The 72,089-nt window shown below is 42.0% G+C and overlaps 1 protein-coding gene and 1 long non-coding RNA gene across 2 annotated transcripts in view; one reads left to right on the top strand and one right to left on the bottom strand.

The window, feature by feature from the left end:
• Positions 1-6,055: 6,055 nt before the first annotated feature.
• Positions 6,056-52,730, bottom strand: LOC149985345 (uncharacterized). The gene is made up of 3 exons (XR_016496038.1): positions 52,250-52,730; positions 51,820-51,881; positions 6,056-6,317 (listed from the first exon to the last, which is right to left on the bottom strand). It is a non-coding gene; the product is annotated as an uncharacterized LOC149985345 (long non-coding RNA).
• Positions 52,731-57,540: 4,810 nt separating this feature from the next.
• The window catches only part of alpi.1 (alkaline phosphatase, intestinal, tandem duplicate 1), a 24,520-nt gene continuing 9,971 nt past the window's right edge, over positions 57,541-72,089 (top strand). The window contains exons 1-5 of the mRNA XM_036985429.2: positions 57,541-57,858; positions 58,497-58,622; positions 60,554-60,669; positions 64,280-64,454; positions 71,178-71,350. Of these exons, the coding sequence (XP_036841324.2) occupies positions 57,762-57,858; positions 58,497-58,622; positions 60,554-60,669; positions 64,280-64,454; positions 71,178-71,350 (687 nt within the window). The 5' untranslated portion in view covers positions 57,541-57,761. The remainder of the gene's footprint in view (positions 57,859-58,496; positions 58,623-60,553; positions 60,670-64,279; positions 64,455-71,177; positions 71,351-72,089) is intronic.

Genomic DNA, 72,089 nt, shown 5'->3' on the forward strand with positions numbered 1-72,089 from the left:
CAGGGGAACTGGGCAGAAGGCTGTGTGCTAAAGCAGGTCTTTAACATATTTTATTGAGCCTCAACACGGTACGGAAAGAGATGAACTGTGTAGGAAGCTCTGGTGACAGGTCGTCTGGATACTGGACAACCAATAAATTGGCAGATGCAAACAGATGATCATCTTTAGCAGACAACAGTTCTTAAAGGTTTGAACAAAAAAAATAAAGCTGTTTTGCGATTTCTTTCATACTGTTGAACTGGCGTTTGAATTGTGCGGTCGCAAAATCAGCAGTCCCTTATCTCTGGTATATCTTGGCATGCAAGATTGAGTTTAAATTGTGTACAGCGCAATGGACAATGTCTCAGGAAAGACTGCCTGGGATGGCAATACTCACTATAGAACTGAGTCGGGCCCGCTACCTGGACATACTGCAGTGGAGGCTCCTCAGAGGAGGAAGGGGAGGACCATCCTCCTCAGTGAATAGCATAAAAATAGTGAAACATTAAAGTTAAAATTATACTAAATATATTAATGTGTCAAAATAATTGACTAAAACACACTGTTTTGCAGTGAAGGTCTACAGTTACCTCTAACGCAGGGTAGCACCAGGGCTCCAATTTCCCTGCGGCATCGAAGGCCATGGCCCCCTTTGTGGCTGTATCGCCCTCTAAAATAAGTGCCCTTGGACTGAACATAATTAGTAGAATTCTGTTCTCCAGGCTGAATTTTGCCCTGTTCCAAAGCACCTCTCACTCATACAGTATGTCTCTCTCCCGATATCTTAATTCTTATTAGCCAATAGCCAATCAGGGTCCTTCTCACAGGCATCTCAGCTCTGAAGTAGGCTACTAGGGAAGACCGACACATCGGGGATGCAACAGCGCACATCCTTCTTGTAGTTCTGTGCAAGAAATAAGAAATAAGTATTCCAAACAGACTCTGGGACAGGTTTGTGCCTGCACTCTGGTGGGGCCTGGCTAAAGTGGGCATTCAGCCTGGAGGAGTGGTGCCAAGGCTGCGCACCAGAGCTCCTGTAGGTCTCCTCAGCCTGGTGGGCCCTGTGGCAGCCCCACGCACCAGGCTGTCTCTGTGTCTCCTCCCTCCAGAGTTTCCTTACATTCCGGACCCTCCAGCAACACCCCCTGACCTTAGAGAGCTTTTTATGTCTCTATTTTGGTTTGGTCAGGGTGTGATTTGGGTGGGAATTCTATGTTGCTATGTTTTGTATTTCTTTGTTTTTGCAAGGTATGGTTCTCAATCAGGGACAGCTGACTATCGTTGTCTCTGATTAGGAACCATACGTAGGTAGCTTTTTCCCACCTATGTTTTGTGGGTAGTTATTTTCTGTTTAGTCTTTTCTGCACCTGACAGGACTGTTTCGGTTTTGTTTATTCTCTTTGTTATTTTGTTATAGTGTTCAGTTTACATAAAAGTAATGAACCCTTACCATGCTGCGCTTTGGTCCGATTCCTCCTCTTCAGACGACGACACCCGTTACACTGCTGGACAACGGAGAGAAAAAAAAGTTGAGAACATGAGAGCAATACTGGTTCTAATGGCATTTGAGAAAGTGTTTATAAAAATAATCCCCTTAACATTCCTATGGTCAGAACACTGTGACAAAACAATGACGTTTATGGTTAAAATAGTAAACAACCTCCGTTCAGATTTGTAAGATCGCTGATGTTGCGGTCCGTAACAGACACGGGCCTTTCTCTGCTATCTGATGGAACAGAAGCCTTGAGTATGTCAGCTTCTTCACCTGCGGGATCGTCTGAGACCAGCCACCCAGACAGCTGATGAAACTGTGGGTTTGCACATCCAAAGAATTTCTGGACAAACAGTCAGAAGCCATGTCAGGGAAACTCATCTGTGTGCTCGTCGTACTCACCTATAGGTATTCAAACCCTTTGCTATGAGACTCGAAATTGAGCTGTTTCCATTGATCATCCTTGAGATGTTTCTACAACTTCATTGTTGTCCACTTTTTTAATTGATTGGACCTGATTTTGAAAGGCACACACCTGTCTATTTAAGGTCCCACAGTTGACAGTGCATGTCAGAGCAAAAAAACAAGCCATGAGGTCGAAATAATTGTCTGTAGAGCTCTGAGACATGATTGTGTTGAAGCACAGGCATGGGAAAGGGTGCCAAAACAGCAGTGAAGGTCCTCAAGAACACAGTGGCCTCCATCATTTTTAAATGGAAGAAGTCAGAACCACCAAGACTCTACCTAGACTTGGCCGACTGGCCAAACCGAGCAATCGGGGAAGGTCTGGGAGGTGACCAAGAACTCGATGGTCAATCCGACGGAGCCCCACTGTTCCTCTGTGGAGATGGGAGAACCTTCCAGAAGGACAACCATTTTTGCAGCACTCCACCAATCAAGCCTTTATGGTTGAGTGGACAGACGGAAGCTACTCCTCAGTAAAAGGCTCATGACAGCCCGCTTGGAGTTTGCCAAATGGCACCCAAAGGACTCTCAGACCATGAGAAACAAGATTCTCTGGTCTGATGAAACCAAGATTGAACTCTTCAGCCTGAATGCAAAGCGTCACGTCTGGAGGAAACCTGGCACTATCCCTAAGGTGAACCATGGTGGTGGCAGCATAATGCCGTGGGGATGTTTTTCAACGGCAGGGACTGGGAGACTAATCAGGAGTGAAGAAACGATGAACAGAGCAGAGTACAGAGAGATCCTTGGTGAAAAGGTTCACCTTCCAACAGGACCACAATCCTAAGCACACAGCCAAAACAAAGCAGGAGTGGCTTTGGGGCAAGTTTTTGAATGTCCTTGAGTGGCCCAGTCAGAGCCCGGACTTGAACACAATCGAACATCTCTGGAGAGAAATGAAAATAGCTGTGCAGCAACACTCCCCATCCAACCCAACAGAACTTGAGAGGATCTGCAGAGAAGAATGGGAGAAACTGCCCAAATACAGGTGTGCCAAGCTTGTAGTGTTATACCCAAGAAGACTTGAGGCTATAACCGCTGCCAAAGGTGCTTCAACAAAGTACTGAGTAAAGGGTATGAATACTTATATAAATGTGATATTTCAGTTTTCTTTTCATTTGCGATTTTTTTTCTAAAAATCTGTTTTTAGCTTTGTCATTATGGGGTATTGTGTGAGGAAAGAAAACATTTTAATATATTGTAGAATAATGCTGTAACGTAACACAATGTGGAAAATTCAAGGGGTCTGAATACTTTACGAATATGCTGTAAATTGGCAATTAACATACTTGGTATGGCCACTTCTTTCAGTATTTGAAATTAAATTTGGTTCATCCAGATTCTGTTGAAGTGATTGAAAAAGATTTCTGAGTTTTAAGTACTTAATAAAGATATCGGCCTTGGATAATCCAAATATTTCTTGTAATTGATTGGATGACAGTAGAGAGCCATCATAGTGCAAATGTTACAAAAACAATGCTGCCACTTTAAAACTAGCACGTAAAGGTTTTTTTTTCTAAATAGTGGTGACTGGCGATATTGGTTCTTTCCACCTCATGAATTTATGTACCTTTTCTCAAGTAAGAATGGAATTGAGAATCATTGGATTGTCTTTATTTATTTATTTTTTGTCTTTTACCCAAAGTAGTGAATGTATTTGAGGTCATAAGGTATTAAGGTATTACATTTATGGCTTCAACCCTCCTCCGTGTGCAAGGCTTTCCAATGTTTAAGTGAAAACAGTTGTGCCGCCTAACAGTACATATTGATATAAGGTGCTCCAAGACCTCCAGCTTTATAAGGTAAGGTGTAAAACAGTCAATTTATTGCTTGAGGTCTTTCCTTTCCAAATAAAGTTAGTGAGCAGGCAATTTATTTTATTTAAGAAGTTGGATGGAATTTAAACTGGCAAGGCCTGGAATAAATACGTCAACCTTGGTAATATATTCATTTTAATTATGTTGACCCTACCTAACATAAATATACATCTCTGAACATCGTATTCGATCCCATTTATCAAAGGAGAGTAATCAATTGTATATGCCTTCTCCAGATTGCATGGTATCAGTACCCTTTTGAAAAGTCTTAAAAATTGTCATAATTTGTTTAGTTTTCTCCCTAATCACTTCAAATCCTGATACAGAACCATATGTGTCTAACAGTAGTAAAATGCATGACAGATCAAGTTTTGGTTCAGATAAATAAAGTAAAACGTGATCTACAAACAATATCACAATCTCTATGCCCCAGATTGAGCCATGATTTCTCATTATTGATTCTAGGGGTTCTGTGGCTAAAGAAAATAAATAACTAGACAAAGGTCATCCCTGTCTGGTCCCTCTGGATAATTTAAATGTCCATTTGTTCATATAGATCTTTTGGGGCGATTTGTACAATAGTTCAATCTAGGAAATAAATACCGGACCAAAACCAAACTTTTTTTTATGACAGCCATCAAAATATGCCAAATCCACCCTATCAAATGCTTTTTCAGCATATATTTCCACTTTTGGAATGTTCAAGTTCTTGGTATGATGAATTATATTGAAATACAGCAAAGACTGTCTGAAGACATCCTGTTCCGTATGAACCCTGTTTAATCTGAGTGAATCAATTTTTGTATTACTGTTTCTATGTGAAAAGGAAAAACCTGAAAAGTAATAACCTATCCGTATACATTTTCTCTGGTTCACTTATAAATGGTAAAATTATTATTATTATGGAAATTGTCTGTCTTTCAGATCCTCCCTTTTCCCATTTTGATGGATTCTGCATGAATTTGTCCTGTACTGTTGCACAGATGTGAGAGTAAGAACATATATATATAGTCTTGGCTAGACTTAAATGCTAACTCTAATCAATGACAAATGTCCTATTTTAAGAAAGGCGCACAATTAAAAAAAAATATATACAATATGTCATTAGTAAATCCAACACATAGAGTACATAACATTAAGAGATTTGGGGCGGCAGGGTAGCCTAGTGGTTAGAGCGTTGGACTAGTAACCGGAAGGTTGCGAGTTCAAACCCCCGAGCTGACAAGGTACAAATCTGTCGTTCTGCCCCTGAACAGGCAGTTAACCCACTGTTCCCAGGCCGTCATTGAAAATAAGAATTTGTTCTTAACTGACTTGCCTGGTTAAATAAAGGTAAAATAAAAAAAAAATAAATAAAAAAAAGAACACCTGCTCTTTCCATGGCATAGACTGACCAGGTGAACCCAGGTGAAAGCTATGATCCCTTAATGATGTCACTTGTTAAATCCACTTCAATCAGTGTAGATGAAGGGGAGGAGACAGGTTAAAGAAGGATTTTCAAGCCTTGAGAAAATTGAGACATGGACTATGTACAGTGCCTTGCGAAAGTATTCGGCCCCCTTGAACTTTGCGACCTTTTGCCACATTTCAGGCTTCAAACATAAAGATATAAAACTGTATTTTTTGTGAAGAATCAACAACAAGTGGGACACAATCATGAAGTGGAACGACATTTATTGGATATTTCAAACTTTTTTAACAAATCAAAAACTGAAAAATTGGGCGTGCAAAATTATTCAGCCCCCTTAAGTTAATACTTTGTAGAGCCACCTTTTACTGCGATTACAGCTGTAAGTCGCTTGGGGTATGTCTATCAGTTTTGCACATCGAGAGACTGACATTTTTCCCATTCCTCTTTGCAAAACAGCTCGAGCTCAGTGAGGTTGGATGGAGAGCATTTGTGAACAGCAGTTTTCAGTTCTTTCCACAGATTCTCGATTGGATTCAGGTCTGGACTTTGACTTGGCCATTCTAACACCTGGATATGTTTATATTTGAACCATTCCATTGTAGATTTTGCTTTATGTTTTGGATCATTGTCTTGTTGGAAGACAAATCTCCGTCCCAGTCTCAGGTCTTTTGCAGACTCCATCAGGTTTTCTTCCAGAATGGTCCTGTATTTGGCTCCATCCATCTTCCCATCAATTTTAACCATCTTCCCTGTCCCTGCTGAAGAAAAGCAGGCCAAACCATGATGCTGCCACCACCATGTTTGACAGTGGGGATGGTGTGTTCAGCTGTGTTGCTTTTACGCCAAACATAACGTTTTGCATTGTTGCCAAAAAGTTACATTTTGGTTTCATCTGACCAGAGCAACTTCTTCCACATGTTTGGTGTGTCTCCCAGGTGGCTTGTGGCAAACTTTAAACGACACTTTTTATGGATATCTTTAAGAAATGGCTTTCTTCTTGCCACTCTTCCATAAAGGCCAGATTTGTGCAATATACGACTGATTGTTGTCCTATGGACAGAGTCTCCCACCTCAGCTGTAGATCTCTGCAGTTCATCCAGAGTGATCATGGGCCTCTTGGCTGCATCTCTGATCAGTCTTCTCCTTGTATGAGCTTAAAGTTTAGAGGGACGGCCAGGTCTTGGTAGATTTGCAGTGGTCTGATACTCCTTCCATTTCAATATTATCGCTTGCACAGTGCTCCTTGGGATGTTAAAAGCTTGGGAAATCTTTTTGTATCCAAATCCGGCTTTAAACTTCTTCACAACAGTATCTCGGACCTGCCTGGTCTGTTCCTTGTTCTTCATGATGCTCTCTGCGCTTTTAACGGACCTCTGAGACTATCACAGTGCAGGTGCATTTATACGGAGACTTGATTACACACAGGTGGATTGTATTTATCATCATTAGTCATTTAGGTCAACATTGGATCATTCAGAGATCCTCACTGAACTTCTGGAGAGAGTTTGCTGCACTGAAAGTAAAGGGGCTGAATAATTTTGCACGCCCAATTTTTCAGTTTTTGATTTGTTAAAAAAAATTGAAATATCCAATAAATGTCGTTCCACTTCATGATTGTGTCCCACTTGTTGTTGATTCTTCACAAAAAAATACAGTTTTATATCTTTATGTTTGAAGCCTGAAATGTGGCAAAAGGTCTCAAAGTTCAAGGGGGCCGAATACTTTCGCAAGGCACTGTATGACCTTAAAACAATTCCATGTAGCTTAGGAGAATCACCTCTCCCAGCTTAGACAGGGCTTGGACTGTAGCTGTAAGTATTGCAATACTGCTGGGTTTTTCACGCTCAACAGTATGGTCCACCACTCAAAGGACATCCAGCCAACTTGACACAACTGTGGGAAGAATTGAAGACAACATTGGCCAGCATCCCTGTGGAAAGCATTCGTCACCTTGTAGAGTCCATGCCCCGACAAATTGAGGCTTTTCTGAGGGCAAACGGGGGGTGCAATGCAATATTAGGAAGGTGTTGCCCAACTAGGACTAAATGAGACACTTTATTTAAAACATTTCAGTCAGAATGTGAAATCTCCGACAGTAGAGGGGTTCGGGTTGCTGCGTGATCAGGCGCCATTCCCAACCACTGAGGAGTGAGAGTCAATACTATGTGTCCATGCTCTGTGCAGTCAACTAGTATAAGTGTTTGTGAAGTACATATAGTATTTATTATTAAGGAGTCCTCTCTAGGGCTTGTTATGCCTTCTGAAATAGACGAGACACTTCTCAAGTATACATGGATCATTGGTCTTGGCTAGCGTGATAGGCCTTAATACCTAGGCCTACCTTTTAATAAAATAAAACAATTAAGCCAAGAGAAAGAAATATGTTATCCCACACAAAAAACACTTGCCATCCTTCACTGCATTAATTGAGAATAAAATGCATTTGCTTGTTTAGGAATCATTATAATATATTGTTATTTAGGAATCGTTCGTTATAGTATATTATTATTTAGGAATCGTTATAGTATATTATTATTTCGGAATCATTATAATATATGGTTATTTAGAAAACATTAATGTATATTGTTATTTAGGAATCGTTAAAATATATTGTTATTTAGGAATCATTATAATATATTATAATATATTGTTATTTAGGAATCGTTATAGTATATTAAAGACAGATTCTTTCAACTCTCCATATAATTCTCCAATAAAAATAAATACCAACAGATTGCATTCAACCATATGTGGGGCGTATAAATGTTGACCCACTGGGGATCACTATTTTGACGCACTGGGGATCACTATCTTATCCCACTGGGGATCACTATTTGACGCACTGGGGATCACTATCTTGACCCACTGGGGATCACTATCTTGACCCACTGGGGATCACTATCTTGACCCACTGGGGATCCACATTTGACGCACTGGGGATCACTATTTTGACGCACCGGGGATCACTATTTTGACCCGCCGGGGATCACCATTTTGACCCGCAGGGGATCACTATTTTGACCCACTGCGGATCACTATCTTGACCCACTGGGGATCACTATCTTGACCCACTAGGGATCGCTATTTTGATGCCCTGGGGATCACTATTTTGATGCCCTGGGGATCACTATTTTGATGCCCTGGGGATCACTATTTTGATGCCCTGGGGATCACTATTTTGATGCCCTGGGAATCACTAAGAGCTGGGTGGTATAATGACTTGTAATGTCAATGTAACCTCTCTCCAATCTGGGACATTTATCGGCTACATGTTCAGGTGGCCTAGCTATATTTATTGTACATTCCACCTTAGTATTCAGTTGATTAATTCATTTCAATATAAGTGTTCAACAAAGAGCTGGAAATAATAATTGGTTCATAGTTGTGGGCTTTGAGCACATACAGTAGCCTGCCTTTTTTGTCTCCCTCTTTTATTAACTGGCCAGCTGCCATGTTTCTTCAACATTCATTGAACCAATTCATTAACATTATTCATTGTACTTTCTATGGGAGAATAAAAACAAAAGGATAATCGACACGTGATTCATTCGTTGCCCACATGAATTAATAACACATTTTTTTCCCATTCATATACACATTTCTCCTTTATCATGCCGTATAAAAAAAACTAGAGTCGATGTCCACGCCTCCACAGAAATCTAATTAGCATAACAAATAAAAAAATAAAAAAAATCCCCATAGAAATTGGTCAATTTTGTATGCATCTCAGATTAGCACATCCTATGTTGCCCTCTCTGCATCCAGTGAAAGGTGACAGAGCTAGAGAACAGTGTTTGTCAGACCATGAGACATCCAGAAAATCGGTCTTCTCACGAAACTGTCTGCATCGTCCGGACGGTTTGGCCTATAAAACTAGTGTGGAAAGATGAGACTCTCACGATCACGATGGTGTTCTCCGTTTTGCTCTGCGACCCCCAACAAAATGTCTTGGAAGTTGGTTTGCAAACTTCTGTCTGTAGCGTCCGAACAGTTTGGGCTACACTCACGAACACATACTGTACATGTCGGTTGGTTTGCTCTAGGACTTCCACAGGCCTCACAACACAAGTTCCCCCAGTGAGTGAGTGAGTGAGTGAGTGAGTGAGTGAGTGAGTGAGTGAGTGAGTGAGTGAGTGAGTGAGTGAGAGAGAGAGAGCGAGCTGTACAATTTCAGCCTCTTAGGCTGTATGACATTTGATCTCTCTGTCTTTTTTCATCTCAGGCCTGTGTAGCCTATCAGCTGGGGAGCATTCCAAAATAATTGTCCAGATTATAACAATCATTATGTTGTCCTGTTCACGTGTCAGTTTATCCCTTAAACAAATAGATCATGGCTATAGCCTACCAACTAATGGGTTGTCATTTAGGCTACATAGCCAATAGTCATGAAAGTGTTATTCATTTCGATAGATGGTTTGAGTGGTGCTGTGATTGTCTTTTCAATAGATGTGTGAGTGAAGGCATTAACAACACATACCCTCTCTCTTTGATTGTTGTAGGGTATAATAGTCCATGGGTCCCCTCATTTCAGTAGCCTAAACAGTTCAACAGTCCATGGATCACCTCATTTCAGTAGCCTAAACAGTTCAATAGTCCATGGGTCCCCTCATTTCAGTAGCCTAAACAGTTCAACAGTCCATGGGTCACCTCATTTCAGTAACCTAAACAGTTCAATAGTCCATGGGTCCCCTCATTTCAGTAGCCTAAACAGTTCAATAGTCCATGGGTCACCTCATTTCAGTAGCCTAAACAGTTCAATAGTCCATGGATCACCTCATTTCAGTAGCCTAAACAGTTCAATAGTCCATGGGTCCCCTCATTTCAGTAGCCTAAACAGTTCAACAGTCCATGGGTCACCTCATTTCAGTAACCTAAACAGTTCAATAGTCCATTGGTCCCCTCATTTCAGTAGCCTAAACATTTCAATAGTCCATGGGTCACCTCATTTCAGTAGCCTAAACAGTTCAATAGTCCACGGGTCACCTCATTTCAGTAGCCTAAACAGTTCAACAGTCCATGGGTCCCCTCATTTCAGTAGCCTAAACAGTTCAATAGTCCACGGGTCACCTCATTTCAGTAGCCTAAACAGTTCAACAGTCCACGGGTCCCCTCATTTCAGTAGCCTAAACAGTTCAACAGTCCATGGGTCACCTCATTTCAGTAGCCTAAACAGTTCAACAGTCCATGGGTCACCTCATTTCAGTAGCCTAAACAGTTCAATAGTCCATGGGTCACCTCATTTCAGTAGCCTAAACAGTTCAATAGTCCATGGGTCACCTCATTTCAGTAGCCTAAACAGTTCAATAGTCCATGGGTCCCCTCATTTCAGTAGCCTAAACAGTTCAACAGTCCATGGGGCACCTCATTTCAGTAGCCTAAACAGTTCAACAGTCCATGGGTCACCTCATTTCAGTAGCCTAAACAGTTCAATAGTCCATAGGTCACCTCATTTCAGTAGCCTAAACAGTTCAACAGTCCATGGGTCACCTCATTTCAGTAGCCTAAACAGTTCAATAGTCCATGGGTCACCTCATTTCAGTAGCCTAAACAGTTCAATAGTCCACGGGTCACCTCATTTCAGTAGCCTAAACAGTTCAATAGTCCATGGGTCACCTCATTTCAGTAGCCTAAACAGTTCAATAGTCCATGGGTCACCTCATTTCAGTAGCCTAAACAGTTCAATAGTCCACGGGTCACCTCATTTCAGTAGCCTAAACAGTTCAATAGTCCATGGGTCACCTCATTTCAGTAGCCTAAACAGTTCAACAGTCCATGGGTCACCTCATTTCAGTAGCCTAAACAGTTCAATAGTCCATGGGTCACCTCATTTCAGTAGCCTAAACAGTTCAATAGTCCATGGGTCACCTCATTTCAGTAGCCTAAACAGTTCAATAGTCCACGGGTCACCTCATTTCAGTAGCCTAAATAGTTCAACAGTCCACGGGTCACCTCATTTCAGTAGCCTAAACAGTTCAATAGTCCATGGGTCACCTCATTTCAGTAGCCTAAACAGTTCAATAGTCCACGGGTCACCTCATTTCAGTAGCCTAAACAGTTCAATAGTCCATGGGTCACCTCATTTCAGTAGCCTAAACAGTTCAATAGTCCATGGGTCACCTCATTTCAGTAGCCTAAACAGTTCAACAGTCCATGGGTCACCTCATTTCAGTAGCCTAAACAGTTCAATAGTCCATGGGTCACCTCATTTCAGTAGCCTAAACAGTTCAACAGTCCATGGGTCCCCTCATTTCAGTAGCCTAAACAGTTCAATAGTCCATGGGTCACCTCATTTCAGTAGCCTAAACAGTTCAATAGTCCACGGGTCACCTCATTTCAGTAGCCTAAACAGTTCAATAGTCCATGGGTCACCTCATTTCAGTAGCCTAAACAGTTCAATAGTCCATGGGTCACCTCATTTCAGTAGCCTAAACAGTTCAATAGTCCATGGGTCACCTCATTTCAGTAGCCTAAACAGTTCAATAGTCCATGGGTCACCTCATTTCAGTAGCCTAAACAGTTCAATAGTCCACGGGTCACCTCATTTCAGTAGCCTAAACAGTTCAATAGTCCATGGGTCACCTCATTTCAGTAGCCTAAACAGTTCAACAGTCCATGGGTCACCTCATTTCAGTAGCCTAAACAGTTCAATATTCCACGGGTCACCTCATTTCAGTAACCTAAACAGTTCAACAGTCCATGGGTCACCTCATTTCAGTAGCCTAAACAGTTCAATAGTCCATGGGTCACCTCATTTCAGTAGCCTAAACAGTTCAATAGTCCAGTGCCCCATCTTTCCACTGTTGTCCTTTTCCATCTTGTCCAGAAATCGGGTAGCTGATTTCAGTGTGACATCTCTTTCGTTCCTTATCAAATCAAATGTTATTGGTCACATACACATGGTTAACAGATGTTAATACGAGTGTAGCGAAATGCTTGTAGACAGTTTCTAGACAGTTTGTCATTGCCAGTGCAAATTTCTATTATTAGTGTCCCTTACTCACTTTAGTCGAGTCGACAGCTACTTGGTCCATAGTCACATTGTTTTGCTGTGTTTGTTCATCTCTGTTTATCAATCTAGTATTTGCCATAACATGCAGCTGTCGACGTAACGTTTCAGTTCTTTCTAGACTTTAGAGTTGAGTTCTTTCCTATTTAATTAAGAGGTATATTTTAGTAAAGAAAGGGAATGCCAAACAGTTCACCTTCACCTTACTACCTCATGGTCGTCCTTGTCTCATCGCTGCAACTCCCCAACGAGCTCGGGAGAGGTGAAGACCGAGACATGCATCCTCCGAAACATGACCCGCCAAGCCACACTGCTTCTTAACACACTGCTCACTTAACCCAGGTAGTTAGACCAATGTGTCGGAGGGAACACTGTTATCGACTGATAATCGCAAGTCAGCTTGCAGGTGCCCGGCCAGCCACAAGGAGTCGCTAGGCACGATGAGCCTTGGAAAGAGTGGCATACTGTGACTATTCTCTCACAATTGGTCATTTCGTCTCATCTCCTGTATCTTTAGTAACCATATAAACTTATATTTGATTTAATATTATGGGATGTTGTGACATTCAGAACGACAGGACTTGACCGCCATCTGGATGGACAAGGTGAGATCTCTTATATGAACGTCTCTGTCTTCTCTTTCTTTCTATCAACTTTATATACCCTCTAGGAAGAGACGTGAATATATTATACTGATTAAACTACAAGTCACCCCCATTCAGACCTACCTTACTGATTAAACTACAAGTGACCCCCATTCAGACCAGCCTTACTGATTAAACTACAAGTGACCCCCATTCAGACCAGCCTTACTGATTAAACTACAAGTGACCCCCATTCAGACCGGCCTTACTGATTAAACTACAAGTGACCCCCATTCAGACCGGCCTTACTGATTAAACTACAAGTGACCCCCATTCAGACCAGCCTTACTGATTAAACTACAAGTGACCCCCATTCAGACCAGCCTTACTGATTAAACTACAAGTGACCCCCATTCAGACCAGCCTTACTGATTAAACTACAAGTGACCCCCATTCAGACCAGCCTTACTGATTAAACTACAAGTGACCCCCATTCAGACTACATATCCAGGTAGAGATGTGTGTGTGATTCGACAGCTCTTGCAATGATTTTTCTTTTCTTGACACCTGCAGTACAAGCCCCCCCATCCCCCACACAGTTACATGTAATGTTCTTATCCAGAGCGACTTATAAGAGCAATTAGTTAAATGCCTTGCTCAAGGGCACAGCAAAATATTTTCCACCAGATTTTTTTTTTTTGGCTCGAGGATTTGAACCAGCGACCTTTCGGTTGTAGTCGCAACACTCTTAAACACTGGGCTACTTGCCGTCACATGCCTCTTGCAAAAGACACGTTGGAAAGCCACAAACTGGCAGGGATCCATCAAAACAACTCTGCACTCATGTAAATGAAGTCGTTTAGAGTGAAGGGCAACAGATTGTTTCTCTGCGTCTGAAGCTCATTTGTGAGAGAGAGGCAGATATTAGTTAGCGTACAAATAGTACATTGTTTACCGGAAGCACTTTACAGCAGATGGAAAGGGGTTGAAGATACAATACATTATGTTTTGTTGATAGAGGCTGTGGTAACCATTATTTTTATTGGACTGTTTCTTTAAGACTTATTCGGAATCGGTGTCCCGCCCACGAGACAGTTGAGCTAACGTAGGCTAATGTGATTAGCATGAGGTTGTAAGTAACAAGACAATTTCCAAGGACATAGACATATCTGATATTGGTAGAAAGCTGAAATTATTGTTAATCTAACTGCAATGTCCAATTTACAGTAGCTATTACAGTGAAAGAGTACCTATTATTTGAGGGGAGTGCACAATTTTGAACATGAAAGGTTATTAATAAACAAATGAGGCACATTTGGGCAGTCTTGACCATCTAGTGGACAAAATCTAAATTGCACCTGGGCTGGAATAATACATTATGTCCTTTCTCTTGCATTTTAAAGATGATGGTACAAAGAATTACAAAAGAACGGTTGTTTTTTCTTTGTATTATCTTTTACCAGATCTAATGTGTTATATTCTCCTACATTCCTTTCATATTTCCATAAACTTCAGTGTTTCCTTTCAAATGGTACCAAGAATATGCATATCCTTGCTTCAGGGCCTGAACTATGGGCAGTTAGTTTTGGGTATGTCATTTTAGGCGAACATTTAAAAAAAGGGGCGGATCCTCCTGGTCGGTCTCTGTCTCTTGTCTTTGCGCCCCTCTTCCTCCGGGTCGTCTCTCTCTCTCGCTCTCTCGCTCTCTCTCTCTCTCTCTCTCTCTCTCTCTCTCGCTTTCTCTCTCTCTCATCTTTGAGCCCCTGTTCCCTCTGGGCCATATCTGTCTCTCATCTTTGAGCCCCTGTTCTCCCCCCGGGTCATCTCTGTCTCTTGTCTTTGAGGCCCTGTTCCCTGCGGGTCGTCTCTCTCTCGTCTTTGAGCCCCTGTTCCCTCCGAGTCGTATCTGTCAGTCATCTTTGAGCCCCTGTTCCCTCCGGGTCATCTCTGTCTCTCGTCTTTGAGGTGGTTTGCCTATGTGTCGCTATATTAAACCTGTGGGAGTAAAACCTGTTTTGTTTGAAGTGAGTTCAACCCTCCGGGTTGTCTCGCTCTCTCGTCTTTGAGCCCCTGTCCTCTCTGGGTTGTTTCTGTCTCTCGTCTTTGAGCCCCTGTTCCCTCCGGACCGGGATGTCACTCGTCTTTGAGACCCTGTTCCCTCTGGGTCTTCTCTGTCGCTTGTCTTTGAGCCCCTGTTCCCTCTGGGTCTTCTCTGTCTCTTGTCTTTGAGCCCCTGTTCCCTCCGGGTCGGGATGTCTCTCGTCTTTGAGCACCTGTTCCCTCTGGGTCGTATCTGTCTCTCGTCTTTGAGCCCCTGTTCCCTCCGGGTCGGTCTCTGTCTCTTGTCTTTGAGCCCCTGTTCCCTCCGGGTCGGGATGTCTCTCGTCTTTGAGCCCCTGTTCCCTCCGGATCGGGATGTCTCTCGTCTTTGAGCCCCTGTTCCCTCTGGGTCGTATCTGTCTCTCGTCTTTGAGCCCCTGTTCCCTCTGGGTTGTCTCTGTTTCTCGTCTTTTAGCCCCATGTTCCCTCCTGGTCGGGATGTCTCCCGTCTTTGAGCCCCTGTTGCTTCTGGGTCGGTCTCTGTTCCATGATCGGCTGGTGCAGTAACTCAAACCCAAGGAAATTCACTGTGAAAACATCTCCAGTTACCATCGGTTACCATCGTCTCTGAGGCTGTGTTCCTGTACAGATTTTTACGATTGAAGCTTTTGAAGTTGTGAATGAAAAATGACATTGCACTAGGTCTGACCCAAGAAAAAGCCGGTGAGAACATTCACTCACAATTACAAACCACACAAGGATAGGAAAACAGACCGAGACGGAGCTAATGCCCCAACAGAGCTTTATATTCTAGCGAAGGAGGCTGATTCATTAGCTTTTTATGCAACTCACACTGATGTGGCCATTGTGTGGCCATTGTGTGTGTGTGTGTGTGTGCGTGTGTGCGTGCGTGTGTTCGAGAGAAAAATGATTCACATTTATTCCTGGAATGTCTTCTCCTTGATGATGTGAGATACAACCGGGTATTTGTAAAGTATTTGAAATGTGCTTTGTCTGGAGAAAGAACAAACCCAAAATCCCAAAAGCATAAAATGCCGTCCACTAAAAGACAACGTCTGGCTTGAGTTGATTAAGTCCAAGGCCTGTTGCTCCCTCTGTGAATGCGTCATTAGAAAATACAATGCCTCATCTGACATTAACTGGACTAAAATGCAATTGACTGCCTGCAATATCGTAAGGTGGTGTTGTCCACCAAATGAAAGAAAACATGTCAGGGGAGCGTAAAGCAAAGGGGTATAAGAACTCTAATCCTGTGTCTACGCAATCACACCACTGGGGGTCGCTCTGCAGCCCCTGTTACCCTCAGCCAAGAGGTGGAAACTGGATTTATCAAAGGCAAGTCGGTCCTAACTGTATTCCCACTATGGTGCTCAAAGGTAAACATCTGCAATAGTTACTGCTGTATAGCCAAAACAAAGTGGCGAAGGATGCTATTTGTGTAAAATTAACCAATTGGAGATTGTGATTTGAGAAGGGCAATATTTAGGGAGCTTCTCTTTTCCAGGAAGATAACCTGCCAGGCTCAGTGATGGTAGGAGAGAACCTGCCAGGCTCAGTGATGGTAGGAGAGAACCTGCCAGGCTCAGTGATGGTAGGAGAGAACCTGCCAGGCTCCGTGATGGTAGGAGAGAACCTGCCAGGCTCAGTGATGGTAGGAGAGAACCTGCCAGGCTCAGTGATGGTAGGAGAGAACCTGCCAGGCTCAGTGATGGTAGGAAAGAACCTGCCAGGCTCAGTGATGGTAGGAAAGAACCTGCCAGGCTCAGTGATGGTAGGAGAGAACCTGCCAGGCTCAGTGATGGTAGGAGAGAACCTGCCAGGCTCCGTGATGGTAGGAGAGAACCTGCCAGGCTCAGTGATGGTAGGAGAGAACCTGCCAGGCTCAGTGATGGTAGGAGAGAACCTGCCAGGCTCCGTGATGGTAGGAGAGAACCTGCCAGGCTCCGTGATGGTAGGAGAGAACCTGCTAGAGTTAGTTTGTTCCAGTCTGGGCTTGATCACATTGACAGCTGATGGGCTGTATGCTTGTCTCCCCCAGCAACAGGACGTTATCTAGGCATAATATGTTGTGTCCGACGGTTGTCGCAAAATAACTGTTAAATAAATAAATGTTATTTGTGCTTACTATTGTCATGGTCCGTGAGATGCATTGCTTACCGTGAGATGCATGACCTTCCTGTCATGTCAAAGCTTTAGTATATTAAACTCATTGGCTCTGTTTAGTGGAATCACAAAGCCTCCATCTATAAAACCTCCCTCTGTGTGGAAAGAAAGAACGCTTGATGGTCAGATGTGCCATATATGGACATGACACCATGAAGCCATTTTGGGCCTCCCATCAACAGCAACATGTCATGTTGTCTCATATGGCTCTTTACAAGACAACAGACGTGTTTGCAGCAGGCGTCTATGGCCAATATGAAGGCAAAGAGAGAATGGAGCTACGTGACAACCTGATGCTCTGGTATCCAATGCAGAGCTACGTGACAATCTGATAATCTGGAATCCAATACAGAGCTACGTGACAATCTGATAATCTGGTATCCAATACAGAGCTACGTGACAACCTGATAATCTGGTATCCAATACAGAGCTACGTGACAACCTGATAATCTGGTATCCAATACAGAGCTACGTGACAACCTGATAATCTGGTATCCAATACAGAGCTACGTGACAACCTGATAATCTGGTATCCAATGCAGAGCTACGTGACAATCTGATAATCTGGTATCCAATACAGAGCTACGTGACAATCTGATAATCTGGTATCCAATACAGAGCTACGTGACAACCTGATAATCTGGTATCCAATACAGAGCTACGTGACAATCTGATAATCTGGTATCCAATACAGAGCTACGTGACAATCTGATAATCTGGTATCCAATGCAGAGCTACGTGACAACCTGATAATCTGGTATCCAATACAGAGCTACGTGACAACCTGATAATCTGGTATCCAATACAGAGCTACGTGACAATCTGATAATCTGGTATCCAATACAGAGCTACGTGACAATCTGATAATCTGGTATCCAATACAGAGCTACGTGACAATCTGATAATCTGGTATCCAATACAGAGCTACGTGACAACCTGATAATCTGGTATCCAATACAGAGCTACGTGACAACCTGATAATCTGGTATCCAATACAGAGCTACGTGACAATCTGATAATCTGGTATCCAATACAGAGCTACGTGACAATCTGATAATCTGGTATCCAATACAGAGCTACGTGACAACCTGATAATCTGGTATCCAATACAGAGCTACGTGACAATCTGATAATCTGGTATCCAATACAGAGCTACGTGACAACCTGATAATCTGGTATCCAATACAGAGCTACGTGACAACCTGATAATCTGGTATCCAATACAGAGCTACGTGACAATCTGATGCTCTGGTATCCAATGCTTTTTTCACAGCTACTCAGGTGCCACTCCTGCCATCTTCTGGAGCTCCGGTGGAAGGTCTGTCTGGTTATGATGGGGAGGAGCCTTTGTGTGTGTGTGTGTGTGTGTGTGTGTGTGTGTGTGTGTTTGTGTGTGTGTGTGTGCGCGCGTGTGTGTATATGTATATATATATATATTTGAGTGTGTCAAGAACTGCAATGCTGCTGTGGAATGCTTTCGACACCTTGTAGAGTCCATGCCCTGACGAATTGAGGCCGTTCTGAGGGCAAAGGAGGGCGCAACTCAATATTAGGAAGGTGTTCCTAATGTTTTGTAAACTCAGTGTATTGTCGTGTAAAAGCTTTTCAAACTGATTCAACTGTGGTTGAATAAGCCATAGGACAACATGTTTTTCTAAAGCTATTAAAAGTGAGGATGCTATGTCTAGGCTGCAACTTTCCCACTCTGTCTGCTAAGTGGATTGAGGGCATGGAAGCCAAACATATTTGTAATGTCTCTTTCAAATCACCCATTTGATCATGATAATGATGTCCCAGGATGTGATACTATGATATTATTTACGTGGTTATTAACTGGATCTGCTTTAGTTTATAAAAGGGATATCTGGCCTTAAACATGGGACTTTCAAGAAACATTATTGGCCTTAAACATGGGACTTTCAAGAAACCTCATTGGCCTTAAACATGGGACTTTCAAGAAACATTATTGGCCTTAAACATGGGACTTTCAAGAAGCCTCACTGGCCTTAAACATGGGACTTTCAAGAAACCTCATTGGCCCTAAATATGGGACTTTCAAGAAACATCATTGGTTTTTATTTCTGTTATGTGTGACTCACTTGAAGGGATATCTGCTGATACAACATCTTGAGTTAACCAGTACTTATCATGGAAGTCTAAGAGACATCCTGGGTACTGTACTGACCCATGTTGCAGTGCCAGGAAAGAAGTCCTCACCACCGAGTCTAGGTCCCGGGCCAACGCAGGTTAGTGAGCGGCTACTGGTCCCTGTCCAACGTGACCCTGTGCTTATTCCCTTGCGAAAGCCACCCAGTCGGCCCCATGAACCCTCAAACCTCAAGGTTTATGTGAACAAGCGTCGTTTTGAATGGGAATCCAGAACACCAGTCACAGTAATAATAGACCTCTCTAAAAAGGTTGACCAGAAAACAGTGAACAGTTCAAAGAACAGAGGGTGAGAACCACCATATTCTCCTCTCTTTCTTCCCTGCAGGATTTGTGAGAATGTTGAATGTGGCCCATGTACTCCATTTCTTTTATTACCTTCTCAGTTTCTATTATCGGGGTCGTGCGGCTCAACTGCTGTTTGTTCTAGAGGTAATTTGTCGTGGTTTTAAGCTTATTTGGGAGCCAGAGAGGAAAACGAGGCTGAAACTCAAGCCATAGGGCCTAAAATGGTAGCAAATATATAGCCTCTTGCCTGCCCCTTAGCTCACAGCGGTTGGAGTGAGCAATGAGCTCCAAGATGCATAGCCCCATGGGCGGCTTCTTCTGAAATAATATTTAAACCAGGGGTTATGGATGCAAAATGACCTCATCTGCGGTTGTTCCCACGAAAATGCAGTGAGTTTTTTTTTTTTTATATATATTTTTTGTACTCTTTGAAGGTAGCATGCGTAGAGGTCAGGGATTATTACGAGGGTACCCCCTTTCCTTTGGGAAAGCTGAGAGGTTAGACTGCTGCCTCTACAGGATATAATTCAGGTACCTGTTTACCCATACGTAGGGGTTGTAACGATAGTAACAGAAAGCTTGTCCGACACCATCTTGTCCGACACCACCATGCTGGGTAGCCATTTTGTGTTCCTACAATTTACGTCTGACTGTACCTTGGGAGATCTGTCGACACGCCTCACGGCTTCAGAATGGGAAAGAAGAAGCCAAGTCAGCGTCCCAAGCACCAAATAAAACCTCCATGATTAATTTAATACTTTTAATACTCATTTAAATCAAACCCATTCTCTCCACTTAACAATGCAGCACAAAGGGCCCACTGTCATAAAACCAATGAGCTGGTGAATAGACAAACACGTTTTGTCGCCATACACAAACGCCACATGTTTTCCTCCCTCACTGCGAACGGGCACGCCGCAGAACTCTTCAGAGTTCACTTCCTCGTTCTGCGACTCGCTGTCCTTTCACAAAAAGTCGGCGGAGTTCACTTTCAAGATTCAAGTTGGCGTCCGTCTGCGCTGTCGTAAGTAACAGTAGTGAGTTTTAACGTGTAACCGTCACCCTTAACAGACCCGGAGGGATTTTCCTTTTGACTGCGTGCGTCATCCATAATCTAGTCTCTCCTCTCACCGGACTGGCAATGTCTTCAGCTAGTCAGTCAAAGGGAGTGATCGCTGAACAGTTTGACTAATCCTGCCCTGCAGCATCGCAGAGCCTAGATCCTAGGGGCACATGCCATGTCATAATTCAGTGCTGTGAACGCCAGCTATTGATGTACCTGTCAGAATGTTGCTGATGTTTATACACTGAAGGCCCCCACCCCAGGCAAATTCAAATTAAATGTATGGTGCAATTGTAAACAGCTGTCACACAGCCCTGCTCGAACAAAGCACCGGGGGTTAACGAATTAACACCTCATCTGGTGCTAAAATACATTTTAGCACGGAGGAGGCGCAGGCTTTTGGTTCCTCCAGGTAAATGGGTGCTGTCAATGTGAGAGCACTGCTGGGATGGGATAATTAAGTTGACGGCTCATGAGGCTTTCCCCCGCCTACCCTTTGGCTTTTCGCCGCCCAGTGAGCTGTCGGCACCCGTCTGGGCCATGAGCTCCAAACTCCCCGGGGAAATGAGTCAGCCCAGCCCAGCCCAGTGAGCTTACCTGACACCCAGCTTCCTGGGTGTCAGTGATTCAGACTCACTGCTGCTTTTTCTTCAGACAAATGTGGAGAGAAATGCATCTTGGCTTCTTCCCCTCTGTGACAGTCCTTTAACATGTTACCCATAGGGCCTGTGTGTTTGTGTGTAGGTGTGCGGACGTGATATGCGTACCTCTCTCTCTCTGTTTATTAAATCCCCCCCCAGCGTATTTACTACCTGAGATTAATGTTTGACACAGTTGACAGAACCGTGTCGTTGTTACTTAGCTTCTTCTGTCTTTTCACATTTATTATATATTATTATTATTATTATTATAATAATTTGGCATCTCAAACTGTCAAGCAATGTTTTAATAGTCTTCCAAATGGAGGTGATTTCCACCCCACAAATGAATCTCTTCTTTAGAGTCCTTATGGTGACCATTGGTGCAGCTGCTTGGTGGCGTAATGTAGAGGATGCATGTATGTGCATTTGTGTTCCACTAGGTGGCAGTAAAAGCCTCTGGAATGGACTGGGACTGACCGTGACTGGTGTCACCTTCGTTTCAATGATATATACTGGGTGTACTCACATTTAACAGACATAAAGCTACCTTTTTGAAAGAAAAATAACTTAAGTTTGTCAGACACAATAAATCATAATATTTTGTGCTTTTTGTAATATCTTTCTTACAATAAATCCTCACAGGGACTTAACATTTTTTCTTCAATGTATTTGCACAGTAGGAAGCTTTGGATTTAAGCTTGTGAATCTGTCAAAATGATGAACTTTAGCATGAGGTCTAATTGTGTAGCAAAATATAGTAGTCTAGTGTAGTCTAGCACACTCTAGTGTAGTCTAGCACACTCTAGTGGACTCTAGTGTAGTCTAGTGTAGTCTAGCACACTGTAGTGTAGTGTAGTCTAGCACACTCTAGTGTAGTCTAGCACACTCTAGTGTACTCTAGTGTAGTCTAGTGTAGTCTAGCACACTGTAGTGTAGTGTAGTCTAGCACACTCTAGTGTAGTCTAGCACACTCTAGTGTAGTCTAGTGGACTCTAGTGTAGTCTAGTGTAGTCTAGCACACAGTAGTGTAGTGTAGTCTAGTGTAGTCTAGCACACTAGTGTAGTCTAGTGTATTCTAGTGTACTCTAGAGTCATTTAGTGTAGTATAGTCTATTGTACTCCAGTGAAGTCCAGTGTAGTGTAGTGTAGTCTAGCACACTAGTGTAGTCTAGTGTGGTATAGTGTAATCCAGTGTAGTCTAGTGTAGTCCAGTGTAGTGTAGTGTAGTCTAGCACACTAGTGTAGTCTAGTGTGGTATAGTGTAATCCAGTGTAGTCTAGTGTAGTCCAGTGTAGTGTAGTGTAGTCTAGCACACTAGTGTAGTCTAGTGTGTTATAGTGTAATCTAGTGTAGTCTAGTGTAGTCCAGTGTAGTCAAGTGTAGTGTAGTCTAGTGTAGTGTAGTCCAGTGTAGTCTAGTCTAGTGTAGTGTAATCTAGTGTAGTGTAGTCTAGTGTAATGCAGTGTACTCTAGTGCAGTGTAGTCCAGTGTAGTGCAGACTAGTGTAATCTAGTGTAGTCCTGTGTAGTCAAAAATAGTCTAGTGTAGTCTGGTGTAGTCTTTTCTAGTCTTGTGTAGTCTACTGTAGTATAGTCTAGTCCAGTGTAGTCTAGTGTAATCCGGTCTAGTCCAGTCTACTGTAGTCTAGTCTAGTGTAGTATAGTCTAGTGTAGTCCAGTATAGTTCGGTGTAGTCTAGTGTAGTCCAGTATAGTGTAGTGTATTTGTATTTGTCAAGGCAGCAGCTACTCTTCCTGGGGTACGACAGAATTATTAAGGCAGTTATACAATTTTAAATGCATTCCAATACGTTCCCTACAGACCTCAGGCCCATACTCCACAACCACATATCTACAACACAAAATCCATGTGTATGTGTTTCAAGCAGACCACCATAGTCCCTGTGCCCAAGAACACAAAGGCAACCTGCCTAAATGACTACAGACCCGTAGCACTCACATCCATAGCAATGAAGTGCTTTGAAAGGTTGATAATGGCTCACATCAACTCCACTACCCCAGAAACCCTAGACCCACTCCAATTTGCATTCCGCCCAAACAGATTCACAGATGACGCAATCTCTATTGCACTCCACACTGCCCTTTCCCACTTGGACAAAAGGAACACTTATGTGAGAATGCTATTCATTGACTACAGCTCAGCGTTCAACACCATAGTACCCTCAAAGCTCATCACTAAGCTAAGGATCCTTGGACTAAACACCTCCTACTGCAACTGGATCCTGGACTTCATGACGGGCCGCCCCCAGGTGGTGAGGGAGGGGAACAACACATCTGCCATGCTGAATCTCGACACTGGCACTCCACAGGGGTGCGTGCTCAGTCCCCTCCTGTGCTCCCTGTTCACTCATGACTGCACGGCCAGGCACGACTCCAACACCATCATTAAGTTTGCAGACTACACAACAGTGGTAGGCCTGATCTCCGACAACGACGAGACAGCCTATAGGGAGGAGGTCAGAGACCTGGCCGGGTGGTGCCAGAATAACAACCTATCCCTCAACGTAACCAAGACTAAGGAGATTATTGTGGACCACAGGAAAAGGAGGACCGAGCACACCCCCATTCTCATCGACGGGGCTGTAGTGGAGCAGGTTGACAGCTTCAAGTTCCTTGGTGTCCACATCAACAACAAACTAGAATTGTCAAAACACACCAAGACAGTCGTGAAGAGGGCACGACAAAGCCTATTCCCTCTCAGGAAACTAAATAGATTTGGCATGGGTCCTGAGATCCTCAAAAGGTTCTACAGCTGCAACATCAAGAGCATCCTGACTGGTTGCATCACTGCCTGGTATGGCAATTGCTCGGCCTCTGACCCCAAGGCACTACGTACGGCCCAGTACATCACTGGGGCTAAGCTGCCTGCCATCCAGGACCTCTACACCAGGCGGTGTCAGAGGAAGGCCCTAAAAATTGTCAAAGACCCCAGCCACCCCAGTCATAGACTGTTCTCTCTACTACCGCATGGCAAGCAGTACCGGAGTGCCAAGTCTAGGACAAAAATGCTTCCCAACAGTTTTTACCCCCAAGCCATAAGACTCCTGAACAGGTAATCAAATGGCTACCTGGATTATTTGCATTGTGTTCCCCCCCAACCCCTCTTTTTTACGCTGCTGCTACTCTCTGATCATATATCATATATGAATAGTCACTTTAACTATTCATTCATGTACATACAGTACTTCCTCAATTGGGCCGACCAACTAGTGCTCCCGCACATTGGCTAACCGGGCTATCTGCATTGTGGCCCACCACCCACCACCCGTCAACCCCTCTTTTACGCTACTGCTACTCTCTGTTCATCATATATGCATAGTCACTTTAACCATATCTACATGTACATACTACCTCAATCAGCCTGACTAACCAGTGTCTGTATGTTGCCTCGCTACTTTTAAAGCCTTGCTACTGTATATAGCCTATCTTTTTACTGTTGTTTTATTTCTTTACTTACCTATTGTTCACCTAAAACCTTTTTTTCACTATTGGTTAGAGTCTTTAAGTAAGCATTCCACTGTTGTATTCGGCGCACGTGACAAATAAACTTTGATTTGATTTGGTATAGTGCGTATGTTAGCATGTGTTTGTGCCTATGTTTGTGTTGCTTCACAGTCCCGGCTGTTCCATAAGGTGTTTTTTTTATCTGCTTTTTAAATCTAATTCTACTGCTTGCATCAGTTACCAGATGTGGAATTGAGTTCTATGTCCTACTGTGCGCCTCCCATAGTCTGCTCTGGATTTGGGGACTGTGAAGAGACCTCTGGTTGCATTTCTTGAGGTGTATGCATTGGTGTCCGAGTTGTGTGCTAGTATTTTAAACAGACAGCGCTGTATCTTCAGCTTCAGCCTCTTACAAAAACAAGTAATGATGATTTCAATCTCTCTTCCACTTTGAGCCATGAGAGATTTACATGCATGTCATTAATGTTAGCTCTCCATGTACTTTTAAGGGTCAGCCGTGCTGCCCTGCTCTGAGCCAACTTCAATTTTCCCAAGTCCCTCTTTGTGGCTTCTGACCACACGACTGAACAGTAGTCCAGGTGCGACAAAACCAGGGCCTGTAGGACCTGCCTTGTTGACAGCGTTGATAAGAATGCAGAGCAGCACTTTATTATGGACAGACTTATCCCCATTGTAGCTACTGTTGTATCAATATGTTTTGACCATGACAGTTTACAATCCAGGGTAACTCCAAGCAGTTTAACTTGCTCAATTTCCACATTATTTATTACAAGATGTAGTTTAGGTTTAGGGTTTAGTGAATGATTTGTTCCAAATACAATGCTTTTAGTTTTGGAAATATTTAGGACTAACTTATTCCTTGCTACCCATTCAGAAACTAACTACAGCTCTTTGTTAAGTGTTGCAGTCATTTCAGTCGCTGTAGTAGCTGACTTGTGTATAGTGTTGAGTAATCTGCAAACATAGACACACTGGCCTTACTCAAAGCCAGTGGCATGTTGTTAGTAAATATTGAAAAAAAGCAAGGGGCCTAAACAGCTACCCTGGGGAATTCCTGATTCTACCTGGATTATGTTTGAGAGGGTTCCATTAAAGAACGTCCTCTGTATTCTGTGAGACAAGTAACTCTTTATCCACATTATAGCAGGGGATGTAAAGCCATAACACATCAGTTTTTCCAGCAGCAGACTGTGATCGATAATGTCAAAAGCTGCACTGAAGTCAAACAAGACAGCCCCCACAATCATTTTAGCATCAATTTCTCTCAGCCAATCATCAGTAATTTGTGTAAGTACTGTGCTTGTTGAGTGTCCTTCTCTATATGTGTGCTGAAAGTCTGTTGTCCATTTGTTTACTATGAAATAGCATTGTATCTGGTCAAATACAATTTTTTCTAAGAGTTGGTAACAGGCTGATTGGATGGCTATTTGAGCCAGTAAAGGGGGTTTTACTATTCTTGAGTAGCGGAATTAATTTAGCTTCCCTCCAGGACTGAGGGCACACACTTTCTAGTAGGCTTAAATTGAAGATGTGGCAAATAGGAGTGGAAACATCATCCTCTATTAACCTCAGTAATTTTCCATCCAGATTGTCAGACCCCGGTGGCTTGTCATTGTTAATAGACAACAATAAAAAAAATGTACCTCTTCCACACTGACTTTACAGAATTCAAAAGTACAATTCTTGTCTTTCATAATTCGTTCAGACATACTTGGATGTGTCGTGTCAGCGATTGTTGCTGGCATGTCATCCCTAAGTTTGTTTATCTTGCCAATGAAAAAGTAATTAAATTAGTTCGCAATATCAGTGGGTTTTGTGACGAATGAGCCGAGTTGGCTTTTTTCCCCAAAATGTCATTTAATGTGCTCCAAAAGCTTTTAACTATCGTTCTTCATATAATTTATCTTTGTTTCATAGTATAGTTTATTTTTATTTGTATTTAGCTTAGCCAGATGATTTCTTAATTTGCAGTATGTTTGCCATTCAGTTGGTCTGACAGACTTTTTTTTCGCCATACCTTCAATTCCTCATCAATCCACAGGGATTTAACAGTTTTTATATTAATTTTCTTAATGGGGGGCTTATTATTAACTGGAATAACTATTTCATATGTGTCATGTTCAGCGTCTGGTTGCTCCTCATTACACACCACAGACCAGCAGCGTCTGGTTGCTCCTCATTACACACCACAGACCAGCAGCGTCTGGTTGCTCCTCATTACACACCACAGACCAGCAGCGTCTGGTTGCTCCTCATTACACACCACAGACCAGCAGCGTCTGGTTGCTCCTCATTACACACCACAGACCAGCAGCGTCTGGTTGCTCCTCATTACACACCACAGACCAGCAGCGTCTGGTTGCTCCTCATTACACACCACAGACCAGCAGCGTCTGGTTGCTCCTCATTACACACCACAGACCAGCAGCGTCTGGTTGCTCCTCATTACACACCACAGACCAGCAGCGTCTGGTTGCTCCTCATTACACACCACAGACCAGCAGCGTCTGGTTGCTCCTCATTACACACCACAGACCAGCAGCGTCTGGTTGCTCCTCATTACTCACCACAGACCAGCAGCGTCTGGTTGCTCCTCATTACACACCACAGACCAGCAGCGTCTGGTTGCTCCTCATTACTCACCACAGACCAGCAGCGTCTGGTTGCTCCTCATTACACACCACAGACCAGCAGCGTCTGGTTGCTCCTCATTACACACCACAGACCAGCAGCGTCTGGTTGCTCCTCATTACACACCACAGACCAGCAGCGTCTGGTTGCTCCTCATTACACACCACAGACCAGCAGCGTCTGGTTGCTCCTCATTACACACCACAGACCAGCAGCGTCTGGTTGCTCCTCATTACACACCACAGACCAGCAGCGTCTGGTTGCTCCTCATTACACACCACAGACCAGCAGCGTCTGGTTGCTCCTCATTACACACCACAGACCAGCAGCGTCTGGTTGCTCCTCATTACACACCACAGACCAGCAGCGTCTGGTTGCTCCTCATTACACACCACAGACCAGCAGCGTCTGGTTGCTCCTCATTACACACCACAGACCAGCAGCGTCTGGTTGCTCCTCATTACACACCACAGACCAGCAGCGTCTGGTTGCTCCTCATTACACACCACAGACCAGCAGCGTCTGGTTGCTCCTCATTACACACCACAGACCAGCAGCGTCTGGTTGCTCCTCATTACACACCACAGACCAGCAGCGTCTGGTTGCTCCTCATTACACACCACAGACCAGCAGCGTCTGGTTGCTCCTCATTACACACCACAGACCAGCAGCGTCTGGTTGCTCCTCATTACACACCACAGACCAGCAGCGTCTGGTTGCTCCTCATTACACACCACAGACCAGCAGCGTCTGGTTGCTCCTCATTACACACCACAGACCAGCAGCGTCTGGTTGCTCCTCATTACACACCACAGACCAGCAGCGTCTGGTTGCTCCTCATTACACACCACAGACCAGCAGCGTCTGGTTGCTCCTCATTACACACCACAGACCAGCAGCGTCTGGTTGCTCCTCATTACACACCACAGACCAGCAGCGTCTGGTTGCTCCTCATTACACACCACAGACCAGCAGCGTCTGGTTGCTCCTCATTACACACCACAGACCAGCAGCGTCTGGTTGCTCCTCATTACACACCACAGACCAGCAGCGTCTGGTTGCTCCTCATTACACACCACAGACCAGCAGCGTCTGGTTGCTCCTCATTACACACCACAGACCAGCAGCGTCTGGTTGCTCCTCATTACACACCACAGACCAGCAGCGTCTGGTTGCTCCTCATTACACACCACAGACCAGCAGCGTCTGGTTGCTCCTCATTACACACCACAGACCAGCAGCGTCTGGTTGCTCCTCATTACACACCACAGACCAGCAGCGTCTGGTTGCTCCTCATTACACACCACAGACCAGCAGCGTCTGGTTGCTCCTCATTACACACCACAGACCAGCAGCGTCTGGTTGCTCCTCATTACACACCACAGACCAGCAGCGTCTGGTTGCTCCTCATTACACACCACAGACCAGCAGCGTCTGGTTGCTCCTCATTACACACCACAGACCAGCAGCGTCTGGTTGCTCCTCATTACACACCACAGACCAGCAGCGTCTGGTTGCTCCTCATTACACACCACAGACCAGCAGCGTCTGGTTGCTCCTCATTACACACCACAGACCAGCAGCGTCTGGTTGCTCCTCATTACACACCACAGACCAGCAGCGTCTGGTTGCTCCTCATTACACACCACAGACCAGCAGCGTCTGGTTGCTCCTCATTACACACCACAGACCAGCAGCGTCTGGTTGCTCCTCATTACACACCACAGACCAGCAGCGTCTGGTTGCTCCTCATTACACACCACAGACCAGCAGCGTCTGGTTGCTCCTCATTACACACCACAGACCAGCAGCGTCTGGTTGCTCCTCATTACACACCACAGACCAGCAGCGTCTGGTTGCTCCTCATTACACACCACAGACCAGCAGCGTCTGGTTGCTCCTCACCACAGACCAGCAAATATTCTTTACATCATCAAAATATGAATCACTACAAAACTTATTGTATGACCTCTTATACACTATATTAAGTCCAGCCTTTGGAACTTTGGGTTTCCTAGATATTACTATTACATCGTGATCACTACATCCTATGGATTTGGATACTGCTTTGAAGCAAATTTTTGCAGCATTAGTAAAAATGTGATCAATACATGTTGATGATTTCATTCCTGTGTTGTTTGTAACTACCCTGGTAAATTGACTGATAACCTGAACCAGATTGCAGGCACTGGTTACACTTTGAAGTTCTGTGTGAGAACCAGTCAATATTTAAATCACCCAGAAAATGTACTTCTCTGTTGACATCACATACATTACCAAGCATTTCACACACATTATCCATATACTGACTGTTAGCACTTGGTGGTCTATAGCAGCTTTCCACTAGAATGGGCTGAGGGGAGGCAAATTAACCTGTAGCCATATTACTTCAACAGTATTTAACATTAGATCGTCTCTAAGCGTTACAAGAATGTGGCTCTTTATATAGACAGCAAAACACTGCCCCCATTGGCATTTCTGTCTTTTCGGTAAATGTTATAACCATGTATTGCTACCACTGTATCATCAAAGGTATTTTCTAAGTGAGTTTCAGAGATAGTCAGAATACAAGCAAGTTACTGACTTCATGGACCTTGTTTCCCTCGACTGCATATGTTAAAATGGGACATGTTTAGCACTTGTCTGGGTTGCTTGATTTGTTTTTAATGATTTACTGGTAAGCTTATATATATACATATATATATATATATATATATAAAGCTTAAATGTTACTTGATAGTGCAGGGGGGGCTGCAGAAAGTGGTCTACCTTCTACTTCCCACTAGTGTCGTCTATCGTAGTCTAGAGTAGTCTAGTGTAGCTTGGCGTAGTGCACTTGAATCTGAAATATCTTCATAGCAACACCAGAGGGCGCCACACGAGCTTCTCATAGCTCCTCTAGGCTGCATTTCCAGTAAAGCCGGAACTGTGGTCTCTTTAAGGGGCTTTAGTTACAGACAGTGTCAGACAGGCAGAAAGTGTTGCCAGATGTGAAGTCCCCAGACGTGCTCTCATCCTGTCTGTGAATCCGACTCGGTGGGCCCCATGTGCCACCTCCAGTTACCGTGACAAACTGGCTCCTGCAACTCCCTGCGAAAAGTACACACGCAAGCAGACAGACAGACAGACAGACAGACAGACAGACAGACAAAGACACACAGACACACACACACACACAGACACACACACACACAGACAGACAGACAGATAGACACACACACAGACAGATAGGCACACACACAAACATAAAGACACACAGACAGACAGACACACACACACAGACACACACACACACAGACATAAAGACAGACACACACACAGACATAAAGACACACACACATATATAAAGACACACACACACAGATAGACACACACACACAGACAGACAGATAGACACACACACACAGACAGATAGGCACACACACAAACATAAAGACACACAGACAGACAGACACACAGACACACACACACAGACACACACACAGACATAAAGACAGACACACACAGACATAAAGACACACACACAGACATAAAGACACACACACACACAGATAGACACACACACACACAGACAGACAGATAGACACACACACACAGACAGATAGGCACACACACAAACATAAAGACACACACATACAGACAGACAGATAGACACACGGCAACTACCTGGATAACTAGCTAATTAACTAATCATTAAGACAATGTGATATGCTTAAAGGGACATTTCATTGCTGTTCTTTCACTTTATATGTCCATTAATATGCCATTAACATAAAAACATACAAATCTAGAATTTCACTCAAATACGAGCGTTTCAGCATCACTGGTAGAAATGGACCATCCACAATATCCAGAATTCATAGCGATTTCAGGGCGCAGTACCACCCCTGTCGAGGTGGATCCGTCAACACGTAGCTAACATTACCCACTGGAGCAGCCACTCATTCATAACTTTTTGTGTTTGTGTGTGTCAATAACAACTGTGCAGTTTAGTCCATAGTGTGGTACCAGGTAAAAAGGTACCGACAGACATCGCAGCTCTGCTTCTAGCTCCTAAGTACCTGGTTGTACCAGTACCTGGATGTGAAACCTTCAAGCAAGACAGGCTGCTAATATTCCATCCATAGGAGGCTGCTGACGGGAGGACGGCTCATAATAATGGCTGGGAACGAGTCAATGGAATGTGTTTGAGTTCAATATCATTCCATTAATTCCGTTCCAGCCATTACTATGAGCCCGTCCTCCCCAATTAAGGTGCCACCAATCTCCTGTGATTTTCTCGTTTACCTTACTAAGAAGTCGAGCAGAGGTGACGTAGCTACCTAGCTACCGAACTACATTTGTTTATCTAAACCAAAATCTAGCTAGTTTTCATAATGCGCTGGCTAGACATTCCAAAGCAAAGCAATGTAATTAGCCACCTGTTATCTGGCGATATGATTTGTAACTTTGCAAGCTAAAGTTAGCTACGTTAGGTTATGTTAGCTACAGGCTACCGGACTGGATCTAATCGTTAGCTACGTTAGGTTATGTTAGCTACAGGCTACCGGAATGGATCTTATCGTTAGCTACGTTAGGTTTATGTTAGCTACAGGCTACCGGACTGGATCTAATCGTTAGCTACGTTAGGTTTATGTTAGCTACAGGCTAACGGACTGGATCTAATCGTTAGCTATGTTAGGTTTATGTTAGCTACAGGCTACCGGACTGGATCTAATCGTTAGCTACGTTAGGTTTATGTTAGCTACAGGCTACCGGACTGGATCTAATCGTTAGCTACGTTAGGTTTATGTTAGCTACAGGATACCGGACTGGATCTAATCCTTAGCTACGTTAGGTTTATGTTAGCTACAGGCTACCGGACTGGATCTAATCGTTAGCTACGTTAGGTTTATGTTAGCTACAGGCTACCGGACTGGATCTAATCGTAAGTTACCTTTCCATGATGAGCAAATAAATACATTGGAGCTAGGCATAAACATGGTCTGTGTCTTGTTGTCATAGTTGTTGTGTTTACAAGTAGGCTACACTTCTACTGTTGTTTAGTTGATGATTGTTTATGCAAAGCTTGAAGTCTACATTGGAGAAAAGCAGAGTTATTAGCCAGGAGGAGATGGTGTGGCTGACTGACTGGTGTCTGTTGGGGGTGGGTATTGTGTGTTTTTTACAAGTTTACTGACAAGTAACTGAATGATTCCAGCTGCATCAGAAACCAATAAAGTGTTGACTTCAACGTATTTATTTATTGTTTACTCCATGTGTAACTCTGTGTTGTTGTTTGTGTCGAACTGCTTTGCTTTATCTTGGCCAGGTCGCAATTGCAAATGAGAACTTGTTCTCAACTGGCCTACCTGGTTAAATAAAGGTGTTCTCAACTGGCCTACCTGGTTAAATAAAGGTGTTCTCAACTTGCCTACCTGGTTAAATAAAGGTGTTCTCAACTTGCCTACCTGGTTAAATAAAGGTGTTCTCAACTTGCCTACCTGGTTAAATAAAGGTGAAATAAAATAAATAAAATAAAAACTTCTGTGTCAATGTCATGTTATTCATGAAATGTATTTGTAAGTAATTAGCTACAATCTTACTGCTAAAACAAATCAAATCAAATTTCAAATCAAATGTATTTATATAGCCCTTCGTACATCAGCTGATATCTCAAAGTGCTGTACAGAAACCCAGCCTTAAACCCCAAACAGCAAGCAATGCAGGTGTAGAAGCACGTTGGCTAGGAAAAACTCCCTAGAAAGGCCAAAACCTAGGAAGAAACCTAGAGAGGAACCAGGCTATGTGGGGTGGCCAGTCCTCTTCTGGCTGTGCCGGGTGGAGATTATAACAGAACATAGCCAAGATGTTCAAATGTTCATAAATGACCAGCATGGTCCAATAATAATAAGGCAGAACAGTTGAAACTGGAGCAGCAGCACGGCCAGGTGGACTGGGGACAGCAAGTAGTCATCATGTCAGGTAGTCCTGAGGCATGGTCCTAGGGCTCAGGTCCTCCAAATGACTGCAGGGAGTTGGTATATCATTTCAACTATAATTTGTTGGCAAGTTAACATGTTTCAAAAAAACAGTAGATTTTGTCTGTCAATGTATCTAATATGTAGACATGACTTGTATTCAAGACCAAGTTTATTTGCTCTGGAGACCGAGGTGAGTTTACACAGCAGTATGTAGGAACAGTTATGGCAGTGTATGACATGTATACAGTAGTATATTGTTCTTCTACTGTATTCATCTATAATAAATTCTTGTCACGTTCTGACCTTAGTTCCTTTGTTTTGTCTTTGTTTTAGGATGGTCAGGGTGTGAGTTGGGGTGGGCAGTCTATGTTTGTTTTTCTATGTTGTTTTTTTAGTTTGGCCTGGTATGGTTCTCAATCAGAGGCAGGTGTCGATAGTTGTCTCTGATTGAGAATCATACTTAGGTAGCCTTTTTCCACCTGTGTTTCGTGGGTGTTTATTTTCTGTTTTGTGTGTCATCACTAGACAGGACTGTTTCGTTTGTTCGTTCTTCCTAGTTGTTCTTTTGTTTAGTGTTCAGTTATGATTATATTAAAAATCATGAACACTTACCACGCTGCACCTTGGTCCTCACCTTCTTCCACCGACGACGGCCTTTACAATACTATGTTTATATAAAGAGAATACTTGGTGGTGTGTTAGGCGGAAGGTGCAGTGAGGTGTTGGGAGTCACTTTGATACAGGGCGAGATTGTTATGGACCTTTCACATCTCCTCTTAAATCATCAACGTCGTTGTATCCAACATAATGTCCATCGTGTGAGGGATACATTTCTTGTATGGTCCCCAACAACACACACACAGGTAAGGGAATTCTCCCCACGTAGAACAAACTCAGTAATCAGTAGGCCACCAAGCGGTATTGTCTGTCACTGAACGGCAAAAACACTGTTAGACATTCATGGGATATTGTTGTGTCTGTATTCCTACTGTAGCAGCATGGTGTAGAATATTAACTTTAGCTAGCTATAATATAGAGCTACAGTACTGTTTACTGTAAAGCTAACAAAGCTAGCTATCTCAACTTGGTGAAAGTGGTACTAGCAAGCCCCGTTATAGCGGAATCGATCAAAAATTATACAGTACTGAACAACATCGCCTCGTGAAATTTGAGTTTTTATTGCTAGCTAGCTAGTAAAAACAAAACAACTTTGTTATTTGCCCTCCTGGTCCAGCTTGTATCGGCTGCCCCCGCCAGTTGATCTCGGAGGTTCTGAGGAACATCTCCAGCACCCCTCTACACCTACGTGTGTCAACTCTTATTGTCTGTCACACATACATGTTCCATAGGGTCTGCAGTGACCCTCCACTAAGAACGGTCCGTAATCAAATTCTTTGCAGCGCAGACAATCCTCTTCTTCTGTCTGACCGTGGCTCCCCATAACTGCTTGCTGCTTTCACAATTCTTGTTCTCGCTGTCAACTCATCTTCAGTGTTTTCCGGCTCAAATGAATAGGGCAGTATGTCCTTATGTTAGCATGTAAAAGAACATTAAAAAAAAACAGTTTTGTCGTCCAGCTCTTCTTGGAAAGAGGTATCATCAGAAGTAACCATTATAATTATTTGGCAATCTTGGATAGACAGTACATAGTGACATACAGTAGCTCCCATGAACCTGTATAATCGTTGAGACAAGTTCAATTACTCGATTGAAAAAGGAGCGTGATCTTGCGATCTGTGTAACACAAAGGCCTCAATAATTGCTACAAACATGACTCCATTTAGTTTTTAGATCAGACAGCAGGCTCAATCAACCAATGACATCATTGGTTGGAATCTCCCGGTGCGAAAATTTAAAAATACCACTACAGTGTATAATTATGTCTGAAACACCTCTCATCCCTCATAATTAATAGGAAGCCTGGAAGAATAACCCAAATAATGTCTAGCGATGAGGTTTTCCTTTAAGATTATGTGACAATGTACATAAACGCTTCCCAAGGATTTCCCCACCTACCCTTTCACTGATGCAGCACCCCAAATGCACACAGAGGTTTAAGTACGGTGCTTAATAACTTGACAAAGAAGTCCCTTTGCGTCAATGAGATCATATATTCACAATGTGATGACGGTAACGATGAGGATGATAACGACGAGTGATTTTAGTCATAATGGTAACTATCAAAGCCACCTGCCCTTCAGACTCTTCAGTCATTTCAAAGAATCCACTCAGTTTAAGGACTTTGCTCTGCCACATTTCCTCTTGCCCTCTTACTCTCCTCAACTGCCTATACAGTCTCACCCCGTCCATCTGTAAAGTCATCCCACTGAAACGCATTGTGCCATAACCCGGAGAAGTGAACTCACATTAATGCCCTCTGCACATGTGCAATGTGAGCGTGACCAAGTGAACACAGATCACAAGGTTAATGTTTACAATGGGCGGAGGAGATGTCCTTTGGCCCTGCCACGGTGGCCGACAATTCCCCTTCTAATCATACACAATACAACAGTCTTCTATTCCTATGCTTCTGAATCCAAAACAATGTGGATTCAAAAAAGGGTGGGCATTATGTCAAAATCAAGGCAAACAGCATGTAAATACATTGCACACAGAGTATCAATCAATCAAATGTATTTATTAAGCCCTTTTAACATCGGCAGATGTCACAAAGTGCTGCACAGAAACCCAGCCTAAATCCCCAAACAGCAAACAATGCAGATGTAGAAGCACATAGAAGAATAATAATGCAAACTCCAGTTTTTCAATCTGTTTTTGTTCAATTGGCAGGTCCTCCTTGCTAGAAAGGTTCTGGTTTTATTTAGAAGTGGAAAAATGTTCTCCTCTATGTATGAATCTGCCATAACCTTTTTTTTCCCATCAAGTAAGACACTAAATGCACCCAAAAGTATCCATGATAATCCATGCAGATTAAAAGCTTCCTCGTATCTTGCTACCTCATGCCCCAGTCATGTGCTGTCAAATTACAGTGTGAGTCATGATGCCAACGGTACAAAAGACAAACATGTCTGAATACAAAATACAATTATAAAACAATTACACAAAATACAATCATAAAAAAATGACACAAAATATAATCATAAAACAATTACACATAAATACCATTGTCATATATGATATATACATATATTTAAGGAAGTTATGCTTGTAATGGTTGATATGTGGTTGGTTTACCTACTTGAGTTGAATGCACTGAACTGCAAGTCACTTTGTATAAGTGCATCTGGGGTGGCAGCGTAGCATAGTGGTTAGAGTGTTGGACTAGTAACCGAAAGGTTGCAAGTTCGAATCCCTGAGCTGACAAGGTACAAATCTGTCGTTCTCCTCCCGATCAAAGCAGTTAACCCACTGTTCCTAGTCCGTCATTGAAAATAAGAATTTGTTCTTAAACTGACTTGCCTAGTTTTTTTTAAGACTGAAATGTAATATCAGGTTACAAAGGACATCTGGTGAGGCACATTTCATTCAAAAGGCACCGTAATTCAAATAATTGTTTCCATTTTCTTTCTTCTTCTGCAAAACGTTTCCCTTGAAAAATTCCCCCTGTGACCTTTAGAACAACATTGATTTATTGATTGCACTTCCCGAAAGGTGTCAGACTTGAACAATCACTTGAACAATCCATACTTATATTAAAGGGAAGAGTACAAGCATGCCTCGTTTCACAACACACTGAGGATACATCACGAATGGCCCCCTATTCCCTGTAGACCGTGGTCAAAAGTAGTACACTATATAGGGAATAGGGGGCCATGTGGGACTCAGCCTCTTAGATTGTCACGGTTCAACCAACATTGGGTCAGAAATACTAGCAAAAGCCAGTAATCAACTAAAACATACTTCACATTTTACTCATTATAATGTTTGTTTTCATACACACAGTACCAGTCAAAAGTATTGTACAGTACCAGTCAAGAGTATTATAAATAAATCTATATATATATATATGTATATACAGTACCAGTCAAGAGTATTATAAATCAATATATATATATATATATATAGATGTGTATATACAGTACCAGTCAAGAGTATTATAAATAAATATATATGTATATACATTACCAGCCAAGAGTATTATAAATAAATATATATATATATATATATATATATATATATATATATATATATATGTATATACAGTACCAATCAAGAGTATTATAAATAAATAAATATATATATGTATATACAGTACCAGTCAAGAGTATTATAAATAAATATATATATATGTATATACAGTACCAGTCAAGAGTATTATAAATAAATATATATATATGTATATACAGTACCAATCAAAAGTATTATATATATACAGTGTCAGTCAAATGTTTGGACACACCTACTCATTCCAATGTTTTCTGTATTTTTATTTCAAAACTATGAAATAACACATGTGGAATCAAGTAGTAATCAAAAAAGTGTTAAACAAATCAAAATATATTTTATAATTTAGATTCTTCAAAGTAACGACCCTTTGCCTTGATGACAGCTTTACACACTCCTGCCATTCTCTTATCCAGCTTCATGAAGTGTTGAAGGAGTTCCCACATATGCTGAGCACTTGTTGCCTGCTTTTCCTTCACTCTGCGGCCCTACTCATTCCAAACCATCTCAATTAGTTTGAGGTCAGGGTGTTGTGGAGGTCAAGTCATCTGAAGTGTATTGAACAAGTGACATCAATGAGGGATCATAGCTTTCACCTGGATTCACCTGGGCAGTCTATGTCATGGGAAAGAGCAGGTGTTCCTCATGTCTTGCACAGTCAGTGTATTACCTACACTGTGACTTGTAGACTAAGCTACTGTTATACCCAGATGTTCTCAGAAGAAGCAGACCATTGTTGACGAACTCATGTTTTCCCACAAAGATGCCACTGTTAAATATAATTAGTCTGGTAAAAAAAAAATAATAATAATAATAATTTAAACTTGTCTTATTGCACGGTGTAGAAATGCCAGCTGAAAGCTTGGTCTACTCTAAAATCTACACTGGTAGCTAATGGCATTGAAATACTGTACCTTTTAGTTGCCTATGGTGATCCGATACTATACACAAATCGAGAGTGAAACTTTGCCAAAAATATCCTCCCATACGTAGCTTTTGTAAATAATACCTAGTTATGCAGTAGAGGTCACCTCTGGTTTTTCTCTGTTTTCTTTTGGCCTTGTCTTGGGAACGCTTCTGTGTGGCTTTTCAATGGTCATTTCCATTAGTAGGCCTACATACATATATATATATATATATATATACATATCTCCATTTATTAATTTAGACAGGCCACAACCGAGAAAGGACTCTTGCATTTACAGTATGTTCGTCATTGACCATGTTCGCCATCTGCAGCCCACGGTGACGGTGTCCTGTGTCACTTCCAGTGAAAAACCAATGCAGAAAACTGACTCATACATAACTGTGTTTGATATCTAGCGAGACCGTTGTATAAAATCCTTGGCAACGCAATAAAACAGACGTTTTAGAAATTCATTCCCCAGCTAATAAACTGGAAACGAGAACAATCATGGGTGAATCTCGCTAGGTCTTCAGCGCCTTCCTCTATTTGTCTCCTCTCATTTGCACTGAGATGATAGCACAGGCAAAGCAGAAAGGTCCACTAGTAGAAACAAAAGGATTTGACATCAAATCAGAGAAGTTGAAGGGAAGGGAGACAATGAGAGGATAATCCATTTAGACTATTGAGATTCACCCTTTCACCGGTTGAACGATAGAAGCACCACGATCCAGAGCTCCGGAGTGGTAAGCTTCTCTCCAGCTAATAGGCTATGTCTGGTCAACACCTGTTTGACGTGGAGGTCACCGCAAGAGGATGTTTTTGGACTGGGGCCTTCCTGGCTACATGCCCTGAGTAAATAAACCAGGGTCTGACCTCAAACCCCATTGGTGGAACTGTTGACCTCCTTGTTGGGTAACATGTTCCCTCATGTGCGGTAACTGGAACGTCACGCCCCGGTGACTGTGCAGGAAAGATTACCCTCGGTGCCTGAGCAGGCAGGCGTCCTTTAGGAAAAGAAACCACTAGCACCGTCAAGTCAGCAGGACACACACACACACACAGCCTCTCCTTAATGGTGAAACTGCCGCGTCTGTCAGGAAAAGAAAACACCAGCATGGTCAAGTCAGCAGACATACAGACACAAACAGACGTTGACCACCATGCACAACCACACAGACTCTCTCCACGTTAATAAAGGAGACAGGTTTAGACAACGTTGACCACCATAAAATGCTGACAGTCTCTTTCACATTTCACTATCTGGCAGCGGGTATCTACGCATGTGTATGTGCCCGGTCAATGGAGGGTTACTATATGGTGAAAATAAATGAAACAGCTGGAGGTAATTTGGTTTCAATGGAGTTTGAATGTGATTAAATAGGTTAGCTATTTCCTGGTATTTTTATGTGAATGTACTATATCTAGGACAACATGACATTTTTTATTTCAATTTAGATTTATTTTGTTACTAACATCACTTTGTAATCGAGATGTCTTTGAAGTAAAGAAAATACAGGTTAGATTGAGAGTTGACTAAAAAAGAGTACAGTTTTTTTTCTCACTAGGATCGCCATCAAATCCTTCTTGGATACTTGGATGCCTTCTCGTCCCCTTTTGTATCAGTATATGCGTGGACAAGGTATTTAATACAAGATAACACCAGTATAAACACAATACTATGGTATTTAATACAAGATAACACCAGTATAAACACAATACTATGGTATTTAATACAAGATAACACCAGTATAAACACAATACTATGGTATTTAATACAAGATAACACCAGTTTAAACACAATATTATGGTGCGGGAAGAATACCGGTACCACGACATAACAGGAATAATAACAAAACCCAGCAACAAAATACCAGCCGTCAGATACCAGCCGTCAGATACCAGCCGTCAGATACCAGCAGTCAGATACCAGCCGTCAGATACCAGCCTTCAGATACCAGCCGTCAGATACCAGCCGTCAGATACCAGCCTTCAGATACCAGCCGTCAGATACCAGCCGTCAGATACCAGCCGTCAGATACCAGCCTTCAGATACCAACCTTCAGATACCAGCCTTCAGATACCAGCCGTCAGATACCAGCCTTCAGATACCAGCCGTCAGATACCAGCCGTCAGATACCAGCCGTCAGAATCCAGCCGTCAGATACCAGCCTTCGGATACCAGCCTTCAGATACCAGCCTTCAGATACCAGCCTTCAGATACCAGCCGTCAGATACCAGCCTTCAGATACCAGCCGTCAGATACCAGCCGTCAGATACCAGCCGTCAGAATCCAGCCGTCAGATACCAGCCTTCGGATACCAGCCTTCAGATACCAGCCGTCAGATACCAGCCTTCAGATACCAGCCTGAACAATAATACAAACACGCACACAAACATGGGGGAAACCAGAGGGTTAAATAATGAACATGTAATGGGGGAATTGAAACCAGGTGTGTAGAAAACAAAGACAAAACAAATGGACAATGAAAAGTGGTTCGGTGATGGCTAGAAGGCTGGTGACGTCGACCGTCGAACGCCGCTCGAACAAGGAGAGGGACCGACTCCGGTGGAAGTCGTGACAATATCTATTATATCAGTATCAATTATATCAGTATATCTATTATATCAGTATCAAATATCAGTATCTATATTATATCAGTGTATCTACTATATCAGTATATCTATATATCTATTATATCAGTATATCTATATACCTATTATGTCAGCATATCTATTATATCAGTATATCTATTATATCAGTATATCTATTATATCAACATATATATTATATCAGTATATCTATACATCTATTATATTAGTATATCTATATATCTATTATGTCAACATATCTATATATCTATTATATCAGTATATCTATTATATCAACATATATTATATCAGTATATCTATACATCTATTATATCAAATCAAATCAAATGTATTTATATAGCCCTTCGTACATCAGCTGATATCTCAAAGTGCTGTACAGAAACCCAGCCTAAAACCCCAAACAGCAAGCAATGCAGGTGTAGAAGCACGGTGGCTAGGAAAAACTCCCTAGAAAGGCCAAAACCTAGGAAGAAACCTAGAGAGGAACCAGGCTATGTGGGGTGGCCAGTCCTCTTCTGGCTGTGCCGGATGGAGATTATAACAGAACATGGCCAAGATGTTCAAATGTTCATAAATGACCAGCATGCTCGAATAATAATAAGGCAGAACAGTTGAAACTGGAGCAGCAGCACGGTCAGGTGGACTGGGGACAGCAAGGAGTCATCATGTCAGGTAGTCCTGGGGCATGGTCCTAGGGCTCAGGTCCTCCGAGAGAGAGAAAGAAAGAGAGAATTAGAGAGAGTGGCCAGTCCTCTTCTGGCTGTGCCGGGTGGAGATTATAACAGAACATGGCCAAGATGTTCAAATGTTCATAAATGCCCAGCATGGTCAAATAATAATAAGGCAGAACAGTTGAAACTGGAGCATTAGTATATCTATATATCTATTTTACTGGGACTGGGACTGGAGCAGGGACTAGGACTGGGACTGGAGCTGGGACTGGGACTGGAGCAGGGACTGGAGCTGGGACTGAAACTGGGACTTGGACTGGAGCTGGGACTGGAGCTGGGACTGGGACTGGGACTGGAGCAGGGACTAGGACTGGAGCTGGGACTGGGACTGGAGCTGGGACTGGGACTGGGACTGGAGAAGGGACTGGGACTGGGACTGGGACTGAAGCTGGGACTGGAGCAGGGACTAGGACTGGGACTGGGACTGGGACTGGAGCTGGGACTGGACCTGGGACTAGGACTGGAGCTGGGACTGGGACTGGATCAGGGACTAGGACTGGAGCTGGGACTGGATCAGGGACTGGAGCAGGGACTGGGACTGGAGCAGGGAATGGGACTGGAGCTGGGACTGGATCAGGGACTGGAGCAGGGACTAGGACTGGAGCTGGGACTGGAGCAGGGACTGGGACTGGAGCAGGGACTAGAGCAGGGACTAGGACTGGATCAGGGACTGGAGCAGGGACTAGGACTGGAGCTGGGACTGGAGCAGGGACTGGGACTGGAGCAGGGACTAGAGCAGGGACTAGGACTGGAGCAGGGACTGGAGCTGGGAACTGGGACTGGAGCAGGGACTGGAGCTGGGACTGGGACTGGAGCTGGGACTGAGGGTCCTTCTGTGGTCGCTGGGGAGGAAGTGTTGATGGATGGCACAGTGCTGCTGGTTCCAGGAGAGGCGGTGGTGGGACCCGGTAGGGACCGAGACGGCATTAAATGGGACCCTTCAATGGCTGAAGGGGAACATGCCAAACTTCTTAAACCCTTCCACCACATAACGCATGTCTTTGCAGCGCTGGGACGGGTAGCGGAATACTCTGGCAAATTCTGATTTGTTGACCATGTAGGAGTGGTTAAATTGTCTGAGGTCTCCAGCTACCTTGGAGAACTATGCCAACTATGCCAAAGTATGCCAAGTCCAGAGGCTGAAGGACATGGGTGCTGTGTGGTGGAAGACAAAGAAGTATAGCTCGTTCCCTTTGTGCCGCCGTGAGCACCTCCGGGTCCATGTGGCTCTTGTAACCAATCAAAAGAGGAGAAGGAGAGGGCACTCATTCACCGCATGCTTAGTGAAGTGCTGAAACCACTTCCTGAACAGGTCCCTGTCAATGTAGCCACTGGTTGACCGTCCATACAAGGCTTGTGTCACAATATCTATTATATAAGTATATATGTTATCTGTATATCATTCATATCTATTATATCAGTTTATTTTACATCAGTATCTATTATATCAGTACATCTATTATATCAGTATCTATTATATCAGTATATCTATTATATCAGCTTCTATTATATCAGTATATCTATATATTACTATCTATTATATCAGTGTATCCATATATCTATATCAGTATATCTATTATATCTGTATCTATTATATCAGTATATCTATTATTTCAGTATCTATTATATCAGTATATCTATATATCTATTATATCAGTATCTATTATATCAGTATCTATTATATCAGTATCTATTATATCAGTATCTATTATATCAGTATCTATTATATCAGTATATCTATATATCTATTATATCAATATATATTATATCAGTATATCTATTATAGCAGTATCTATTATATCAGTATATCTATATATCTATTATATCAATATCTATTATATCAGTATCTATTATATCAGTATCTATTATATCAGTATCTATTATATCAGTATCTATTATATCAGTATATCTATATATCTATTATATCAATATCTATTATATCAGTATCTATTATATCAGTATCTATTATATCAGTATCTATTATATCAGTATATCTATTATTTCAGTATCTATTATATCTGTATCTATTATATTAGTATATCTATTATATCAGTATATCTATTATATCAGTATCTATTATATCAGTATATCTATTATGTCAGTATATCTATATATCTATTATTTCAGTATCTATTATGTTAGTATACCTATATATCTATTATATCAGTATCTATTATATCAGTTTATCTGTTATATCAATATATATTATATCAGTATATCTATTATAGCAGTATCTATTATATCAGTATATCTATATATCTATTATATCAGTATCTATTATATCAGTATCTATTATGCCAGTATACCTATATATCTATTATATCAGTATCTATTATATCAGTTTATCTGTTATATCAATATATATTATATCAGTATATATATTATATCCGTATCTATTAATATCAGTATATCTATTATAGCAGTATCTATCATATCAGTATGTTTACATATAACTCCTTTGCCAGCTGTGGTTGTGTCTCTTTGTGACTGTTTCTAATTGTATGTGTGTGTGTGTGTGTGTATGTGTGTGTGTGTGTGTACAGTATGTGTGCCTGTGCCTATTTCTTTCTCTCCTTCTCATGAACCCTCAGAGTCCCTCTTCGGGTCCTCACGAATAAATTCAAAGAAATAACCTGCATATAGCTACCTACAAAGCCCTACAACCTGAGAAACTGACAGAACATACCTAACAGGCTTGTGTTCACAAAGATAGAGAACAAAAAGTATTAGTCTGACTTCAAGTGTGCTGCTGTGGTGAAGAGAGAGAACAGGAATGGGCCATCTAGCTTTCAAAGCACTGGGATATTCCTGACGTGTGTAAATGGGCAAAACCAAAAGGTGAGTGGTGTTTTTACTTTGTTTTTCTCCTTCCCCCTCTCTTTAACACAATAAAATGAGGAGCTACGCTGTGGAAGTAGGGGGATGGAAGCTAGCTAGTGTTTACGTCCATAATTTATGACTTGTAATTCCCAGAGGTGAGAAACTTTGCCAGCCATTGTTGTGGAAGGCGTTTTAAGAGGCAGATTGCAGATCTGGTGTTTTAACGGTCACATAGAGAGGGATACAAGACTTACATAGAAAGTCTCAACGTCAGAGATTCTGAGGACCAAGACACTGTACAGACCAAGATACTGTATGTGCCAAGATACTGTACGGACCAAGATGCTGTTCGGACCATGATACTGTACAGACCAAGATGCTGTACGGACCATGATACTGTACGGACCAAGATGCTGTTCGAACCATGATACTGTACGGACCAAGATGCTGTACGGACCAAGATGCTGTAATGTCCTAGGGCACAAGGGGCAAGATGAGGCTTGTGGCGCTGTACCTGCTATTCTTTTCTGTGGATGCTGCTGCTCTGCAGATGTATATTCAGGTGTTGTATCTTGGTTGACAATTTAATGGGCACACATCCATAATGAGGAGTAAACATGAATAGCAGAGTGGTGACACGTGATATTCTAATGTGATTATAAATACTGTAGAACAGTTGTCACAAACCTTTTTTTCAGTTAAGATCATTTTCTGAGTCAAAATGCAGGCCGAGATCTACCGCTCAGATTTTTTTCAAAATGACTTGCAACATGAACTAATTAAAAACAGTTCTGTAGCAATGAGGTTTGTGCAGTAAGCTACAGGCCCATTACATTATTACTGCATTCTGGCTAGGCTTAAATTGAAAATAACATAGGTATTTGATTACACTGATCATGTGTTGTATTACTTGTGAGGCACAGCTCCCTCCACTCTCCCTCCCTCCACTCTCCCTCCCCCCTCCACTCTCCCTCCACTCTCCCTCCCTCCCTCCACTCTCCCTCCCTCCACTCACCGTCCCTCCACTCTCCCTCCCTCCCTCCCTCCCTCCACTCTCCCTCCACTCTCCCTCCCTCCACTCTCCCTCCACTCTCCCTCCCTCCACTCTCCCTCCACTCTCCCTCCCTCCACTCTCCCTCCCTCCACTCTCCCTCCACTCACCGTCCCTCCACCCTCCCTCCCTCCCTCCCTCCCTCCCTCCCTCCCTCCCTCCCTCCACTCTCCCTCCCTCCCTCCACTCTCACTCCCTCCACTCTCCCTCCCTCCACTCACCGTCGCTCCACTCACCGTCGCTCCTCTCTCACTACCTGCTCTCTCTCTCCCTCCACTCACCGCCGCTCCTCTCTCACTCCCTCCACTCTCCCTCCACTCACCGTCATTCCATTCTACCTCCTCTCTCACTCCCTCCACTCTCCCTCCCTCCACTCACTGTCCTTCCTCTCTCACTCCCTCCACTCACTGTCCCTCCTCTCTCACTCCCTCCTCTCTCACTCCCTCCACTCACCGTCCCTCCACTCACCGTCCCTCCACTCTCGCTCCCTCCACTCACCGTCCCTCCACTCTCCCTCCATCCACTCGATTCAATTCAATTCAAGGGCTTTATTGGCATGGGAAACACATTTTAACATTGCCAAAGCAAGTGAAGTAGATAAACAAAAGTGATATAAACAATAAAAATCAACAGTAAACAATACACTCACAGAAGTTCCAAAAGAATAAAGACATTTCAAATGTTATATTATGTATATATACAATGTTGGAACAATGTGGAAATAGTGAAAGTACAAAAGGGAAAATAAATAAACATAAATATGGGTTGCATTTACAATGGTGTTCTTCTTCATTGGTTGCCCTTTTCTTTCTGAGAGCTGCAGTATGGCCATGAGAGCTGCAGTATGGCCATGAGAGCTGCAGTATGGCCATGAGAGCTGCAGTATGGCCATGAGAGCTGCAGTATGGCCATGAGAGCCGCAATATGGCCATGAGAGCCGCAGTATGGCCATGAGAGCCGCAATATGGCCATGAGAGCCGCAGTATGGCCATGAGAGCCGCAGTATGGCCATGAGAGCCGCAGTATGGCCATGAGAGCCGCAGTATGGCCATGAGAGCCGCAGTATGGCCATGAGAGCTGCAGTATGGCCATGAGAGCTGCAGTATGGCCATGAGAGCCGCAGTATGGCCATGAGAGCCGCAGTATGGTCATGAGAGCTGCAGTATGGCCATGAGAGCTGCAGTATGGCCATGAGAGCTGCAGTATGGCCACGAGAGCCGCAGTATGGCCACGAGAGCCGCAGTATGGCCACGAGAGCCGCAGTATGGCCACGAGAGCCGCAGTATGGCCACGAGAGCCGCAGTATGGCCACGAGAGCCGCAGTATGGCCACGAGAGCTGCAGTATGGCCATGAGAGCCGCAGTATGGCCATGAGAGCCGCAGTATGGCCATGAGAGCCGCAGTATGGCCACGAGAGCCGCAGTATGGCCACGAGAGCCGCAGTATGGCCATGAGAGCCGCAGTATGGCCATGAGAGCTGCAGTATGGCCATGAGAGCTGCAGTATGGCCATGAGAGCTGCAGTATGGCCATGAGAGCTGCAGTATGGCCATGAGAGCTGCAGCTCTACACATAAACGTCATTACGTCATTTACGGCCTGGTTAAATTCATCTTATTGATTTGGACTTATGGCATCAGTCTATTTAGGTAGATATGAGCGACACCCCCATGCCGTGTACATAACTGAGTCAAAGTAGATCACAGACATCTAGGACTGGGGTTTGACTAATCATTCCAACAACACTATGTTTCCCTCTTTCTCTTTCATTCACTGTATTTTTGTTTATCTCTGATTTCTCTCCATATACGGTGCCTTCGGAAATTATTCAGACCCCTTGACTTCTTCCACATTTTGTTATGTTACAGCCATATTCTAAAATGTATTACATTGGTCTCAGAGACTTTAGGTGCCTTTTGGCAAACTCTAAGTAGGCTGTCATGTGCCTTTTACTGAAGAGTGGCTTCCGTTTGGCCACTCTACCATAAAGGCCTGATTGGTGGAGTGCTGCAGAGATGGCTGTCCTTCTGGATGTTTCTCCCATCTCCACAGAGGAACTCTAGAGCTGTGTCAGAGTGACCATCAGGTTCTTGGTCACTTTCCTGACCAAGGCCCTTCTCCCCCGATTGCTAAGTTTGGCTGGGTGGCCAGCTCTAGGAAGAGTCTTGGTGGTTCCAAACTTCTTCCATTTAAGAATGATGGAGGCCACTGTGTTCTTGGGGACCTTCAATGCCGCAGACTTTTTTGTAACCTTCCCCAGATCTGTGCCTCGACACTATCCTGTCTCTGAGCTCTACAGACAATTCCTTCAACCTCATGTCTTGGTTTTTACTCTGACATGCAGTGTCAACTGTGGGACCTTACATGGACAGGTGTGTGCCTTTCCAAATCTTGTCCAATCAATTTAATTTACCATAGGTGGACTCCAATCAAGATGAAGAAGCATCTCAAGGATGATCAACTGAAACAGGATGCACCTGAGCTCAACTTTGAGTCTCATAGCAAAGGGTCTGAATACTTGTGCAAATAAGGTATTTTGGTTTTAATTTTTTTTATACATTTGCAAAACAACCTGTATTCACTTTGTCATTGTGGGGTATTGTGTGTAGATTGCTGAGGATAACAAAACAAAAATAATCAATTTTAGAATAAGGCTGTAACGGTGCAACATCTGGAAAATGTCAAGGTTTCAGAATACTTTCCGAATGCACTGTAGCTCTCCATTGCTCTCTCCCTCTCTTCATATATCTCTCCATTACTCGCTCTCTTTCTCTCTTCATATATCTCTCCATTACTCTCTCTCTCCCTCTCTTCATATATCTCTCCATTACTCTCTCTCTCCCTCTCTTCATATATCTCTCCATTACTCTCTCTCTTTCTCTCTTCATATATCTCTCCATTACTCTCTCTCTCTTTCTCTCTTCATATATCTCTCCATTACTCTCTCTCTCTCTCTCTCTCTTCATATATCTCTCCATTACTCTCTCTCTCTCTCTTCATATATCTCTCCATTACTCTCTCTCTTTCTCTCTTCATATATCTCTCCATTACTCTCTCTCTCTCTCTTCATATATCTCTCCATTACTCTCTCTCTCTCTCTTCATATATCTCTCCATTACTCTCTCTCTCTCTCTTCATATATCTCTCCATTACTCTCTCTCTCTTCATATATCTGTCCATTACTCTCTCTCTCTTCATATATCTCTCCATTACTCTCTCTCTTTCTCTCTTCATATATCTCTCCATTACTCTCTCTCTCTCTCTTCATATATCTCTCCATTACTCTCTCTCTCTCTCTTCATATATCTCTCCATTACTCTCTCTCTCCCTCTTCATATATCTCTCCATTACTCTCTCTCTCTCTCTCTCTCTCTCTCTCTTCATATATCTCTCCATTACTCTCTCTCTCTCTCTCTCTCTTCATATATCTCTCCATTACTCTCTCTCTCCCTCTCTTCATATATCTCTCCATTACTCTCTCTCTCTCTTCATATATCTCTCCATTACTCTCTCTCTCTCTCTTCATATATCTCTCCATTACTCTCTCTCTCTCTCTCTCTCTTCATATATCTCTCCATTACTCTCTCTCTCTCTCTCTCTCTCTCTCTCTTCATATATCTCTCCATTACTCTCTCTCTCTCTCTCTCTCTTCATATATCTCTCCATTACTCTCTCTCTCCCTCTCTTCATATATCTCTCCATTACTCTCTCTCTCTCTCCTCATATATCTCTCCATTACTCTCTCTCTCTCTCTCTCTCTCTCTCTCTCTCCATATATCTCTCCATTACTCTCTCTCTCTCTTCATATATCTCTCCATTACTCTCTATCTCTCTCTTCATATATCTCTCTCTCTTCATATATCGCTACATTACTTTCTCTCTCTCTCTCTCTTCACATATCTCTCAATTACTCTCTCTCTCTCTCTCTTCATATATCTCTCCATTACTCTCTCTCTCTTCATATATCTGTCCATTACTCTCTCTCTCTTCATATATCTCTCCATTACTCTCTCTCTTTCTCTCTTCATATATCTCTCCATTACTCTCTCTCTCTTCATATATCTCTCCATTACTCTCTCTCTCTCTCTTCATATATCTCTCCATTACTCTCTCTCTCTCTCTCTCTTCATATATCTCTCCATTACTCTCTCTCTCTCCCTCTTCATATATCTCTCCATTACTCTCTCTCTCTCTCTCTCTCTCTCTCTCTCTTCATATATCTCTCCATTACTCTCTCTCTCTCTCTCTCTCTTCATATATCTCTCCATTACTCTCTCTCTCCCTCTCTTCATATATCTCTCCATTACTCTCTCTCTCGCTTCATATATCTCTCCATTACTCTCTCTCTCTCTCTCTCTCTTCATATATCTCTCCATTACTCTCTCTCTCTCTCTCTCTCTCTCTCTCTCTCTCTCTCTTCATATATCTCTCCACTACTCTCTCTCTCTCTCTCTCTCTTCATATATCTCTCCATTACTCTCTCTCTCTCTCTCTCTCTTCATATATCTCTCCATTACTCTCTCTCTCCCTCTTCATATATCTCTCCATTACTCTCTCTCTCTCTCGCTCTCTCTTCATATATCTCTCCATTACTCTCTCTCTCCCTCTCTTCATATATCTCTCCATTACTCTCTCTCTCTCTTCATATATCTCTCCATTACTCTCTCTCTCTCTCTCTTCATATATCTCTCCATTACTCTCTCTCTCTCTCTTCATGTATCTCTCTCTCTCTTCACATATCTCTCCATTACTCTCTCTCTCTCTCTTCATATATCTCTCCATTACTCTCTCTCTCTTCAAATATCTGTCCATTACTCTCTCTCTTTCTCTCTTCATATATCTCTCCATTACTCCCTCTCTTCATATATCTCCATTACTCTCTCTCTTCATATATCTCTCCATTACTCTCTCTCTCTCTCTTCATATATCTCTCCATTACTCTCTCTCTTTCTCTCTTCATATATCTCTCCATTACTCTCTCTCTTTCTCTCTTCATATATCTCTCCATTACTCCCTCTCTTCATATATCTCTCCATTACTCTCTCTCTCTCTCTTCATATATCTCTCCATTACTCTCTCTCTTTCTCTCTTCATATATCTCTCCATTACTCTCTCTCTTTCTCTCTTCATATATCTCTCCATTACTCTCTCTCTTCATATATCTCTCCATTACTCCCTCTCTTCATATATCTCTCCATTACTCTCTCTCTTCATATATCTCTCCATTACTCTCTCTCCCTCTCTTCATATATCTCTCCATTACTCTCTCTCTTCATATATCACTCCATTACTCTCTCTCTTCATATATCACTCCATTACTCTCTCTCTCTTTCTCTCTTCATATATCTCTCCATTACTCTCTCTCTTCATATATCTCTCCATTACTCTCTCTCCCTCTCTTCATATATCTCTCCATTACTCTCTCTCCCTCTCTTCATATATCTCTCCATTACTCTCTCTCCCTCTCTTCATATATCTCTCCATTACTCTCTCTCTTCATATATCACTCCATTACTCTCTCTCTTCATATATCACTCCATTACTCTCTCTCTCTTTCTCTCTTCATATATCTCTCCATTACTCTCTCTCTTCATATATCTCTCCATTACTCTCTCTCCCTCTCTTCATATATCTCTCCATTACTCTCTCTCCCTCTCTTCATATATCTCTCCATTACTCTCTCTCCCTCTCTTCATATATCTCTCCATTACTCTCTCTCTTCATATATCACTCCATTACTCTCTCTCTCTTTCTCTCTTCATGTATCTCTCCATTGCTCTCTCTCTCCCTCTCTCACATACACACAATCTTGAAAAAAGACAAGAAAGAAATCTAGTGACATTTTTTTTTTTTTTTTTGTGAAAATTTGACAAGTCTCAGACAGGTGGTTTTCGGACACGTGTGAAGTTTCACATGTACATTTTTCCCCTCGTGATAAAAATGTATCCACATTCACCTATAGCTAGTCTCCCATCCAGGGACCGACCAGGACCGACCCTGCTTAGCTTCAGAGGAAAACACTAACCCTGTATACACCATAAACACTAACCCTGTATATACAGTTAACCTTTCTGATCTCCCCATCCCGGATCCGGGTTCGTGAATACAGACTCAAGCTCATTACCATAACGCAACGTTAACTATTCATGAAAATCGCAAATGAAATTAAATAAATATGCTAGCTCTCAAGCTTAGCCTTTTGTTAACAACACTGTCATCTCAGATTTTCAAAATATGCTTCTCAACCATTGCAAAACAAGCATTTGTGTAACAGTATTGATGGCTAACGTAGCATTTAGCATTAGCATTCAGCTGGCAACATTTACACAAAAAAACAGAAAAGCATTCAAAAAAATCATTTACCTTTGAAGAACTTCAGATGTTTTCAATGAGGAGACTCTCAGATAGCAAATGTTCAGTTTTTCCTGAAAGATTATTTGTTTAGGACAAATCGCTCCGTTTTCTGCGTCACGTTTAGCTATGAAAAAACCCCTGTATCCAGGATTGTGTAAATCTATCAGCAAGCTCATTAGCATAACACAACGTTAACTATTTATGAAAATCGCAAATGAAATGAAATAAATATGCCATCTCTCAAGCTTAGCCTTTTGTAAACAACACTGTCATCTCAGATTTTCAAAATATGCTTCTCAACCATAGGAAAACAATAATTTGTGTAAAAGTAGCTAGCTAGAGTTAGCATTTCGCGTTAGCATTTAGCGTTAGCATTAGCGTTAGCATCCAGCACGCAACATTAACAAAAACATAAAAGCCTTCAAATAAAATCATTTACCTTTGAAGAACTTCTGATGTTTTCAATGAGGATACTCTCAGTTAGATAGCAGATGCTCAGTTTTTCCAAAAAGATTCCTTGTGTATTAGAAATAGCTCCGTTTTATACATCACATTTGGCTACCAAAAAAAATCCATAAATTCAGTCCTCAAAACGCAAACTTTTTTCCAAATTAACTCCATAATATCGACTGAAAACATGGCAAACGTTGTTTAGAATCAATCATCAAGGTGTTTTTCACATATCTCTTCATTGATACATCGTTCTTGGACACATGCTTTCTCCCCTGAATCAAATGGTAAAGTAGAAGCAGCTGGCAATTGCGCACCGAATTCGACGCAGGACACCAGGCGGACACTTGGAAAATGTAGTCTCTTATGGTCAATCTTCCAATGATATGCCTACAAATACGTCACAATGCTGCTAAGACCTTGGGCGAACGACAGAAAGTGTAGGCTCATTCGTTGCGCAATCACAGCCATATAAGGAGAGAATGGAAAACAGAGCTTCAGAAATTCTGCTAATTCCTGGGTGATGCATCATCTTGGTTTCGCCTGTAGAATGAGTTCTGGGGCACTTACAGACAAAATCTTTGCAGATTCTGAAACTTCAGAGTGTTTTCTTTCCAAAACTGTCGAGCATCTTTTCGTGACAAAATATCGCGCTTAAAACGGGAACGTTTTTTATCCAAAAATGAAATAGCGCCCCTAGAGCTCTAACAGGTTTAAACACTAAACCCGTATGCACCATAAAAAAATCTGAGATTTTGCCAGTTTGGTTATGGACTCGGTATGATGTGGGTCTTTAGCATCTTATGTGGAGGGACAATGCTCGGTCCCTGGATGGGAGACTATAGGTGAATGTGGAGAAAAGTTATCATGTGAAACATACATATTTTCACGAGGGGAAAAAGGTACATGTGAAACTTCACACGAGGATACAGGGTTAGTGTTTAATGGTGTATACAGGATACATATTTCTGGTGTATATAGGTACATATGTATAGTGTATACAGGGTACATATTTATAGTGTATATAGGATACATATCAATAGTGTACACATGGTACATATTAATAGTGTACACGTGGTACATATGTATGGTGTATACAGGGTACATATATAGAGTGTGCATATGGTACATATGTATGGTGTATTCAGGGTACATATGTATGGTGTATACAGGGTACATGTTTATAGTGTATACAGGGTACATGTTTATAGTGTATACAGGGTACATATTTATAGTGTATACAGGGTACATAGTTATAGTGTGTATATAGGGTACATATATATAGTGTATGCATGGTACATATTGATAGTGTACATGTGGTACATGTGTATGGTGTATATAGGGTACATATATATATAGTGTATATATGGTACATATGTATGGTGTATACAGGGTACATATTTATAGTGTATACAGGTATATATTTATAGTGTATATAGGGTACATATTTATAGTGTATACAGGCATATATTTATAGTGTATACATGGTACATATTTATCGTGTATACAGGTACATATCTATAGTGTATATAGGGTACATATGTATAGTGTATACAGGGTACATATTTATAGTGTACACATGGTACGTATTTATGGTGTATACAGGGTATGTATTTGTAGTGTATACATGGTACATATTAATAGTGTATACATGGTACATGTTAATAGTGTATACAGGTATATATTTGTGGTATATACAGGGTCAGTATTTATGATGTTAACAGGGTTAGTGTTTAATGGTATATATAGTGTACATATTATTGGTGTATACATGGTTAGTGTTTAATGGTGTAAATATGGTTAGTGTTTAATGTTGTATACAGGGTTAGTGTTTAATGGTGTATACATGGTTAGTGTTTAATGGTGTAAATATGGTTAGTGTTTAATGTTGTATACAGGGTTAGTGTTTAATGTTGTATTCAGGGTTAGTGTTTAATGGTGTATATATTGTTAGTGTTTAATGGTGTACACAGGGTTAGTGTTTAATGTTGTATACAGGGTTAGTGTTTAATGGTGTGTTCAGGGTTAGTGTTTAATGTTGTATACAGGGTTAGTGTTTAATGGTGTATATAGGGTACATTCTAATGTGGTATTCAGGGTTAGTGTTTAATGGTGTATATATTGTTAGTGTTTAATGGTGTATTCAGGGTTAGTGTTTAATGGTGTATACAGGGTTAGTGTTTAATGGTGTGTTCAGGGTTAGTGTTTAATGTTGTATACAGGGTTAGTGTTTAATGTTGTATACAGGGTTAGTGTTTAATGGTGTATATAGGGTTAGTGTGTTGTATACAGGGTTAGTGTTTAATGTTGTATACAGGGTTAGTGTTTAATGGTGTATACAGGGTTAGTGTTTAATGGTGTGTTCAGGGTTAGTGTGTTGTATACAGTGTTAGTGTTTAATGTTGTATATATGGTTAGTGTTTAATGGTGTATACACGGTTAGTGTTTAATGGTGTGTTGAGGGTTAGTGTTTAATGGTGTATATATTGTTAGTGTGTAATGGTGTACACAGGGTTAGTGTTTAATGGTGTACACAGGGTTAGTGTTTAATGGTGTACACAGGGTTAGTGTTTAATGGTGTACACAGGGTTAGTGTTTAATGGTGTATATATTGTTAGTGTTTAATGGTGTACACACGGTTAGTGTTTAATGGTGTGTTCAGGGTTAGTGTTTAATGGTGTATATATTGTTAGTGTTTAATGGTGTACACAGGGTTAGGGTTATAATAAAGTGAGTTTCCATGACATTCCACTCTGTCTCTCTCCACCGTAATCACCGAGTCTTGGAGCATGAGCATGTTGACAAGTTCATCATGATAGAATTATCACAGTAAGTCGTCAGTCATCTGCTGAAGAAGGCAGTCCTGCCATACCCTTCTGTGCTTTAGGAGGGAAAACTCAGCCTGTTAAAACCCGCTTTTTTAAGTAAGTAATTAACTTACGGACGTGAGTTGTTGGTGGAAGAGAAGCCGTGTTCAGACCGGCAGATCTTGTGGTATTTCTACTTGTCTTGATGGAAACTCAGCAACTCTCTCTAAATAAACCAGCCTTCTTTTTAGAGTCTAGAGACAGATCCCTCATTATAATAGACAGACGTGCCTCCACAAGCTCAGAGGCTCCCGTGTCTGCTCTGGTATTTTGGTTGGTGTTGGTGCACGTAGAAATAGAATGGCTTGAACGCAGTGGTGGAAAAAAGTACCCAAATGTCATACTGTAGTAAAAGTAAAGATACCTTAATAGAAAATGACTCGCGTAAAAAAGTAAAAGTCACTCAGTGAAATACTACTTGAGTAAAAGCCTAAAAGTATTTGGTTCTAAATATACTTAAAGTATCAAAAGTAAATGTAATTGCTCAAATATACTGAAAGTGTAAATCATCTTAAATGAGAGAAAAGCAGACGGCACCATTTTCTTATTTTTACACTCAAACATAATTTACAAAAGACGCATGTGTTGTTTAGTGAGTCCGCCAGATCAGAGGCAGGAGGGATGACCATGTGTTGTCTTGATAAGTGCCGTGAATTGGACAATTTTCCTGTCTTGCTAAGCATTCAAAATGTAACGAGTACTTTTGGGTGTCCCGTAAAATGTATGGAGAAAAAAGTACATTATTTCCTTTAGGAATGTAAGTGAAGTAAAAGTAAAAGTTGTCAAAAATGCAAATAGTAGATTAAAAAACATGAGCTGGCGCACACCCAGAAAAAAATGTTTGTGTGGAGGTGCTGATCAACGGCGCATAAACTATAAACTATCAAAATAAAGACACCCGCACACTCCATGTAAAATATAAATAGTAAAGTACAGATACCCCACAAAAATACTTAAGTAGTACTTTAAAGTATTTTTACTTAAGTACAGATACCCCACAAAAATACTTAAGTAGTACTTTAAAGTATTTTTACTTAAGTACAGATACCCCACAAAAATACTTAAGTAGTACTTTAAAGTATTTTTACTTAAGTACAGATACCCCACAAAAATACTTAAGTAGTACTTTAAAGTATTTTTACTTAAGTACAGATACCCCACAAAAATACTTAAGTAGTACTTTAAAGTATTTTTTACTTAAGTACAGATACCCCACAAAAATACTTAAGTAGTACTTTAAAGTATTTTTTACTTAAGTACAGATACCCCACAAAAATACTTAAGTAGTACTTTAAAGTATTTTTTACTTAAGTACAGATACCCCACAAAAATACTTAAGTAGTACTTTAAAGTATTTTTACTTAAGTACAGATACCCCACAAAATTACTTAAGTAGTACTTTAAAGTATTTTTACTTAAGTACTTTACACCACTGCTTGAGCACACAACCCCCTCCCATTCAAGTCAATGTTCTGTGATGGAGCTTTGACTTGCCTAGTTAAATAAAGGTTAAACATTTCCCCCCATTCTAGTTATTCTGTTTCCATGGTGGTATATGTGCTGTTAGCCAAATCATGTGACGCCCCTCTGCTCTGATTCCTCTTTTTGATTAGGCTTGATTAGGCACACTGTACACGTGACTAACCACAATCTGCTACTCTGCGTGTGAGTCACTGGCGAAATGGCAGAGGTTTCTCATGGCAACAGGGATAACAGGATGCAGTCCCCTCTACAAGCCTTTTGGGTTTTTTTTTCACATCAACATTCGACATTCAACATCAAGACCCAAACCTTAGAGTGGTTGTAGGAGGAACAATGTTGGCTCCCGTCACCTCGTTTCACACTCTAACTGTTGTCTTTGTGTGATTTTTTAAAATGTATTAACACCACAGGCAGTCTCCACTACCTCACAGAAGAAAAATGCAACCCACTTTATATCCCATTACTTCCCATCAAAACAGCCAACATTTCTGGATTATTTTTTTACCGTACGGTAGAAGGTCTTTTACGCGAAAAGAACACATTTCACATTGTTTTGGAGTGAATTTCCCCTTTAAAGCAAAGGAAATTTGAAATTTGAACCTTTTCCAACATGAAAAGCACAGCTCAGATCATGACTCAATAAATTATCCCCAAGAATAAGAATGGGGAATTGTACATTCTCACATTTTTAAGAAATGAAAAGAGTCATTTGTGATTTGCACTACAGTACGTCAATGCCAACACAAATTGGGCAGCCATTTTTCCTTTCTGTTAAATTAACTGCCGTATAAATATACACATTAGAGCATTTCCCACATCAAAGAAACAATTCCATTTTAAATAATACACATTTTTAGAGAGTGAGCTGGAGGGAAGAGAGAGAGAGGGGGGGGGGGGCAAGCCTTTTAAGAGAAAGGGGCTCCTCTGAGCGTGGAACGATACTGGAGGAGTTTGGTCTTGTGTGGTCCCTGCTTCCCCTTTCTCTCTCTCTCTCTCACTCTGCCTAAGCCTATGAGCTGGCTAGGGCCCTTAGCTTACAGCACACCCTGAGCTTTTAAAAGGCTGGGCTGGAGGTCTGAGGAGGTACACTCTCCTCTCCTCCTGAGTGCTGTGTGGGTCGGTGGGACAGCTTTTCCATCCTCCAGGCCAGTGATGCAGGCATCACCACAACGCTGGGCCTTCAGGCTGCTCCCTCTGCTCCTGGCCTCTCTCCTGCTTGCCGTTACCGGGAGTATTGTCACAGCTGAAGGTGAGGATTCAGGACCCAGCAGTGGCTTTGTCCCTGCCGGTAATTTTACCAGTGGTCTAGGTGGACGGGCGGATGGGGCTCACAGCTAACCTCAGCCGTGGTTAGTCTCACAGCTAACCTCAGCCGTGGTTTGTCTCACAGGTATTTTTCCCTGATGACGACAGTTTGCCTGTCAAAACGGTGGTTATTAAATTATTGCATCTGAGCTCCTAGACTGTGAGGCTCTCCTTTTCTTATTACATTTTTAAAGTCATCTCACTTGTAAGCTTAGGCTTGGTTCGTCTCACAGGTAACCTCAGCTGTGGTTCGTAAGTAATTGTGGTCAGGTGTGTGAGTGGAGAGAAAGAAAGTGTGTGTGTGTGTGTGTGTGTGTGTGTGTGTGTGTGTGTGTGTGTGTGTGTGTGTCAGATCCAGCTTATGTAAATTGTTATGACACAACGGGATGGATGGACTGTTTGTCTTTCCGTTGTTTTTGTGTGCAGTCTTCCTCACACCATCAGGACTGCTGCCACTATTCTGAGACATCAAGGTGTTTCTTAACTGGTTTTATCCTTGTTGATGCCTCCTCAGAACCCAAGTCCCCTAGGAAAAATGTTGTCTCAACTGTAACGTGCTTTTGTGTTTTTGTTTTCATGTAGAGGAGCTGGAGAAAGAGAGGGACCCAGCCTATTGGAATGCTCAGGCCAAGGAGACACTCCAAGCCGCGCTGAGACTCCGCCCCCGAGTGCACCGCGCCAAGAACATCATCCTCTTCCTGGGGGACGGTAAAGAGGCAGAACCATAGACATACGATAACCAGATGGTGTTTATGTAAAGCACGGCATTATCTGGCACTGCAGAGCACAGCCACTTTACTATCTAGCACAGGGATTTCTTTGTCAATTACAGGAGTTAAACTGGAAGGAATACTGTTGGATAAATAATTGGAATTGTAGTTATTGAGGCTCAGGCGTGCATCCAACGAATGTGGTTTAAAGAGAGTAGAGCGGCTTTGGGATGCACGCTTAGAGGGACACAAGGTCTCTGTGTTTCTGTCATTGGCTGACAGAATTTCTACTCTGCATGAAAGGTCTATTTTGTGATAGTTCTTCTTCTCCTTCTTCTTCTTCTTCCCCTCTTCCTTCTTCTTCTTCTTCTTCTCATCTTCCTTCTTCTTCTTCTTCTTCTTCTTCTTCTCCTTCTTCTTCTTCTTCTTCTCCTCTTCCTTCTTCTTCTTCCTCTTCTTCTCCTTCTTCTTCTTCTTCTTCTTCTTCTTCTTCTTCTTCTTCTCCTCTTCCTTCTTCTTCTTCCTCTTCTTCTTCTCCTTCTTCTTCTTCTTCTTCTTCTTCTCCTCTTTCTTCTTCTTCTTCCTATTCTTCTCCTTCTTCTCCTTCTTCTTCTTCTTCTTCTTCTTCTTCTTCTTCTCCTCTTTCTTCTTCTTCTTCCTATTCTTCTCCTTCTTCTCCTTCTTCTTCTTCTCCTCGTTCTTCTTCTTCTTCCTCTTCTTCTCCTTCTTCTTCTTCTCCTTCTTCTTTTTCTTCATGAGTCATTTACATTGCCAATTGAGTCATTTAGCAGACGCTCTTATCCAGAGTTAGTGCATTCATCTTATTTAAAACAGCTAGGTGAGACATCCACATATCACAAGCACATTACAGTCACAGCATATACACATTTCCTCAATAAAGTAGACATTAGCAAAGTCAGAACTAGTCTGAAATGAAGAGTAATGTAAGTGTCAGTTTACAAACTGAGGGGGGAGGGGTGATTATTTAAGATACTTTTTGAAGAAGTTTCAGATGTTTTCAGAAGATGGGCAGGGACTCTGTTGTACTAGCTTCAGGGGAAGCTGGTTCCACCATTAAGGGTGACAGGACAGAGAAGAGCTTGGACTGGGCTGAGCGGGAGGGCCAAGAGACCAGAGGTGGCAGAACGGAGTGCTCGGGTTGGGGTGTAGGGTTTGAGCATAGCCTGAAGTTAGGGAGGGGCAGTTCCTCTTGCTGTTCCGTAGGCAAGTACCATGGTACTTATAGTGTATGCGAGCTTCGACTGGAAGCCAGTGGAGTGTGCAGAGAAGTGGGGTGACATGGGAAGTTTGAACACCAGGCTTGAATGCAGAGTTCTGGATAAGTCGCAGGGGTTTGATGGCACACGCAGGGAGCCCAGTCAACAGCGAGTTGCAGTAGTCCGGATGGGAGATGACAAGTGACTGAACTAGGACCTGATCCGTTTCCTGTCTGACGTAGGGTCGTACTCTACGAACGTTGTAGAGCATGAACCTGCAGGAGCGAGTCACTGTTTTGATGTTTTCAGAGAACGACAGGGTGTTGTCCAGGGTCACGCCAAGGTTCTTAGTAAAGCCCTTTTGTAAGGAAAAACTAATTATGATTGGCTGGGACTGGCTCCCCAGTGGGTCGGTCTGGCTTCCAAGTGGGTGGGCCTATGCCCTCCCAGGCCAATATGTGGCTTCGCCCCTGCCCAGTCATGTCAAATCCATGAATTAGGGCCTCATTGATGTATTTACATCTTTATATGAACTGTAATTCAGATATTTTTAAATTGTTGTATGTTGCGTCTATATTTTTGTTCAGTATAAATAGAATTGTATCAATATAAGAGGCTTCTCAATTAAAAACATGAGGAAATACGTTGTGTTAGGTCATAGAACACATTAATGAGGGTGGATGACATCATTGTCATCTCATTGGTCACTCAGGAATGGGTGTGTCCACTGTGTCTGCGGCTCGCATCCTGAGGGGCCAGATGGAAGGAAGGTCAGGAGAGGAGACAGTGCTCGCCATGGATACCTTTCCGTACCTCGCGCTCTCTAAGGTCGGATGGAACCCTGCTCTATTCTCACCCTAAACCTCTCACCATGCATCCATTCAATTCACTCAGTCCTTGGTTTCGTTTCAGGAAGATGTTTTGCATGCTCTGTTCTCTTGACGTGTTGTATCTTGTCATTTTTCACCCTACTACAGCTCAGTACAGTCCTCTTGGTGTTGTTGTAAGAAAATGTTACACAGCTTAAGTTGAATTTGACATTTAAAATGAAAATGCAACCATAACCATTGTGGTGAAAGCAGGAATTTAGGTCTATGGTCAGATAGACGTTAGCCAAACATAATTCCAGAATCTTTTCATTTTCCATTGAATTCTACACATTTGGATAAGAATTTCGATGTCCTTTCCAACTTACAGTGCCTTGCGAAATTATTCGGCCCCCTTGAACTTTGCGACCTTTTGCCACATTTCAGGCTTCAAACATAAAGATATAAAACTGTATTTTTTTGTGAAGAATCAACGACAAGTGGGACACAATCATTCAGCCCCCTTAAGTTAATACTTTGTAGCGCCACCTTTTGCTGCGATTACAGCTGTAAGTCGCTTGGGGTATGTCATCAATTACTTTGCAGACAGAGTTCAGTGTGTCAAATCGGAGGGCATGCTGTCCGGTCCTCTGGCAGTCTCTATGGGGGTGCCACAGGGTTCAATTCTCGGGCCGACTCTTTTCTCTGTATACATCAATGATGTTGCTCTTGCTGCGGGCGATTCCCTGATCCACCTCTACGCAGACGACACCATTCTATATACTTTCGGCCCGTCATTGGACACTGTGCTATCTAACCTCCAAACAAGCTTCAATGCCATACAACACTCCTTCCGTGGCCTCCAACTGCTCTTAAACGCTAGTAAAACCAAATGCATGCTTTTCAACCGATCGCTGCCTGCACCCGCATGCCCGACTAGCATCACCACCCTGGATGGTTCCGACCTAGAATATGTGGACATCTATAAGTACCTAGGTGTCTGGCTAGACTGCAAACTCTCCTTCCAGACTCATATCAAACATCTCCAATCGAAAATCAAATCAAGAGTCGTCTTTCTATTCCGCAACAAAGCCTGCTTCACTCACGCCGCCAAGCTTACCCTAGTAAAACTGACTATCCTACCGATCCTCAACTTCGGCGATGTCATCTACAAAATGGCTTCCAACACTCAGCAAACTGGATGCAGTCTATCACAGTGCCATCCGTTTTGTCACTAAAGCACCTTATACCACCCACCACTGCGACTTGTATGCTCTAGTCGGCTGGCCCTCGCTACATATTCGTCGCCAGACCCACTGGCTCCAGGTCATCTACAAGTCCATGCTAGGTAAAGCTCCGCCTTATCTCAGCTCACTGGTCACGATGGCAACACCCATCCGTAGCACGCGCTCCAGCAGGTGTATCTCACTGATCATCCCTAAAGCCATCACCTCATTTGGCCGCCTTTCGTTCCAGTACTCTGCTGCCTGTGACTGGAACGAATTGCAAAAATCGCTGAAGTTGGAGACTTTTATCTCCCTCACCAACTTCAAACATCAGCTATCTGAGCAGCTAACCGATCGCTGCAGCTGTACATAGTCTATTGGTAAATAGCCCACCCATTTTCACCTACCTCATCCCCATACTGTTTTTATTTATTTACTTTTCTGCTCTTTTGCACACCAATATCTACCTGTACATGACCATCTGATCATTTACCACTCCAGTGTTAATCTGCAAAATTGTAATTATTCGCCTACCTCCTCATGCCTTTTGCACACATTGTATATAGACTCCCCCTTTGTTTTCTACTGTGTTATTGACTTGTTAATTGTTTACTCCATGTGTAACTCTGTGTTGTCTGCTCACACTGCTATGCCTTATCTTGGCCAGGTCGCAGTTGCAAATGAGAACTTGTTCTCAACTAGCCTACCTGGTTAAATAAAGGTGAAATAAATAAAAAATAAAAAAATCAGTTTTGCACATCGAGAGACTGACATTTTTTCCCATTGCTCCTTGCAAAACAGCTCGAGCTCAGTGAGGTTGGATGGAGAGCATTTGTGAACAGCAGTTTTCAGTTCTTTCCACAGATTCTCGATTGGATTCAGGTCTGGACTTTGACTTGGCCATTCTAACACCTGGATATGTTTATTTTTGAACCATTCCATTGTAGATTTTGCTTTATGTTTTGGATCATTGTCTTGTTGGAAGACAAATCTCCGTCCCAGTCTCAGGTCTTTTGCAGACTCCATCAGGTTTTCTTCCAGAATGGTCCTGTATTTGGCTCCATCCATCTTCCCATCAATTTTATCCATCTTCCCTGTCCCTGCTGAAGAAAAGCAGGCCCAAACCATGATGCTGCCACCACCATGTTTGACAGTGGGGATGGTGTGTTAAAGGTGATGAGCTGTGTTGCTTTTACGCCATTGCATTGTTGCCAAAAAGTTCAATTTTGGTTTCATCTGACCAGAGCACCTTCTTCCACATGTTTGGTGTGTCTCCCAGGTGGCTTGTGGCAAACTTTAAACAACACTTTTTATGGATATCTTTAAGAAATGGCTTTCTTCTTGCCACTCTTCCATAAAGGCCAGATTTGTGCAATATATGACTGATTGTTGTCCTATGGACAGAGTCTCCCACCTCAGCTGTAGATCTCTGCAGTTCATCCAGAGTGACCATGGGCCTCTTGGCTGCATCTCTGATCAGTCTTCTCCTTGTATGAGCTGAAAGTTTAGAGGGACGGCCAGGTCTTGGTAGATTTGCAGTGGTCTGATACTCCTTCCATTTCAATATTATCGCTTGCACAGTGCTCCTTGGGATGTTTAAAGCTTGGGAAATCTTTTCGTATCCAAATCCGGCTTTAAACTTCTTCACAACAGTATCTCGGACCTGCCTGGTGTGTTCCTTGTTCTTCATGATGCTCTCTGCGCTTTTAACGGACCTCTGAGACTATCACAGTGCAGGTGCATTTATACGGAGACTTGATTACACACAAGTGGATTGTATTTATCATCATTAGTCATTTAGGTCAACATTGGATCATTCAGAGATCCTCACTGAACTTCTGGAAAGAGTTTGCTGCACTGAAAGTAAAGGGGCTGAATAATTTTGCACGGCCAATTTTTCAGTTTTTGATTTGTTAAAAAAGTTTGAAATATCCAATAAATGCGTTCCACTTCATGATTGTGTCCCACTTGTTGTTGATTCTTCACAAAAAAATACAGTTTTATATCTTTATGTTTGAAGCCTGAAATGTGGCAAAAGGTCGCAAAGTTCAAGGGGGCCGAATACTTTCGCAAGGTACTGTATCTCACATTCATCAGATAAGGTGCACTGAATGGCAACCAAAATAATGTAGTTTACAGGGACTCAATGACCCTTCCTTTTTTTTAATGTTTCCCTAAGATTCCCAACTCAAGATAACGTACAACTTTGCAGTCTATCTTATAAACTAGTGTTTAAGAGTCAAGAAGAGACTTCGGACTTTGGACTTTTGTAGCTATTGCAGCTTAGCTGTTACGCAAAGAGCTCCAAGTCTCTTGGCGAGGTTCCAAGGTGTTGGGAAGAGGTTGTTCCAGTACTTATGTATCGCTATCATTTGAGTGTGTATGTGTTTGTTTTGTGCCATACAGACATACAGTGTTGATAAGCAGGTAGCAGACAGCGCTAGCACAGCTACAGCGTACCACTGCGGAGTGAAGGCTAACGCTAAAACAGTGGGCCTTAGCGCCAATGCAGTGGCCTACGAGTGCAACACCACGTTTGGGAATGAAGTGTACTCCGTGCTACATCGCGCCAAAGCCCAAGGTATGGTGTACCGCAACACATACACACTCATTTTATACAGACAAGCAAAAACAAAAACACACACACACACAAATGCTCACTTACACAACCCATTCACAGCCACCCCATACACATTCCATTGCACAATTGATCCTTCGCTAAGTCCCGCCCCAACATTTTGGAAAACCAATCGCAACGCTCCGGTGGATAGCAACTGTCGTTAACCTGTTTTGTGTTTGTAGCTATAGTATCGGAGTCGTTGGAGTCAACACTCTCAATTCTGACTCCAATTTGACAAGACTAGACCAAAATGAGATAAAAATAGAAATAGCTACAGCTGCAATGTCAGCATGGCAAACCTGTTTAGACGATGTCTGGTACATCATCAAAAGTACTTCATCTCAGCACATTTTTGGACTCATTCAGCAGTTTTTTTACCTGATTAAAGTTGAATACTATTGAAAACACAAGTTGAAAATGATGCTGTCGCTGCTTCCTGTCAGTCCCTTTTGGTAAATAGACAGACGTACAGTTTTAATGTTTCCAATTCACTGACCAATGTGCAGAAACAGTTTGTGATATATTGAAACCTAAACATAAAATGTACTATCTACATATACACTCCCCTTCATACATTTATTTACTTGGACGGTGAGGCAACATCTTTCACTTTGGCTCTATACTCCGGCATTTTGGATTTCAGATGTTTTAATATGAGGCGACAGTACAGAATGTCACCTTTTATTTGAGGGAATTTTCATACATATCTGTGCGACCTTTAGAATTGAATGCACTTGATGTATCTGGTCCCCCCCATTTGAACGTGTCATAAGTATGTGGACAAATTCACTTACAGTGCATCAAAGTAGTCAAAAGTTTATTTGGTCAAAAGTTTATTTGGTCCTATATTCTTGGCAATGATTACATCAAGCTTGTGATTTTACAAACTCGTTTGGATGCATTTGCTGTTCGTTTTGCTTTTTGTTTCAGATTATTTTATGCCCAATAAGAATGAATGGTAAATAATGTACTGTGTCGTTACGGAGTCACTTTTATTGTAAAGAAGAATATAATGTGTTTCTGAACACTTCTACATTCATGTGGATGCTACCACGGTTACGGAAAATCATGAAGAAAATGTGAATAATGATGAGTGAAAAAGTTACTGATATGGTATGATATTTATACCTCCGTAACTTTCAATTTAACCTTTTACTGCGGTGGGCTAAATGAAGGGGAAAGAAAGGAGATATCTAGTCAGTTGTACAACTGAATGCATCTTCTGCATTTAACCCAAAGCCTCAATCAGAGAGTGGCGGAATGCTGCCTTAATCGACATTCACATCTTTGGCGCGTGGGGAACAGGGGGCTAATTGCCTTGCTCAGGAGTAGAACAACAGAGTTTTAACTTGTCAGCTTGGGGCTTTGATCCAGCAACCTTTTGATTACTGGCTCAACACGCCTAACCACCAGGCTACCTGCCACCAGAGTCACATGGAGTGTTTCTTGGTAGTCTTAAACAAATCTACTTTGAAACAAAAGTATACACCTCACACACATAGTTATGGCCTTTAAAAAAATAAGATACCTGTACCATGTCAGATATAGAGTTTGCATCCCATTATTACCTTTCATATACATCACAGAAGACTGAAATATAACACAACTGTTTGACATAGAAACACACAATTTTTGCAGTAAAAAAATAATAATTTTATCTTTATTAATTATGAATTTCTAAAATATAATAGTAACATTTCACACATGAGGCTGAAGCGGCCGCTTTTGGTCATTGACTTCAGGAAAGGGCTATGAAGACAGTATACAGGTAACTGCCAGAAAAAGGAAGCACTTGAGTAAATGAGAGATACCAAGTACAATATACTGAATGCAGGGGCTTCCACACATGGTCAAGTAAAAAACTGCTCATTATTTTGTCTACCATGGCTATGTCCCTATAGGATGACAATGCCCCCACACACAGGGTACGAGAGGTACCTGAATGCTTTGATGAGCATGTAAACAATGTAAACCATATGCCATTGCTGTCTCAGTCACCCGATTTAACACTGATGGGAGATTCTGGAACGGTGCCTGAGACAGCGTTTTCCACCACCGTTAAAAAAATACATTCAAATGATGGAATTGATTGTGGAAGAATGGTGTCGCATCCCTTCAATAGAGTTCCAGACACTCTGAGTTCTTCAATAGAGTTCCAGACACTCTGAGTTCTTCAATAGAGTTCCAGACACTCTGAGTTCTTCAATAGAGTTCCAGACACTCTGAGTTCTTCAATAGAGTTCCAGACACTCTGAGTTCTTCAATAGAGTTCCAGACACTCTGAGTTCTTCAATAGAGTTCCAGACACTCTGAGTTCTTCAATAGAGTTCCAGACACTCTATGAGTTCTTCAATAGAGTTGCAGACACTCTATGAGTTCTTCAATAGAGTTCCAGACACTTGTAGAATCTATGCCAAGGTGCAATGACGCTGTTCTGGCTTGTGGTTGCCCAAGACCCTATAAGGACACTTTATGTTGGTGTTTCCTTTATTTTGGCAGTTATCTGTATGTTAACCACAAATTATTGCCACAATTACAGTAACAGTCAAATGTTTGGACACACCTACTCATTCAAGGGATTTTCTTTATTTTTTACTATTTTCTACATTGTAGAATAATAGTGAAGACATCAAAACTATGAAATAACACATGTGGAATCATGTAGTAACCAAAAAGGTGTTAAACAAATCAAAATGTATTCTGTAAATGAGAATATTCAAAGTAGCCAATACTTGCCTTGATGACAGCTTTGCACACTCTTGGCATTATCTCAACGACCTTAATGAGGTAGTCACCTGGAATGCATTTCAATTAGCAGGTGTGCCTTGTTAAAAGTACATTTGTGGAATTTTTCCCTCTTAATGCATTTGAGCCAATCAGTTGTGTTGTGACAAGGTAGGGGTGGTATATAGAAGATCGCCCTATTTGGTAAATGATCAAGTCCATATTATGGCAAGAACAGCTCAAAAAAGCAAAGAGAATTGACAGTACATCATTACTTTCAGACATGAAGGTCAGTCAATATGGAAAATTTGTGCAGTTAGCAAAAACCATCAAGCGCAATGATGAAACTGGCACTCATGAGGACCGCCACAGAAAAGGACGACCCAGAGTTACCTCTGCTGCAGAGGATAAGTTCATTAGAGTTATCAGCCTCAGAAATTGCAGCCTAAATAAATGCTTCACAGAGTTCAAGTAACAGATACATCTCAACATCAACTGTTCAGACGAGACTGTGTGAATCAGGCCGTCATGGTCGAATTGTGGCAAAGAAACCACTACTAAAGGACACCAATAATAAGAAGAGACTTGCTTGGGCCAAGAAACATGAGCAATGGACATTAGACCGGTGGAACTCTGTCCTTTGGTCTGATGAGTCCAAATTTGTGATTTCTGTTTCCAACTGCTTTTCAAAACAAAACAAAAATATCTATATATTGTGAGACACAGAGTAGGTGAACGGATGATCTCCGCATGTGTGGTTCCCACCGTAAAGCATGGAGGAGGAGGTGTGATGGTGTGCGGGTGCTTTGCTATTTACACTGTCAGTGATTTATTTAGAATTCAAGGCACACTTAACCTGCATGGATACCACGGCGTTCTGCAGCGATACGTCATCCCATCTGGTTTGCGCTTAGTGAGACTATCATTTGTTTTTCAACATGACCCAAAACACACTTTCAGGCTGTGTCAGGGAGATTTAACCAGGATGGAGCGTGATGGAGTGCTGCGTCAGATGATCTGGCCTCCACAATCACCCGACTTCAACCCAATTGAGATGGTTTGGGATGAGTTGGACTGCAGAGTGAAGGAAAAGCAGCAGTGGTTTAAAGTACTTAAGTAAAAATATTTCAAAGTACTACTTAATTAGGTTTTGGAGGTATCTGTACTTTATTATTTATATTTTTGACAAGTTTTACTTTTACTTCACAACATTCCTAATTGAAAATAAGGTACTTTTTACTCCATACATTTTTCCTGACACCTAAAAGTTCTCATTACATTTTGACTGCTTAGAGGGAAATATATATTTTTAACATTTTAAAATAGATAGTCCGTCTGGTTTGCTTAACATAAGGAATTGGAAATGATTTATACATTGCCTTTTGTACACAACTGTTTTTAGCAATTACATTTACTTTTGATACTTAAGTATATTTAAAACTAAATACTTTTATACTTTTACACAAGTAATATATTACTGGGTGACTTTCACTTTTACTTGTGTCATTTTCCATTAATAAGGTATCTTTACTTTTACTTAAGTTTGACAATTGAGTACTTTTTCTACCACTGAAATGCAGCCAACAAAGCATATGTGGGAACTCCTTCAAGACTGTTAGAAAAGCATTCCAGGTGAATCTGGTTGAGAGAATGTTTTAGAGTGTGCAAAGCTGTCATCAAGACAAAGGGTGGCTACTTTAAAGAATCTAAAATATATTTTAAATTGTTTAACACTTTCTTGGATACTACATGATCCCATAAGTGTTATTTCATAGTGTTGATGTCTTTCATAGTGTTGATGTTCTACAATGTAGAAAATTGTAAAAACAAAGAAAAACCCTTGAATGAGTATGTGTGTCCAAACTTTGACTGGTACTTTATATATACTGTGTGTCTCACTAGCTTAATTACCATTTAAAGAGTAAAAAAATGCTATTATGCACAATTTAACTGGGCGCTCTAGAAAGAGCTCTCATAGTGACTGTGCAGCAGCCCATTCATTCCACTTCCCTAGTTAGTGTGTGCCTGCACCCTAATGATCTGGGTAATTGATTAGCAATACACATGGAGCCTTCTTACAATCTCTACTTACCAAAATATTCAAGGATAATCAGTAACCTACGCCTAGCTGCCTAGACAGGGCTTTTGGAGTCGACTCCGACTCTCGGTTGTCCAGAAAATGATGCGAAGTTGCATTGTTTGTTAGCTGGTTAGCTAGCTCTCAGTCTTGGTCTTGTCTTAGTCTCAGTGTCTCATTGACCACCATTGCTAACGCTAGCTAGTCAGTTAATATAACTTGTTTTCTCCAAATGCATGTTAGCCAACGTTATATTATGAATACAACTCTCATCTACTGTTGACATCAGTAGGGGCGGCAGGGTAGCCTAGTGGTTGCAAGTTCAAACCCCCGAGCTGACAAGGTACAAATCTGTTTTTCTTGCTTGAACAAGGCAGTTAACCCACTGTTCCTAGGCTGTCATTGTAAATAAGAATTTGTTCTTAACTGACTTGCCTAGTAAAATAAAGGTCAAATTAAAAATAAAAATAAATAAATATGATTTTCGATTACTAATTAGCTCCAAAATTGGTTGTTAGCTTTGACTGCATGCTGACAATGCATTCAGAGCCATTATAAGACCCATAGCCAGACTACAAACGTCATTTTACCAGGTTTATTTGACCAATTTTGCCATCAAGCGGTTGTAATGACAGTTCAACAAAAAGCGAGTCTCCAGATTAGCAAGGGGTAGTTTGTTGTTTGATTTCATTGTCAAAAACACAGTTTGAGTTCATTGAGAGGGGTGTTCTCCAGTAGTTTTAAAGGGTCATTGAAACGGTTGATTGAGGCAGCAGCAGTAACAAAAGGGGGCAGGGCTTACAAATGGTCAAGGTTCACTATCGTTATATATATCTTGTATCCACACCCTCACACACTCCACCATAGATAGATAGATGAGGATGATAGGATTGCAAGGTTATCTAAAGTGCAATGTTCTCAACTCATTATCTACTGTGTCTGGGAGTAAAACGATCATCTGATATTAAGTGACCCTTAAAGGCCCAGTGCAGTCAAAATTATATTTTTTCCTGTGTTTTATATTATATTTTACAACAGCGGATGAAACTAACACTGTAAAACTGTGAACAAATTCCTCATAGTTGCTGTTTGAAAATAAAATCGACACAGGACCTTCTAATCGGCCTTGGGTGGGAGTTTCGGCTTTCCATGGTGACATCACCATGTGGTAAATTGGTTAATAGACCAATAACAAAAAGAGTTCCAAACCTCTCTGCCAATAACAGCTAGTTTTCCCTTTTCCTGTCCCCACTCAGACCACTCCCAGGCAGTTGTAGCACATTTCTTGCTTGAGAAATAGTTTTTTGCTAAAAAGCATTTTTTGCCCATTTTAATGGAAATCTATTACTGTAAGGTACTTAATTGTTACACATAAATTATTTGATATTGATATAAAATGGCTGCATTGAGCCTTTAAGACCCATAACCCTTATACTTGTTAATCATTGATTCTTATATTTACGGCCGGGATTCATTCCAAAACAGATTAACAACCTGCACACAATAAAATACTTTTAAACGCAATTTCCCAGACATCTGTGGACATTGAGTTGATAGTAACCATGCTGTAGCTGTAGACTCAAGAAGAAATCAGTTTGTGAGCGGCAGGTAGCCTAGTGGTTGGCTAGTAACCAAAGGTTGCTAGTTCCAAACCCTGAGCCGACTATGTGAAAATTCTGTTGCTCCTTTTAGTCACTAAGAACAAGAGCGTCTATTTAAAATGTTTGTATGCCTCAATATAATTTAATAGATGAGTAGCATTGTAGAATCAGTGTGTTTTTGTGTCTATCAGTGAATAGTGTGTGCATGTCTAGGGTGTGGAAGTGTGTCCTAATTATGGACAATGTACACCTCTATGTTTGTCAATGGGATATGTGTTCCAGGGAAGTCAGTGGGCATCGTGACCACCACTCGTGTACAGCATGCCTCTCCTGCTGCCGCCTATGCCCACTCAGTGAGCCGCAGCTGGTACAGCGATGCTGACATTCCCTCCAGTGCCCGACGACAGGGCTGTGTCGATATTGCCACACAGCTGGTGACCAACGTTGACATTGATGTAAGTCTCCATGAAGGCCTTTTATTGGTATCACAGTCTGTATATACTATCATCTCATGTCATTGTTTTTCACTGCAGTATTTCCCAAACCTGGTCCTAACCCACTGGGCATTGCCCAGTGGGAAGAGTCCCAAAGGCATGCAGATTTTAGTTTTGGGCCCTAGCACTCAAACAAGGACAGATTTTAGTTTTGGGCCCTAGCACTCAAACAAGGACAGATTTTAGTTTTGGGCCCTAGCACTCAAACAAGGACAGATTTTAGTTTTGGGCCCTAGCACTCAAACAACGACATATTTTAGTTTTGGGCCCTAGCACTCAAACAAGGACAGCTTTTAGTTTTGGGCCCAAGCACTCAACAAGGACAGATTTTAGTTTTGGGACCTAGCACTCAACAAGGACAGAGAGAGTATTTTTTTGTAAACTGCACTGTCGGTTAGAGGCTATAAGTAAGCATTTCACTGTAAGGTGAAACACCTGTTGTATTAGGCGCATGTGCCTAATACAATTTGATTTGATTTGATTTGGGAGAGGGAGGAGGAGAGAAAATAAAGAAAACACAATCTGGGGAAAGCAGTTCCCCCTGTGGTAACAGTAATCAACATCAAGTATTTGACTTGATTTAGGTGTGTTAGTTCAAGGGCAAACAAACTGAAATATGCACACCTTTAGGTCCCCAGGACCAGGATTGGGGCATACTGTACTACTTACTGTGTGTGGAATGTACACAGTAATATGAAGT

This window comes from Oncorhynchus mykiss, chromosome 1 (genome assembly GCF_057628025.1).
Source record: "Oncorhynchus mykiss isolate SJ-2025 chromosome 1, ASM5762802v1, whole genome shotgun sequence".
Classification (NCBI taxonomy): domain Eukaryota; kingdom Metazoa; phylum Chordata; class Actinopteri; order Salmoniformes; family Salmonidae; genus Oncorhynchus; species Oncorhynchus mykiss.